This window comes from Pistacia vera, unplaced genomic scaffold (assembly GCF_008641045.1).
Source record: "Pistacia vera cultivar Batoury unplaced genomic scaffold, PisVer_v2 Contig882, whole genome shotgun sequence".
Classification (NCBI taxonomy): Eukaryota; Viridiplantae; Streptophyta; class Magnoliopsida; order Sapindales; family Anacardiaceae; genus Pistacia; species Pistacia vera.
This window is the reverse complement of record NW_022196759.1, coordinates 141,554-213,642: the sequence shown is the minus strand read 5'-3', so window position 1 is coordinate 213,642 and position 72,089 is coordinate 141,554. Positions and strand designations below refer to the sequence as shown.

Below are 72,089 nucleotides of genomic sequence, written 5' to 3'. Positions count from 1 at the left end.
TATATATATTAATTAGGGTAATTTTAATTAATTTCAATTAATATTAATATAACAAATAAATTAAATATTAATTAAGTAATTTTATTTATTCTATTTAAATAATAAATAGACCAAGAAACAACCTAAATAAAATTATCAAATTACCTAGTCTTAGTGAAAAGACCAAATTACCCTTTAACCTTTCTTTGATCAAAGACATGTTCTTGACTTATTTCCCTTTATGTGTGTGACCTATAGACTCCCTATCATGTTGGTAGTGAGTAATATCGTGATTAACCACCAATTAATCGTCTCATTACACATAAACCAAGATTGGCCTCTCGCAAGGCATCATGGCCACCCAACAAGCAGAGATCAAGGAAGAATTAATACCGTTCAACGGTATGGTTACTACGCAATCCAATCCTTTCATCATCCATTATCTCATCAAGGTTGAGGTACAAAAATAATTTCATTCTCAGACCATACCCTTGATGTATTTGGTGTTTGGTTATCAAACGACCAAACTTAAATCAGATTCGAGCGACAACTTAATTCCACTATGACCACAGATTTATGGTCATTGCCATATAACCGAACTACACAGTGACATAATTACTCCCATAACTAGGAGTGATGAATCCTTTGTCGATCTACCATAGCCATGATTTATTTCACTATGTAGCCAATCACCACCATATTGATAACCCTATAAGAATTACGTTAGGCTAGTGTCAAACTACACCATTATGTACACACGACACTTTGGTGATCTCAAGTCTTAGGATCACACATACCACCATCCATAAGAGGATTTGTTCCATAAGCACTAGGTTTACCATCTGAATGGAATCCTCCGGTGGCTCAGTCAAGTGAACTTGAAACCAACAAGCACCCACGCATTGCACCAGGTTATCACCATACAACCTTGACATGCGAGACTTGTCAATACCTTTTAGCAGGGTCGTTCAGCGCTATGATAACCTTACTGTATTAATTATGCCCTATGTCAGATTAATACTTAGGCTACGAACATTTATAAAATGGCCACCACATGTGCTCATAGGGATCTCACAATCAAGACTTAAAATGCTTGATTCCCTCGTCATGGTTCCACCACTCTAACGGCATATATAATTATGTTTGTTTTATTTTTTTTTTTTTTTTTTTTTTTTTTTTTTCTTTTTTTTTTTTTTTTTTTTTTTTTTTTTTTTTTTTTTTTTTTTTTTTCACACACACAAGATATATATATATATATATATATAATATATATATATATATATATATATATTTATTTTACATTAAATAATGCTTTTTATTATGATACATCATAGTCAATTACAATAATTCAATTGGCTTTAGGACACCTACTCTAACATTGAGATCATCGGAGTCTCGTGTGTACGTAATGGTGTAGTTTGACGTTAGCCTAATGTAGTCCTTTTTAGGATTATGAATACAGTGGTGATTGGCTACATTATGAAATACATCATGGCTATGGTAGATCGACAAAGGATTGATCAATCCTGGTTACGGGAGCAATTATCTCACTGTGTAGTTTAGTTAATTGGCAATGATTACAAATTTGTGGCCATAGTGAAATTGAGTTGTTCAAATCTAATTTTATCACGATTGTTAGTTTGATAACCAAACACCAAAATATCAAGGTTGTTATCTGAGGATGACGCTATTTTTGCACCTTAATCTTAATGAGATAACAGATGATGAAATGATTAGAATTGCATGGTAACTATACTATTAACTCTTCGCTAATCTCTACTTGTTAGGTGGTCATGATTCCTTACTAGAAGTAGAAACCAATTTTGGTTTGTGTGTAGTAAGACGATTAATTGGTGGTTAATCATGATACTAGTCACTGCCAACATGATAAGAAGCCTACGGGTCACATTCAAAAGAGGAGTGGAACTCTGGAACATTCATTTGACCAAGGAAGTGGTTTGAGATGAGAAGGGTATTTTGGTATTTCTGTAAGGAAAGGACATTTTAGTAATTTTGTATAGGTTGTCGCCTATGCCAATTTCTTAGTGAAATAGAATAAATAGAAATTATTCAATTAATATTAATATATATTTATTATATATTAATATTAATAGAAACCTATTTATTCTGTCATAAATTGGCTTAGGACAAAACCTACTCCAAATAGGAATAGGATGGCATCTTATTCCAAATTGGAATAGGATTAAGTTTGACTATATAAGTCACACTTAATTTAGGTTAGCCGTGACTTTTAGTTTGAGAGAAAATGTGTATGCAAGTTTTCTCTAAACCCTAGCCGTCCTTTCTCTTGATTCAAGTTGTCCTCTTCACTCAATCTAGCAATTGAGTTGTTCCATGGTTGTTCTGGCATCTCCTTGTAGGACTGTAAACGAGCCGAGCTGACTCGGTAAAAGCTCGTTTAGAGCTCAACTCAATAAGGCTCGAGTCGACTCGAACTCGATTTGTTAACCGAGTCGAGTTCGAACACAGTGAAGCTCGCGGCCTAGTCCAACTCGAGTAAGCATTGTACACTTTCGCAAGGTGCTTTGGGATTTTCTAAATTATTAGGTATTAAACTAATATTTTCCAGTTTAAAAAGTTAAAAAAAAGGACAATTCCCCCCCCCCCCCCCCCCCCCCAAAAAAAAAAAAAAGTGCAAATTCTTATAACACGAATCGTGTTTCCAGTCCCACTTGCCCTAAATCAATTTCGACGACAGATCTGCGACATCAAAATTGATATAACACCAATAGGTTTGATGGCGACAGATTTGCGACGCAAATCCGATGAAGAAGACGTGGTTCACGGCGAAGAGTTGACGGTGACTGGGAGGTGTGTTGGTGCTGCCGACAAACCGTGGCGGAGATCGATGAAATTTTGGGGATTACGGCAAAGAGTTACTGCAATCAGCAAATGAGAAAGTGTTGTACTGTTGTGGTTTACTAGTTTTAGGGATTAAAAAATCGGGGGGTGTTTTGTCATTTTTTAAAATTTAGGGATTACGGCTCGCAAGCCGGCTCAAGCTCGACTCGAACTCGATTGAGCTCGAGTTTGAGTCTCAATTCTGAGGCTCGCTAGACTCGAGCTCGAGCTCGACACTGTTGTAAACGAGCCGAGCTCGATAAGTCAAAAGCTCGGCTCAGCTCGGCTTGTTTACAGCCTTATCTCCTTGTGTGTCTATCATTTGTGCAACTCCAACTTGAGTTGGTTTGTAAAGAATTTAGATTTGGTGGAGTCTCCAATGAAGGTACAAAGAATCTAACATTGTACGATTTGTTTTATGTTTATAACATGTAAACAAAATAATCACGATCGGATTTGGGGTTTTCAAAGGAATTAAAATTTTAAATGCTTATTTTCGTTGTGCATCCTCCTTTAATTTCTTCATATGTTATAATATGTAATTTGTTGATTAAATGAATTGTTTTTAATTTGTTGATGAAAACTGATTTTAATTTGATTAATTGTTTTGTTGATGATTGTGATTGGTTTGTCTTTCATCTAAAATTAAATAAATAAATAAAAACCCTGATTTGCGCCACTGTGTGTGGTGGCACAATGGTTGTCGTGCGTTGTTGTACACGGTAGCAACAACTATAGCATATAATCGCACACAACAGGTGGCCATATAGCGTGCGCAGCAACACATTGTTGCACGCAGCAAACCAACATCACACAAGCTGCTACGTGCGATCTGTCGCGCATTGTCACACAAAATAGCCCATTGTTACGTGTTGCTGCGCGCAACTTAGAAGTAATGGTGTGCGTCAACACACGGCCTTGATTAGTGCTACTACAAATGGCACTACAATTAGGGGTGTTCAAAACCAGTTAACCGTTTTCTTGAATCGAATTGGTTTTTTGGTTCAGGAATTTTCCTAAATTGAAATTGAACCGGTTTAGGGAAAAATATGTTGATTGCTTAGAAAAAACTGGTTTTGAACCGGTTTTCCCCTTAGGTTGCATTTGGTTTGGGGTGATATAAGATTAATCCTATAATCTTTGTTTAATTTTCAAGATTCCCTCGTTTGGTTGTCAAGTAATAAAATATTACATAATCTTTTATTGCAAATAGTGTTTACTGTTGGTAAATTGGGGGTAATCAGATTACCTTCCCAATGGGTGTTAATATAAGATTATCGAGGTAATCTTAATTTTGACCCTATTTTGCCCTTAATCTTTTATCATTTTGGACACATTTGCCCTCATATGTCTACCAAATAACAATTACCCAAACCCCTTACATTTGAGAATTTAGCTAAAACACCTCAACCACAAAAAAGTTTAAAAGTAATAAAATACCCCCAGCCACCCAAGACCATCGCCGGCCACTAGCCACCACCGCTAGCCGTCAATGAAAGTCATCATATTAGCACAAGACCGGTGGGATCTTGCCAGTCGTGTGCCGGTAAGAACGTTTCTGGCCATGGATTTGTGATCCATGGCCGAAAACAACCAGATCTGGCCATTTCACGGTCAAAGATGCGGCCGTGAAAAGGCCATTTCACAGTCAAAGATCTGGCCTTTTCACTGCCATATCTAACTATTTTTTTACCATGGATCAAAGATTCATGGCCGGATTAGGCTTTACCGGTGCACGACCAGCCAGATCCGGTCGGTCGTGTGCCATTACAGCAGCTGTCGGCAATGATGGCTGGCAGCCGACAGTGGCTGGCAGCCGGCAGTGGCTTAGGGTGGATAGGGGTGATTTTGCTATAAATTAAAGTTTTATATGGCTGGGGTGTTTTCGCAAAATTTCAAATATAAGTGGTTAAAAGAAATAATTTAAAAAATAATAGAATAAAATAATAATATATTATTATTTAAAAAGGAGGGCAATAAATAATAATATATTATTATTTAAAAAGGAGTGCAATATAATAATCTACATAACATATCCACTCATTTATCCTCCCAACCAAACATATTATTATAACATACCCACCAATTTATTCCAAACACATTTCTTTAAAGATTCCCTGGTAATCTATCTTTCTAGTAATACAACATTCCCTAGTAGTACAATATTCCCTGAACCAAACGCACCCTTAAGGCTTAAACTTATTATTTTTTAAATTTTTCCTGATTTAAATTGTATATATCAACAATATATATCCAAATAAGAATTAAACATTCATACATATCCATTGACCTCAACTAACAATACATTAAAAATTGATACAAATAAAAGTTTGTAATGAAACATCCATAATAAAACAACAAAATAAGTCCCAATAAAAAACAAAAAATAAAATAAAATAAAATTTTGCTAATACAACTCCATAATTGGAAAGCGGAAACCAACATTAGGTCAATACAAGTAGCTCTCCCAATTTCTGCCCAAATAAAAAGTAAATGTTAGAAGTTGATAAAAATTGAATCATATTTTTTTTCATTGCCTACAATAACAAAACAGTTAAAGAAATCAAACCTCAATTAAATGTTGCAAAACCTTCAATCATCAAGATGAACACGAGTATTATTTTCCATTGCCAAATACACAAATTCTACAAAAAATAGGTCATATAAATAATGGTTAAATTCAAAATACGGTCACTAAATCCAACAAAGCAAAAAATTTACCAGACTCAAGCTCTGATATCTCTTCCAAGCTCTCCTTAATCATGAATGGTTCACGTGTAGCCCGAATTCAATCTTGGGTACAAATAAGAGCCTCCACCGTCTTAAGAGTGAGAGAGCTATGAAAAAGATCTAATACACAACCCCCAGTGCTAAACGCTAACACAGATGCAAAGTAGAAACCAACATAGCCAATACCTTTCGTACTATTGAAGATAGAACTGGATATCTATTTAAATTGACCTTCCAGCAACTCAAGATATCAAACATCTTGTTCCTGTGACGCTACTCACATTCATCCACTAAATATTTATCCATCTCAGATTTGGTCACCAAAACTTCCTATCTAGCCATTGCCTCGTCGTACATACAATACATTAATTCTTTAGAATCAACATTTACATCTTCAACATTAATCTGACTTGCTTGTTGAGATTGTTGACTAGATTGCCCACTAGGAAAAGCATAAATGAGCTTGTATATATTGGTCTAATAAAGAGAACAAAGTTGTATGCACTTTTGTCTTTAAAAGTTTAGCATTAACATCATCATAGGAATTACTAATAACCCAATTCACATATTCCAACTTGAATCTAGGATCCAACACCACTGCAATGAATAACATTAAGCTGATGTTGTCAATATTTGACTAATATTTATCATGTTTTACCTTTATTCTCCTAGCTATAGTACGTAAGCCAACATCATTGCTTCTACAGTATGTTGAAATCTACATTCCAATGGCTAAGATCTCGCACATGTATGCATTATTGGTAACAAAAAGTGAGTCTGACACACATAGAGTAGCATCATAAAAAACTTTCAAAAAAGGTAACAAGTAATAGGCATACTCCCAATCACTAGGCATAGGCAAACCTCCTGACTTTTCTCCTCTAGTAAGTTCATCTCTATACTTAATGTCTTGGATTTCCAACAACTCAAATGCTTTTTGAAATTTTAAAGCCACATCCAACATTAAGTACATAGAGTTCCACCTTGTTTCTCATCAAGAACCAAAAGATTTTTTTGTTCCATTTTTTCTTGCTCTACACACTCTTTAAACCTTTGTAACCTCGCTGAAGAAGACCTTACATACCTCACTGTAGAGCGAATTCTAAAAATGGAGTCCTCTATGTCTTTTAATCCCTCTTTTAAAGTGAGACTCAATATATGTGCACATCTCATGTGCAGAAAGTCACCATTCAAAACACTTTCCTTCCAACTTTCTAACCGATTCTGGAGATATCTTATTCTAACGTCATTAGAACTTACATTGTCCATGGTAACAATAAAAATCTTAGAAATACCCCAATCAAGGAAACACCTCTCAATTGCCTTTCCAATCAATAAACCTTTGTGACTAGCAATTGGACAAAAGTTTTAAGATCCTTTTATGTAGTTTCCAATTATCATTAATGAAGTGAGCCGTCAAACACATATAGTTAAGGTTCTTGCAAGATGTCCATGTATCTGTGATAAGACTTACTCTTTGACTAAACTTACTAAAAAGGCCTTCAACTTATTTCTCTTATCAACATAAACATTAAAACAATCTCTAGCCACAATAATACTAAAGGGAACTTGAAATAGAGGTTGTGCATCCCTTATCATATTGCGAAACCCCTCAAGCACTACATGCCTAAAGGGAACTCATCAATAATGATCATTCTAGCTAGAGACTATCTAAGCCTATCTGGATTGAATTTCCAAGTTATAATTGAAGATTGTGTGGAGGTGGCAGCAGTACCGCTTGATTGGTCATGCGATTGTGTCTGTTGAAAAACTAAGTTTCCTTTGTTTCTTATCCGTCACATTCAAATGGTACTTTTTACATCGACTCAAGTGATTCTGTAGACAACTAGTACCACTTTTACTAGGACATGCAAGCACATTCCCACAATAATTACACGTTGTTGTCCTATCATCCATATTCTCACATGGATTTATAGTAAAGTGATCCCACATATCAAAAGTATTTTTTCGGGTATTAGAACTTACACGTTTGGGGACTTGTGGTGGTCATGGTCGTGGTCGTGGATCTGTAGAAGGCTCTGAGGCTACCATTGGGTTTGGAGTTGGATTCCTATTAGTCAGTGTCTCAGGACTCTCATTAGTATTAGAATGGTCAATAGCCATGAAATTGGACATCTGGAACATCAACACGAAGAATATGTGAAAATGATTTATTAAACAGCACTAAACATGTATAGCTAATAATCAAAAGATATAATTTAGACATTATGGTGAGTGAACTACCACACAACCAAACTATGGAGAAATAAATAAATCGGAATTCCTAAGGCTAAAATCCCTCTCAAGGCTAAAATCCACCAAGCGGGCATTACTTTTACAAATATATTCTATAACTACTATTAAAAAGACAACTGGTAGTAGAGCTTGAATAACTGTATTTGATTCCATCAGAGAGCTCTAAAGTTTAGAACTATAAACCCTTATAATTCTTCAATATACATATCTACTTAGTTCTCCATTTTTGTGCTTCTCAGCAAAGTTTTATTTTCTTCAGAAGAGTTTATAATTAGCATACGACAGAAAGCAAAATTAATTTGGCAGACCTTTTTACTGAGTGAAGAAGTAGGAAACAACCACAAAGAAGAAGTCAAAACACCATGATCCAATCACTATTTTCTATGTTAATAATTGCAAGTGCTTGTAGTATCACATTGAATTCATCGGAAAGCTTTTAATAGAGGACACTAAAAACCTTAGGAGAAATAGAGCTTGGGTTTAATTTGCTGACTGACAGGCATGGAATTGGTATGTGCAAAATGACGAGTTACAATCAAGCAATATTATGAAAAGCAGCGACGTACTTCATCGAACATTAAAAATATCCCGATTGATTAGCTAAGAAAACAATGGTGCAAGCCAATAAAATATATTACAAATATTTCAAGTGGCCTAGTTATTCTTTTAAAAAGAATGAAGAGCGAAGATACTTGATCATTTTTGTGTGTCTCTATGACGAATTTGGAGAGAAGACGAAGATGAAGAAGATGAGGGACGGAGCTGCTCTATTGCCGGAATATCAAAGGAAAATCGAAGCTATGACAAAAGTACAGAGAATGAAAGCTGTTTTGACTTTTGAATGCTATGACGAAAGAACGGAACTGCTCTTGCTTGTCAGAAAACTAGAGAGAATGAAGCTGCTCCGTTGCTGGAAGAACGATGAAGTTGCCCGAAAACTAGAGAGAATGGTGTAATGTGCACTGTGGGTGGACGGTGGAGAGTAGAGAGAACAATGATGAAAACTGAAAAACGTAACAGGAATTTAGGTTTAGGGATTTTTTTTTTTAATAGTTTAATTTAACATATATATATATTAGTAAACCGGTTTCCAAACCTAAACCAAAAATGCAGTTTTTTAATTTCTTTAAACCAAAACCGAACCGATTTTTCGGTTAACCAAAATTCAATTCGGTTAACTGAATATTAGGTTAGGTTAGGTTTTTGCATTTTTTAACACCCCTAACTGCAGTGCTGACACACATAGCCACTGACACTCACGACTGCGCGTTGTTGTGCGTAGTTATGGCTACTCCCATTGTTCCACTGCATGCTACTCTATACAATGGATGCTGTGTACAATGGATGTCGTGTACGGTGACTACTGTGCCCGGGTGAGGAGTTAGAGCCAGCAACTACCTCCAATAACAGGCATGACCTAACATATGGGCTTGACCATAAGGGGGAGTGTTAGAGTCCCACATCGTCTAGGCATGCTCAAGCCTATTGGGTTATAAGAGAGGGTAATTCTCCCATTCAATAAGGCCTTATTGGGTGAGGAGTCAGGCATACCTTAAATTCTAACAGTTGTGTGTGGTTGCACATAGCCAAGCCATGATGGCCATGTGTGAAAACACTTGGCCTTGACCAGCGCACGACTTTTTCCAGCCATGTGCACCACCTGCTGTGCGTTTTTCGCACAATAGAACTGCTTGCAGCCGCAGGTGATGTATGCTCATATCGTTGCTCCCAAGCGCATTGTTGCATGCATATTGATACGAGATCAGCTTCCATGGGTTACTACATGTATTAGGATCGGTTGGACATGCCTGCCCAAGATTTTCGATGTGTGTCGGTTGGGGTTTTGATCAGTTTACGAGCAAGTATTTTTCGGCACGTTCTCACGCGTGGAGTAACTGCATGTTCGTAAAATGATGATTTCAAAGGTTGTTGTGACTCAGTCGACTCAAAAACCATACCATATGCTAGGTCACATGTTGAAGCATGCCCTGGTAGTTTAAAAACGTTGTTGCCCATGTGCGTTATTGTGCATAGGACGTTTTTCGAGCAACCCACGTTATTAGCAAAGACATATTCATATTTTTCCATTAATAAATCAAATTCATTTTGTAATTAATCAAAAGAATAAGATTCAGAGTCACTTACCTCATTATTTGATTCATCCTTCATGACCATAAGACAAAGATTAACTTGTTCCTCTTCCGAATGGCTCTTATCACTTGAGTCATAACTTCCACTCCATGTTTCGGCAAGAACTTTCTTCTTGTATCGTTTATCCTTCTTGTCCTTCCTTTTCCATTTCAATTGTGGACAATCTTGTCTTATATGTCCTGGTTTCTTGCATTCAAGACAAATTATTTTTGACTTATTTTTGTCTTCGTCATCTCTTATTTTGAACTTTTGAAAGTTTCTTCCTCTATTTTTCCTATTCCTTGAGAAAAGTTTTGTGAACTTCCTTGCAAGAAGGCTAACTTCTTCTTCTTCATCCAATAAGGAGTCGTCTTCTTCCTCTTCTTTGTCTATTTTAAAGGCAATTTCTCGTTTTGGTTTGCTCTACTCCTCTTTTGTTTTTCTCTTCATTTCAAAGGTTAGAAGACTTTTGATTAATTCATCCATTTGCATCTTTGGTCGATCATTTGATTCTTCAATTGTTGTAACCTTCATGGCCCAGCTCTCTGGCAAAGATCTTATATATTTTCTTCAAAAGTTTGATGGTTTCGAACTTCTTCCCCAATCCTTTGAGATCATTTACTAAATTTGAGAATCTCTTCTACATCTCGGTAATGTTTTCTCCGTTCTGTTAATAGATACAGGCCAAGTTTTGTAATTAGTTTTTACATTTTAGTTGTTGTATATATATTTGTTATTCTTTCATTCATTTTTGCACATGTCTACTAGTTGGCACAATATGATAGGTTGGGTTTGTTAATTTGTTACAAGTTTGTTACAGAGTCTCAGTATATATGCTTGTTTTTCTTCCCTATATAGCAGGAAAATAAACACTAAAATGGAATATTCAACTTTCCTCCATTTGTAAGCTCTCTGAGTTTTTAGTTGATCTCCTTACATGGTATCAGAGCCAGCGAGAGCATCTTCAATAGCAACCTTTGATTTCGATTCTTTTGATTCTCCTCTGACCTAGAATCAAAAACCCCATCTCCATACCTTAATCTCCTTGATCCGGTGAACCCCTATCAGCTTGACCATAGTGATAGCCCAGCCCTTAGCCTTGTTGCCAATCTCCTCACCACCGACAACTATGCCACCTGGTCTCGCTTGATGCGTCATGCACTCCGCACCAAAAATAAACTGGGTTTTATCATCGAATCCATCACCAAACCATCTAAACCCAACGATCCATTGCTTGAGCTTTGGGAGCGTTGTATCGACATGGTCGTTTCTTGGCTCTAAAACTTTATCAGCTTTTCTCTCCAATCCAGCGTTCTCTTTGTTGATGATGCTCAAGAAATCTGGTCGGATCTTAAGGAACGTTCTTGGCACCAAAATGGTCCCCGTATTTACCAACTCAAGAATGTGTTGGCTGCTCTACTTCAAGAACACGATCCGGTAAGCATTTACTATGGTAAGTTAAAAGCTATCTGGGATGAACTTTCTGTGTATGATACCATACCTTCTTGTAATTGTGGTACTATGAAAACCTTACTAGATCGATATCAAAGAGATTGTGTGCTTCAATTTTTGATGGGTCTTAATGACTCTTACTCCTCCATCTGAGACCAGATTATGATTTTAGATCCCATCCCACCTGTCTCCAAAGTGTTTTCCCTTGTCCAACAACAAGAAAGACATCATCAAATGACCTCCCCTACTCCATCCCCCGAAACTGTGGCCATGGCAATCCAGCAACCCTACACCCCTTCCAAACACTCACATAAACCAAACCACCCTCCCAAAAAGGATCGTTCCTACTGCAGCCACTGTAAAATAACTGGTCACACTTTCGATACTTGTTTCAAAGCAGGAAATGCTAAGCCCCCTCTTTGCTCACATTGTAACATGACTAGCCATACCATTGAGAAATGTTACAAACTCAATGGATATCCACCTGGCCACAAATATTATACCAAGTAGTAGCAGCAGCAATCTGGTTTTCTTGCAAATCAGACATCCTTTTCATTTGCTAATGACTCTGAAGACAACAATGATGCCAAGTTTGGTTTCACCAAGCAACAATATCAGCAACTGAAGGCCTTGCTCAAACCTCAGGATTTACCCATTACGGCTTCCGCTGTCCACTCTAGCAACCCACCTCAACCCTCCCATCACCCAGTGTCATCTTCCCAAAGGTCTAGTACTTCCACCTCTTTATCTACTCACACACACTACTCACCACATACATCATCTATTGCTTGGATCCTTGACACAGGTGCTACAGACCATATGGTCTGCAGCACCACATTTTTCACCACTATTACATCTACTGTTTCTTATTTTGTGAAACTATCGAATGGTCATTCCGCCCCTGTCACACACATTGGAACAATTCACTTAATTAATTCCATCATTTTGCATGATGTCCTCTACGTGCCATCATTTTCTTTCAACCTTATTTTAGCAACCAAACTAACCTCTACTCTTAATTGTTGTTTGCTCTTCTTTTCCACTCACTGTTTTATTCTGGACCTGCATTCATGGATAACGATTGGGAAGGGTGAGCTCAAGCATGGCTTGTACCATTTCATTTGCAAGGAAGTTCTTCCCTTAGCTTTGTCTACTTTTCTCTTGGCACACTCACATAGCAGCCATACCAAGTTTTCTTGTTTTTCTTCCCTTACAAAATCTGTTTCAAATACTGACCTATGGCATTGTTGCCTAGGCCATTTATCATTTCCTAGATTACAATTAATTTCAGATTCTCTTGTACACAAGGGAATTTCATCTATTAATTAAAAGTCTTGCAAAATTTGCCGATTAGCAAAGTTTCATCGTTTATCTTTTCCTAACAGTTCACATTCTTCATCAAGAATCTTTGAGCTCATTCATTGTGACCTATGGGGTCCTTGCTCACAATTACACATGATGGCTCAAAGTACTTCTTAACCATTGTTGATGACTTTTCTAGAACTACCTAGATTTACTTGCTTGCTGCCAAATCCGAAACCAGACAATGCATTACAGCCTTTTACAATCTTGTTGAGACACAATTCCAAATGAAAAATAAAATTTTGAGAAGTGATCATGGTGCTGAATTTAACATGCATGAGTTTTTTAATCAAAAAGGCATTATCCATCACAAAAGTTGTGTTGCAACCCCTCAACAAAATGGCATTGTTGAGAGGAAGTATGTAACGCCCTACTTGAGGTATGTAGTTAAATTATTGTTGCATTGCTTGAATGTTTATTGATTTGTTCTCATTTGAGCTTGCATGTTGTTATTTTTGGTTGATTGGCCCTTTGTTAAAGTTATTTTGAGAAAAGTGTGAAGAAAATCCCTTAAACTTTCATTAGGGGTAAAATAGTCTTTTCACTCAAAATTAGTTGGAACATTGGGGAGTGAAAAGAGATAGAATTTCATGGAGAATGTAATAAAAATGAGGGCATTATTGTAATTGACTAAGGGACATAGATGGAATTTCATAGAAAGTGCAAGGGCAAAATGGGAAACTAATATATATATATTATTAATAAGAGTTCAAGAGTAGAAACCCTAGCTACTCTATCCCTCCATTCATGCCATTCTCTACTCAAATTCTCTCAAATTTCTTCACTAGAATTCCAAGGAAATTCATAGATTTTGGGTATTTTTTAGTGGATTTTCAATCCTAAGCATCCAAAGGTAAGATTCTTGCATCAAAATGTGAGATTAAATTTTAAGTTTTGAATTCTTATGGTTTTATATGCTTAGGGTTTAAGAGGAAAGGGAATTCTATCAAAGAGAGATTATAGTGTTGGAGTTGCTCAAATTCAAGGTAAGTAAATCCAACCAAGTTAAGATTTAAGAAAATCAAGTGAGTAGAGATTTCTTTTAATTATGTATGTGTTATGATTAATGAGAAATTGAGATGAGATTGATGATGAATTATGCTTATTATTGGATATATTTGAATTATGAAAAGTGCTTTTGATTGTATGATGATGGGTTGAAGTTTGATTGAAGTTGAAAGAAGTTTGAGTAAACTTTTGGGAGTGTTTTTCCTTGGCAGGTTTTGTGATGATACAAGGGAGCTTTACCCCCATTTTGGATGGTTAAAGAAAGAAGAAGAGTTATAGCTAAAGTAGAATTTATGTTTGCACATTTATTGTTTGATGAAATGCCTAAGTGAAAACTGCTCTGTCACAGCCGTGACCTTTTGAGTGATTTTTGGGCATCTTAAATATTGAACCGGGCTGAGACCAAAACATAAAAGTTGTAGCCCTGTCTCTAAGCTTTAAAATGAGACAAAAATCGTAGCAATCTGATATGTATAACTCAATCTATACCTTCTTGAGTGTGACCTGTGCAGAATGACTATCTTGATGCAACATTGCATTTATGCATTTCATGAGTGCATTAATGAGCATGAATCATCCATATGCATTAATTATGCATTAGAGAAAGAGTAGAAAAAGAGTAGAGAACTTTGAGTGTGAGCTTTATTAAGAGAAAAGAGGGAATAGAGTAGGTTGTGCGATGGGGAACCCGTGAGTAATGGGTAGAGTATTCCCGCATGTACGCCGCATTGAGAGAGCGGCATGAGTATGAGAGAGAGAAGTGGTATAGCCAGTGAGAGTGCATACGGATGAGGGCTATACCCGAGAGTACCCGAGAGAGAGATTATATACTCACATGGCCAAGGGTTCCGAATCCATGCATAACCAAGTCCGATCAGCTAAGAACGAGTAGAAGTCACGGAGAGCAGGAGCGAGTCCTGGCCATGCCCCCGGTAAGATGGGGCCGTGACTTACTAAAGAGAGTTAGTAGAAAAGAGTTCTAAGAAAGAGAAACAGAGAAAGAGAGAGAAACAGAAAGAGAAAACAGAGAGAATTATAAAAGAGAGAGTAAATGAGAATTGTAAGGAAAGACTTAGAGAGAGAGAGTTACGGGGATAGATGACTAGCGGGTTTACTTACTAAGCATTATTTGTGCTCACCTCGTTGTCTTTCTATGTTTTTGCAGGATTTAGGTGAGGACACGGTCGGATAGACGTCAGCACGCGAGGAGGAATGACTACACTGTCTACATAGTTTTTGATAGTTTTTGTTTATGATACTAATTTTGTATAAAGAATGTATATGTTTAATAAAAGAAAAATTTGGGCCCAACTACTTATGTTATTATACATGTATTTTATTATGTATATTTTTATGAGTATTAGAGTAGGAAGTAGTTATTACAAAGCACCAACACTTACTAAATGTGGCCCGTGCCCTTCTTTTTCAAGCGGGTCTTCCCTTAACTTACTGGAATGAATCCATCCTTACAACCACATATATCATCAATAGGCTTCCATCACCACTTCTCAACAACAAAACACCTTATGAACTCCTTTTTAATAAAAAAAAACCCGAGTATGCTCACATGAGAATATTTGGTTCCCTGTGCTTTGCCGCCACACTTGCTCATAACAGAACAAAATTTGACCCTAGAGGTTGTGCATGTGCATTTCTTGGCTACTCTTTTGGAACTAAAGGCTACAAGCTTTTGGATCTCAAAACTAATACCATTTTCATTTCAAGGAATGTTATTTTTCATGAATTTTTTTTTCCTTTTCAAACACCTCTCTCTCCTTCCACAACCCCATCTCTCCCTATTTTCTCTATTCCGTTTGCACCTCCTTCTCATTTTCTAAATCCCATATCTCTTTCTCCTTTATCCCTTAACCCTCCAGCTGTTTCCGTTGATTGTCCTAATACATCCTCTCCTTCTCCCACTTCTCCACCATCTAATTCCATCATTCCTCTTCCTGCTGCCGCTACACTTCGCAGGTCTACCCAGAACATGACTGCTCCTCAATATCTGAAGGACTTCCATTGCAAACAAGTCAGGCTTGCCTCACCTCAACAATCAGCTTCCACTGCAGCTCCTCAATTAAATGGTAAATATTTTTCTCTCTCTGACTGCTTATCTTACAAGCATTTTAATTCCTCTTTTCAAGCATTTTCACCATCCATTTCCATTCAAACCAAGCCCACCTCATATAAACAAGCAATTAAAGATCCCAAGTGGTGCAAAGCTATTGATGCTGAAATTGAAGCTTTGGAAAACAACCATACTTGGACAATCACTGATTTGCCTAAAGGAAAAGAAGCAATCGATTGTAAGTATGTCTATCGCATTAAATTTAAGTCTGATGGTTCTGTTGAAAGACTTAAGGCTAGACTTGTAGCTAAAGGCTACACCCAACCAGAAGGCATAGATTATATGAAACTTTCTCACCTGTTGCCAAACTTGTCACTATTAGATGTCTTCTTAGTGTTGCTGCCATCAAAGGATGGTATTTACATCAATTTGATGTAAATAATGCATTTCTTAATGGTGATTTACATGAAGAAACCCTCGGGTTACACCAAAGGTAAACCAACTCAAGTTTGCAAATTGCTTAAAAGCCTTTATGGCCTAAAGCAAGCTTCAAGACAATGGAACTTTAAACTCACCTCTTCGTTTACTGTTTTCGGCTTCATCCAATCAAAGTCTGATTATAGCTTATTCACCAAGCATGAAAGGGACAATTTTACTGCTTTGCTCATTTATGTTGATGATTTTCTGGTTGCTAGCAATTCCAATTGTTGGAGTAGGTGCCCTAGAGCCAATCAATTATTGTGGAATTGACTCTTTGTAATAATGTTCATTAATCAATAAAAGGCATTTTATACTATATCGCGTAAATCATTATTATTGCAATATGTATTGATATATGTCTTTAGAATGGTAGAACCATAACGAGGGTATCAAGTGTTTCAAATCTTAATAGTGAGACCCTATGAGCACATATGGTGGCCATTCTAGAAACATCTATAGCCCCATTATTATTCTAAAGTAAGGGCACAGATAATACGGTAAGACTATCATAGTGTTGAACGATCCTGTCGAAAGGCAGTGACTAATCTCACTTGTCAAGGTTGTTTGGTGACAACCTAGTGCAACATATGGGTGCTTGCTATAGGCGGATACACCGTAACAAGTTCACTGGACTGACCCACCAGAGGATTCCATATGGATGGTAACCCTAGTGTCTATGGAACAAATCCTCTAACGAATGGTGGTACATGTGATCCTTAGACTTGAGATCACCGGAACGCCTTGTGCACCGATTGGTGCAGTTTGACACTAGCCTAATACAGTTCTATTCAGAGCTGTCAATACAGTGGTGATTGGCTGCATCAAGGAATGTATCAAGACTATGGTGGATCGACAGAGGATTCATCACTCCCGGGTATGGGAGAAGTTATCTCACGGCACAATTCAGTATATGGCAATGACACTGAAACTGTGGCCACAGTGGGATTGAGTTGTTGCTCTATCCCGATTATAATACAGGTCATTGGTCCAGAAACTGAATACATAATATCTAGAGTAACCGAAGGTTGACACTATTTCTATGTCTTCATCTCGTCGAGATAACGAATGATAAAAGGATCGAATTGTACGGTAACCATATCGTTGACAGGTAGCTACTTTGCTGAATCCGAATCTATCGGGTGGCTATGATGTCTTGCTAGGGGCCAATCTTGGTATGTGTATTAGAGAGACAATTAATTGGTGTTAATCGCGATACTATACACTAACGGTATGATGAGGAGCCTATGGGTCACACACATAGAAGATAATTTAAGACTCAGGAAGAAAGAAGGGCGTTTTCGTCTTTTTAGGTGAAAGGGTATCTTGGTAATTTCACAGTGCAATTAAATTTGCTGAGGTCGTAGCCTTTATTTAATTTATTGGAAAAATTAAATAAGTGAATTTAAGTTTAAATATGTGTTCGCATATATTTAATTAAATCATCATTATTGTTAAATGTTAATATATATTAATTAAATATATATTAATTGATTTTAATTAAGATAATGATGAAATAAAAAATAAAATATCTAATTGGGAGTGTTTGGTAATATGGTGTGTTTGGGTTACAGCCCAAGCCTATTCCATAAGGGAATAGGGCAATTAGACATTACTATAAAAGAAATGTGTTAATTGTAAATGATATAGGTTTTTCATTATGTCATTTGATTGAAAAAGAAAGAAAGCCTCCAACCACAAAGACACTCCCATGGCATTATCTCATTTTTGCCCAAAAATCAATTCATTTGATTTTCTTCTTGATTCTTAAGGCTAAGGAGGATCTAGCAAATCCCTCCTTAGTTCTTTATGATTGTCTTCGTGTGGACTACGTGGGTTCGATCTTACACTTAGATCGATAGCAAAAACGTTCATTGACAAATTTGGAGGAGCCTCCAAACGTGCGTATGTTTTTCTAAACTCATGATTAATTTCTGCAGATTTCTATTTTAACATAAATTGTAAAATTGTACCTTTGATCTTGGCTCAATGGGAAACGATCCTTGTTATTATGATTTTGTTTTCCGCTGCGTATATGGACCGTTTCCTAACAGTGGTATCAGAGCCTAGGGTACCAAATTTTACAATTTTTATGTGAATGGTTGATAACATGTATTTGATGATATTATGTTGCCTTATTGAATCTGCCTAAAATCTGCCTTAAAATCATGTTTAAAGAAATGTATTAATAGATTAATTTTAATTTGTTGATGATCTGCAAGTTTGGAATATTAGGTGATGGATTTTTGTTAAGATCAGTGTGTATGATTGATTGCAAAATCCGTTTGGTGTGTTTCTGGTCACTGTTTGAACTGATCCGAAGCTACAGATCAGTGTACGCTCGCCGCGGTGATATAACCCATCACTGCGGCGTGCGTGATTGGCTTTCATGCTGATTGCAAATCAGCGCTTGCCGCAGCGATATAAACCATCGCCACAGCAATCGTCCTTAGGATGAACGTTGTTTGCAACAGCGCTCGCAATGGCGATGTAAACCATCACCGCGGCAATCGTCCTTAGGACGAACGCTATTTGCAACAGCGCTCACCATGGCAATATAACCCATCGTCGCGACAATCGTCCTTAGGACGAACGTTGTACGAAATCGTTGCGACATACATTGAGCGTGAATGTCAAGTAATCAACGCACGCTGCAGTGATCGAACTCATCGCCGCAGCGAGAGCACTTCTGAGTGTGAAAGGGGCCAGATTGTAAAGTTTTCAAATTTTTGGACCAAATGACAGATCTGCAAATTGTTAGGGGATAAATTGTAATTAACCCACAAATTTCAAAAATTGATTGTTTTTTAAATGTATGCTTTGTACTTGTTTGTATATTGCATGGTGCCTGGTACATGAGCCTTAGACCTAAGGGTGAATGTTTCAAAATAATTTTGGGTATGTATGGTTGTATAATTTATTAAATAGGGCCTACGTGTCCTGCCTTTCTCCTCTTCTTGATGTACATTCTCTTCTCATCTCATTCCTCTCGAATGTAAATCGAGGTTTCTAAATTTATTGATGTAAAGAATTTGTATAATTATTTATTGGAAAATTAGAATGATATTTTTGTAGTGTACTTGAAGACAGAGCAAAGGTCAAGGCAAACATACTTGAAGACTCAAGATGTTTATTACAGGACCCCTAGGTGACCCACCGATTCCTCTAGGCTCGAGGAAATCGGTTTTAGTGGGCCATGTACCAGCACATTTTATATTATGTTTAGAATGCATGTTAAGGTTGAATGTGGATAACATGCCAACAAGTATTCTAACAAAGATAATAATCTGGTGAGATATTAAATTACAAAACCCTCAATTAAAGTATATTAAGTCACTAAGCCTTCCATCACCATGGTTTTAATCAAACCACTATTCGTCGAAACCTTGTTCTCTAAAGCGAAAGGTACACTTCTACCAGTGGGAGATTAAAATACATTGGAGTTCCTTAATGGTGATAGGTCGATTAAAATGACGGTTTTGCTTGTTCGCCAAAGCAAGGTTGATAAACGCGCATCATAGGTATAGTAGAGCAGTACACATAGTGTGTACGTGGTGATATGTAGTGTCCACTCTACTGATACTAAGAATCACACTTGAGGACGATGGCAGGTAGTGACCATTGGATTGTGTGATTGGCTTGTTGGCTTTTTCACATTTGAAGTTGATAGTAAGAGCTATCAACTGGTGTAGGTTAAGTTTGTAGGCCTACCTAATCAACTCATTTTGGCTTGTTCGCCAAAGGAAGATTTGAAATGGGCAGGATGGGATCTCGGTCCGTTAGGAAGTCAACGGGCTTTCCCGAGTCAATGGTAAGGGTATGACTTGAGTAAATAGTGGGAGCTTCGTTTAATAAAAGACCATATTAAACAATAATAATGAACATGGTAATAATGGTTACTATCTGCACTTGTAGATTCACTTAAAATTGGCAAAATGATCCCAACATCGCTGCGACAAATCATCGAACTGGGAGAGAAATGGAAAGGTGAATATTTCGTTGACTGGTATAAAAGGATAAACAATATACTTCAGTCAAGCGATAGGTTATACACTATAAGCAAGCTCTTTACCAGAGCCTGCTGATAGGTTATCTATGAGACTGGGTATGTATATGTGAAGCATACACATGATGCAAAGCAGAAATGACAAGATACATTGCTTGCATCAATGACACCATTACATGCGACAGCAGTGCCAGAAAATGGATTTAGCTTCTATTCATCATTTTCTTCGAAGAAAGAGAGAGCATATGGGTTCTCAGTCGTTATTCAGATGTAGGATGGAAGAGGGTACCAAAATTGGCGATATCTACAAGTGGATCGAGTATATGAACAAGCTTGAGATTTTGGGATATGGACTTATGAAGGTTTAACGATAAACCTAATATTAAAGTCTTTGCCAGTTCTTATTCTCAATTTGTTTATGACTTATTGAGGAAGATAAGAAGAATACCCCTTTCGAGCTTCTGGATTTGTTGAAGGCTAATGAGTCAGACATGAAAATGTTAGAAACATTGACGTTGGTTAAAGCCACTCAAGTGAAAAGGAAAGGGCTCAAAAGTCATTGGAAAGAAATGTTGCAGAAAGGAAAGGCGTTTGTCCTCACTGGTGGAATCCCAGCCATTGGAGGAAACATTGCAAGGCCTTCCTAGCAAAAGGGAAGAAGAATGTTACTTCTTCGTCAGGTAAATTCTTGAGATAACTTCTCCCGTAAATATCTTGTTGACACCAGATGTGGTTCTCACATTTGATTGATATGCAGAGGAACTATGATAGAGTAGATTGCTAACCGAGGGAGAGGGGGACCTACCAGTTGGAAATGAAGCACATGCTGCTGCATTTGCTGTAGGATCTTATCGTCTGATTTAGCCAATGGACTTGTTTCTTGGAACTTGTGGATATTATGGTGTTTCTTCAGTTTCTAGAAATATATTTCTATGTCCACATAGGACAAATGAGAATATTAGTTTACTAGGATTATTGTCCTTGGTATAAATAATATCTTTATGGAACTGTTTCATAATAATATGTTCTTAAGAAAGACAACAAAGGATAATCTCAAAATGACAACTATGCCAACTTTGGCAAGTTGAGCTAAACATACCTGAAGGAATGTAGGATAGTATCACAACTCATTTCTCTTATGCACCCCAACACATGGAGTGTCAGAAATGAAGAATAGGACCTTACTTGACATGGTTAGGTCCATGATGAGTTTTAGTGATTTACCTGCATCATTCTAGGGTTATGCCCTAGAGACTGCAACTCACGTTTTGAACCGTGTGTGGTCAAAGTATGTAGATAAGAATCCATATGAACTATGGAGTGGGGTGAAAACAACTTGTCTTATCTAACGATTTGGGGTTGCAAGCTTATGTTGAAGAAATTGACTTCGAACAAGCTAGGCCCAAAATCGTGTAAATGTATTTTTGTGGGGTATCCAAAAGAGACCAAATGATACTTCTTCACCACCTAGAAGAGCACAAAATTTTGTTGTTCGATCTGGTGTCTTCTTAGAAAATGTATTTTCTAGAAGTACTAGTGGGAGAAAAGTAGAACTCAATGAAGTTCTAGAACCACAAGATATACTAGACGAATGATGGAATGATGTGCCACAGAGAAGTAATTGAACGTCATGAGAAGTTTCACCACAACTTGTGGATCAAAGTGAACCACTCAGGTAGCACAGGAGCTACGTAGATCTGGAAGAGTACGCCATGAGCCTGAGAGATACGGTTATCTCATGACTCAACATGGTGACGTACTAGTTTACCAAGATGAAGAACCCAGAACCTACGAGGATGCTATATCAGATCCAGATTCGTTAAATGGCTTGAAGCCATGAAATCTGAGATGGACTCCATGTACCAGAACCAAGTGTGGACACTAGTGGAACCACCTGAAGGGGTAAAACCTATAGGGTGTAAATGGGTCTTCAAGAAGAAAAACTGACATGGATGGCAACGTGCATACTTATAAAGCACGACTGGTTGCCAAAGGTTTCAAACAAATTCATGGCATTGACTATGAAGGAACATTTGTGGTTGCCATGACTAAATCCATTCGGATTATGCTTTCGATTGCTGCATATCATGACTATGAGATTTGGCAAATGGATGTCAAAACTGCTTTCCTGAACGAAAACCTGAGGAGGATGTGTATAGACACAACTGATGGTTTTGTTCTTGATAGTCCAGCTAATAAGGTATGCAAGTTGCAGAGATCCATTTATGGACTCAAACAGCTTCAAGAAGCTGGAACATTCGTTTTGATGAAGCCGTAAAAGAATTCGGCTTTATCAAGAACGAAGATGAGCCCATGTTTATAGAAAGTGAGTGAGAGCGTAGTAGCATTCCCAGTGTTGTATGTCGATGACATACTTGATTGGGAATGATATACCGAACTTGCAGTCGGAGAGACTTGGTTATCCAAGTGCTTCTCCATGAAGGACTTAGGGGAAACAGCCTACATCCTTGGAATAAGGGTCTATCGTGGATAGATCCTGTAGGTGCTTAAACTAAGTCAGAGTATGACAAGGTACTGAACACATTCAGTATAGAAAAATCCAAGAAGGGATTTCTTCTAATGGCATATGGTATCATCTCTGTAAGGATATGTGTCCTTAACCACACAATGAGAGGGATAGAATGAAGAGGATCCCACATGCTTCAACAAGTGGATCCATCTTGTATGCTCAGATTGATATCTAATGTGCATTCAGCACCTGTGGTGGATATCAATCAGGCTCAAGTGAGCAATATGGTATGTACTTAGAGATGTCTTATGTGCATTCAGTACTAGTAAAAGATATCAACTAAATCCAAGTGAATGACAATGATGAGTGTCAATGGACATTCTTAAGTACTTGAAAAAGGCTTAAGAATATATATCTTGGATTATGAGGGAAAAAAGAGCTCAATGTAAGAGGATACAGTGAACATTCTAGTTGGGAAAAGGATGATATGTTCACAATTTGGGATTACACAATTTTGTCTCAATTGAATGCAGTGACTGGAATAGCTCAAATCAGTGTACTGCAGCAAATTCTACAATTGATGCTAAGTGTATCGCATTTTAATGCTGTCGTGTAGGCGGTTTGGATCAAGAAGTTCATTACTGAACTTGACGTGATTCCAAGCATTGCTAATCTAGTATAGTTGTTACTGTGATAACAATGGAGCCATTGTTGTGGCTGAGGAATCACGGTTTCACAGTAATCCAAACACTTACTTAGTTGATTCAATCTGATATGAAGGATCGATAAGAAAGAGAACGTGCAGAATTGCAGAATACCTACTAACACCACTATTAAAGTTTCTGTTGTAGCAGAAGCATGATGGACACTTGGGGCATTCAACGTTGAGTGCATGAATGACGGTTATGGTACATGCACTGGGTCATTCAAGTGAGTGCATGAATGATTGGCTAAGTGCAAATGGGAGAGTTGGAGTAGGTGCCCTACAGCCAATCAATTATTGTGGAATGACCTTTGTAATAATGTTCATTAATCAATAAAAGGCATTTATACTATATTGCGGTAATCATTATTATTGCAATATGTATTGATATATGTCTTAGAATGGTAGAACCATAACGAGGGTATCAAGTGTTTCATCTTAATAGTGAGACCCTATGAGCACATAGGTGGCTCTCAGAAACTCTATAGCCCCACCAATTATTCTAAAGTAAGGGCACAGATAATACGGTAAGACTATCATAGTGTTGAACGATCCTGGCGAAAGGCAGTGACTAATCTCACTTGTCAAGGTTGTTTGGTGACAACCTAGTGCAACATATGGGTGCTTGCTATAGGCGGGAACACCGTAACAAGTTCACTGGACTGACCCACCCGAGGATTCCATATGGATGGTAACCCTAGTGTCTATGGAACAAATCCTCTAACGAAGGTGGTACATGTGACCTAGACTTGAGATCACCGGAACGCCTTGTGCACCGATGGTGCAGTTTGAAACTAGCCTAATACAGTTTATTCAGAGTGTCAATACAGTGGTGATGGCTGCATCAAGGAATGTATCAAGATATGGTGGATCGACAGAGGATTCATCACTCCCGGGTATGGGAGAAGTTATCTCACGGCACAATTCAGTATATGGCAATGACACTGAAACTGTGGCCACAGTGGGATTGAGTTGTTGCTCTATCCCGATTATAATACAGGTCATTGGTCCAGAAATGAATACATAATATCTAGAGTAACGAAGGTTGACAACTATTTCTATGTCTTCATCTCGTCGAGATAACGAAGATAAAAGGATCGAATTGTACGGTAACCATATCGTTGACAGGTAGCTACTTTGCTGAATCCGAATCTATCGGGTGGTATGATGTCTGCTAGGGGCCAATCTTGGTATGTGTATTAGAGAGACAATTAATTGGTGTTAATCGCGATACTATACACTACGGTATGATGAGGAGCTATGGGTCACACACATAGAAGATAATTAAGACTCAGGAAGAAAGAAGGGCGTTTTCGTCTTTTTAGGTGAAAGGGTATTTGGTAATTTCACAGTGCAATTAAATTTGCTGAGGTCGTAGCCTTTATTAATTATTGGAAAAATTAATAAGTGAATATTAAGTTTAAATATGTGTTCGCATATATTTAATAAACATCATTATTGTTAAATGTTAATATATATTAATAATATATATAATTGATTTAATTAAGATAATGATGAAATAAAAAATAAAATACTAATTGGGAGTGTTTGGTAATATGGTGTGTTTGGGTTCAGCCCAAGCCTATTCCATAAGGGAATAGGGCAATTAGAGAATACTATAAAGAAATGTGTTATTGAAATGATATAGGTTTTTCATATTGTCATTTGATTGAAAAAGAAAGAAAGCCTCCAACCACAAGACACTCCCATGGCATTATCTCATTTTCGCCAAAAATCAATTCATTTGATTTTCTTCTTGACTTAAGGCTAAGGAGGATCTAGCAAATCCCTCTTAGTTCTTATGATTGTCTTCGTGTGGACTACGTGGGTTCGATCTTACACTTAGATCGATAGCAAAAACGTTCATTGACAAATTTGGAGGAGCCTCCAAACGGGGCGTTATGTTTTTCTAAACTCATGATTAATTTCTGCAGATTTCTATTTTAACATAAATTGTAAAATTGTACCTTTGATCTTGGCTCAATGGGAAATGATCCTTGTTATTATGATTTTGTTTTCCGCTGCGTATATGGACCGTTTCCTAACACCAACGACTCCATTGCTTCTCTATGGAATTTTTTGAATAGCAAATTCAAGATTAAAGATCTTGGCTGTCTCCGTTATTTCTTGGGCTTGGAAATTGCTAGATCTTCCAAAGGTATTCATATATGTCAAAGGAAATATGCCTTAGACATTTTGGCGGATTCGGGTATGCTTGGATGCAAACCCCTTAGACTTCCTATGGATCAGCACTTCAAAATCAGCAAATCTGAAGGGATTGCACTTTCTGATCCAAGTATCTTTTGAAGGTTAGGTTATTGTACCTCACAATAACCCGCCAGAGATTTGCTTTGCTGTCCAATTATTAAGCCAATTTATGGATCAACCTTCTTCCTCCCACTTAGCAGCAGCCTACCGTATCTTGCGGTATATTAAAACTTCAACTACTCAAGGTCTTTTGCTACCATCCTCATCTCAGCTTCAACTAACAGCTTTTTGTGATTCGAATTGGGCCTCTTGCCCGAATTCCCGTCGGTCTACAACAGAATATTGTGTTTTCTTGGGTCAATCGCTTATTTCTTGGAAGTCTAAGAAGCAAACGATTGTTTCCAAATCATCTGCTGAAGCTGAGTATTGCTCTATGGCCACTACTTGTTCAGAACTTGCTTGGCTTCGATACCTTCTCCATGATCTTGACATTTCTCATCCGCATACCACCATTCTCTATTGTGACAACCAGACAGCCCTTCACATAGCTGCCAATCCGGTATTTCATGAGCGAACCAAGCATATAGAGCTTGATTGTCACTTGATACGCGACAAAATTCAGGAAGGAAGTCTCACAATAGCTCATGTTTCCTCTCAAGCACAGCTGGCTGATACATTCACCAAAACTCTTCCATCGTACCTTCTTCAAGCACACTTATCCAAGATGGGAATAGTAAATTTCTATTCTCCATCTTGCGGGGGGATGTTAACAGATACAGGCCAAGTTTTGTAATCAGTTTTTACATTTTAGTTGTTGTATATACTTTTTGTTATTCTTTCATTCATTTTTGCACATGTCTACCAACTGGCACAATATGATAGGTTGGGTTTGTTAATTTGTTACAAGTTTGTTACAGAGTCTCCATATATATGCTCGTTTTTCTCCCCTGTATAGCAGGAAAATAAACACTGAAATGGAATATTCAACTTTCCTCCATTTGCAAGCTCTCTGAGATTTTGGTTGATCTCCTTACACATTCTTCATTTCAAATACCTCGTAATCTCTGAAGAGCATTTCAATCTTTGACTCCTTCACTTGACTTGTTTCTTCATGTGCTGTCTATAGAATTTCCCAGACTTGTTTTGCTGACTCACAAGTTGAAACTCTGTTGAACTCTGTAGCATCAACGGCACAAAACAAGATATTAATAGCTTTATCATTCATACTCAGTTTCTTTTCATCATCAACCATATATTCTTCTTCCTCGCAAGTTTGTTACAGGATTCTTTGGAACAGGATTCTTTGGAACAAAGTTCCATTTCTCAACTATTTTCCTCAAACTATAATCAATAGACCTAATGTGAAGTCTTATCCTAATTTTCCATTGTGCATAGTTGACACCACAAAAATGATGGTCTGGTGGTGCAATGTCCTTTACTAAAAAGAGGTGTTGATGTTATCTAGATCTTTAACTCTTAAAATCGTTAGATTTTTCTATACAAGAGCCCAAGCTTTGATATCAATTGTAAAACCCTATATGGCAAATACTCCTAGAGAAGTGAATAGTAGTAATTAAACTTAATTGCAGAATTAAAATTTAGCACACAAAGTAAATCTATACACAATATTAGCAAAATAAAAACAACATAAGTGAAGGAAAAGTAAAAAAGTAGGGAGGAGAGATGCTCTGAGAGTTTATAGTGGTTCAGAGTTGTCATCAAGAGCCTACTACATCCTCAAGGTTCTACTAGACTCAGATTTCACCAATATACAGTAGTTTTACAGGATTCTGCCTATAGTTTTACAAGATCTCACCAACTACACTAGATTTACAGTATTTCGCCAAATGAAAAAGAATGAAAGATGTTTGTGGGTGTTTGCCTCTCAACTAGGCTGATACACAACTTTTTTTTACAAATGAACTCTCTAGAAATTGAATGAGGATCTAAGAGAGTGAGTGATGAAAGAATATAGAATTTTAGCTCAAAAGAGTGATTTTGATCTTGCAAAAATAAATGGCTTGTTTTTTGTGGTTGTTCTTCTTTTTCTCTCCTTCAGACTTTGTTTTTATATACCTTGAATTGATTTAGAGTCTGATAGAGCCGTTGGGGAAGGCTACAAATTTCAACTTTTGCTACACAATATAGAGGAACGGGCGTTCCTAACATAGGGACAAGCTTTCCTGATTCCAATGGTCATAAAATTTGAATTCTACAACTAGTAACGGACGTTCCATTCTTGAGGACGGTTGTTCATTGCCTAGGAACGGGCGTTCTCTCCTTGAGTAGGCATTCCATCCTTGATCCAAATTGTGCAATTTTTTTCAGAATGTGTAACAGGTAGTGAAACGATGTCATTACTCTTGGGAACAACTTGAGATACGGGCATTCCTATAGTTGTACTGTGATACAATGGAGCCATTTGTGTGGCTGAGGAATCACGGTCTCACCAGTAATCCAAACACTTACTTAGTTGATTCAATCTGATATGAAGGATCGATAAGAAAGAGAACGTGCAGAATTGCAGAACCTACTAACCCACTATTAAAGTTTCTGTTGTAGCAGAAGCATGATGGACACTTGGGTCATTCAACGTTGAGTGCATGAATGACTGGTTATGGTACATGCACTTGGGTCATTCAATGTTGAGTGCATGAATGATTGGCTATAGTGCAAATGGGAGATTGTTGGAGTAGGTGCCTACCACCAATCAATTATTGTGGAATTGACTCTTTGTAATAATGTTCATTAATCAATAAAAGGCATTTTACTATATCGCTAATCATTATTATTGCAATATGTATTGATATATGTCTTTAGAATGGTAGAACCATAACGAGGGTATCAAGTGTTTCAAATCTTAATAGTGGAGACCCTATGAGCACATATGGTGGCCATTCTAGAAACATCTATAGCCCCATTATTATTCAAAGTAAGGGCACAGATAATACGGTAAGACTATCATAGTGTTGAACGATCCTGTCGAAAGGCAGTGACAATCTCACTTGTCAAGGTTGTTTGGTGACAACCTAGTGCAACATATGGGTGCTTGCTATAGGCGGATACACCGTAACAAGTTCACTGGACTGACCCCCAGAGGATTCATATGGATGGTAACCCTAGTGTCTATGGAACAAATCCTCTAACGAATGGTGGTACATGTGATCCTTAGACTTGAGATCACCGAGAACGCCTTGTGCACCGATTGGTGCAGTTTGACACTAGCCTAATACAGTCTATTCAGAGCTGTCAATACAGTGGTGATTGGCTGCATCAAGGAATGTATCAAGACTATGGTGGATCGACAGAGGATTCATCACTCCCGGGTATGGAGAAGTTATCTCACGGCACAATTCAGTATATGGCAATGACACTGAAACTGTGGCCACAGGGGATTGAGTTGTTGCTCTATCCCGATTATAATACAGGTCATGGTCCAGAAACTGAATACATAATATCTAGAGTAACCGAAGGTTGACACTATTTCTAGTCTTCATCTCGTCGAGATAACGAATGATAAAAGGATCGAATTGTACGGTAACCATATCGTTGACAGGTAGCTACTTTGCTGAATCCGAATCTATCGGGTGGCTATGATGTCTTGCTAGGGGCCAATCTTGGTATGTGTATTAGAGAGACAATTAATTGGTGTTAATCGCGATACTATACACTACGGTATGATGAGGAGCCTATGGGTCCACACACTAAAGATAATTTAAGACTCAGGAAGAAAGAAGGGCTTTTCGTCTTTTTAGGTGAAAGGGTATCTTGGTAATTTCCAGTGCAATTAAATTTGCTGAGGTCGTAGCCTTATTTAATTTATTGGAAAAATTAAATAAGTGAATTTAAGTTAATATGTGTTCGCATATATTTAATTAATCATCATTTTGTTAAATGTTAATATATATTAATTAAATATATATTAATTGATTTTAATTAAGATAATGATGAAATAAAAAATAAAATATCTAATTGGGAGTGTTTGGTAATATGGTGTGTTTGGGTTACAGCCCAAGCATTCCATAAGGGAATAGGGCAATTAGACATTACTATAAAAGAAATGTGTTAATTGTAAATGATTAGGTTTTTCATTATGTCATTTGATTGAAAAAGAAAGAAAGCCTCCAACCACAAAGACACTCCCTGGCATTATCCATTTTTGCCCAAAAATCAATTCATTTGATTTTCTTCTTGATTCTTAAGGCTAAGGAGGATCTAGCAAATCCCTCCTTAGTTCTTTATGATTGTCTTCGTGTGGACTACGTGGGTTCGATCTTACACTTAGATCGATAGCAAAAACGTTCATTGACAAATTTGGAGGAGCCTCCAAACGTGCGTATGTTTTTCTAAACTCATGATTAATTTCTGCAGATTTCTATTTTAACATAAATTGTAAAATTGACCTTTGATCTTGGCTCAATGGAAATGACTCTTGTTATTATGATTTGTTTTCCGCTGCGTATATGGACCGTTTCCTAACACCAACGACTCCATTGCTTCTCTATGGAATTTTTGAATAGCAAATTCAAGAATTAATGTCCACATAGGACAAATGAGAATATTAGTTTACTAATGGATTATTGTCCTTGAGTATAAATAATATTCTTTATGGAACTGTTTCATAATAATATATTCTTAAAAATGACAACAAGGGATAATCTCAAAATGACAACTATGCCAACTTTGGCAAGTTGAGCTAAACATACCTGAAGGAATGTAGGATAGTATCACAACTCATTCCTCCTTATGCACCCCAACACAATGGAGTGTCAGAAATGAAGAATAGGACCTTACTTGACATGGTTAGGTCCATGATGAGTTTTAGTGATTTACCTGCATCATTCTAGGGTTATGCCCTAGAGACTGCAACTCACGTTTTGAACCGTGTGCCGTCAAAGTATGTAGATAAGACTCCATATGAACTATGGAGTGGGTGAAAACCTAACTTGTCTTATCTAACGATTTGGGGTTGCAAAGCTTATGTTAAGAAATTGACTTCGAACAAGCTAGGCCCAAAATCGTGTAAATGTATTTTTGTGGGGTATCCAAAAGAGACCAAATGATACTTCTTCTACCACCTAGAAGAGCACAAAATTTTTGTTGTTCGATCTGGTGTCTTCTTAGAAAATGAATATTTTCTAAGAAGTACTAGTGGGAGAAAAGTAGAACTCAATGAAGTTCTAGAACCACAAGATATACTAGACGAATGATGGAATGATGTGCCACAGGAAGTAATTGAACGTCATGAGAAGGTTTCACCACAACTTGTGGATCAAAGTGAACCACCTCAGGTAGCACAGGAGCTACGTAGATCTGGAAGAGTACGCCATGAGCCTGAGAGATACGGTTATCTCATGACTCAACATGGTGACGTACTAGTTTACCAAGATGAAGAACCCAGAACCTACGAGGATGCTATATCAGATCCAGATTCCGTTAAATGGCTTGAAGCCATGAAATCTGAGATGGACTCCATGTACCAGAACCAAGTGTGGACACTAGTGGAACCACCTGAAGGGGTAAAACCTATAGGGTGTAAATGGGTCTTCAAGAAGAAAACTGACATGGATGGCAACGTGCATACTTATAAAGCACGACTGGTTGCCAAAGGTTTCAAACAAATTCATGGCATTGACTATGAAGGAACATTTTCGCTGGTTGCCATGACTAAATCCATTCGGATTATGCTTGCGATTGCTGCATATCATGACTATGAGATTTGGCAAATGGATGTCAAAACTGCTTTCCTGAACGAAAACCTTGAGGAGGATGTGTATATGACACAACCTGATGGTTTTGTTCTTGATAGTCCAGCTAATAAGGTATGCAAGTTGCAGAGATCCATTTATGGACTCAAACAAGCTTCAAGAAGCTGGAACATTCGTTTTGATGAAGCCGTAAAAGAATTCGGCTTTATCAAGAACGAAGATGAGCCCTATGTTTATAAGAAAGTGAGTGAGAGCGTAGTAGCATTCCCAGTGTTGTATGTCGATGACATACTTCTGATTGGGAATGATATACCGAACTTGCAGTCGGTAAAGACTTGGTTATCCAAGTGCTTCTCCATGAAGGACTTAGGGGAAACAGCCTACATCCTTGGAATAAGGGTCTATCGTGATAGATCCTGTAGGTTGCTTAAACTAAGTCAGAGTACATAGACAAGGTACTGAACACATTCAGTATAGAAAAATCCAAGAAGGGATTTCTTCTAATGGCATATGGTATCTATCTCTGTAAGGATATGTGTCCTTAACCACACAATGAGAGGGATAGAATGAAGAGGATCCCACATGCTTTAGCAAGTGGATCCATCTTGTATGCTCAGATTGATATCTAATGTGCATTCAGCACCTGTGGTGGATATCAATCAGGCTCAAGTGAGCAATATGTTATGTACTTAGATTGATGTCTTATGTGCATTCAGTACTAGTAAAAGATATCAACTAAATCCAAGTGAATGACACTGAATGAGTGTCAATGGACATTCTTAAGTACTTGAAAAAGGCTTAAGAATATATATTCTTGGATTATGGAGGGAAAGATGAGCTCACTGTAAGAGGATACAGTGACACTATTTCCTAGTGGGAAAAGGATGATATAGTTCACAATTTGGGATTACACAATTTTGTCTCAATGTGACTGCAGTGACTGGAATAGCTCAAATCAGTGTACTGCAGCAAATTCTACAATTGATGCTAAGTGTATCGCATTTTTAATGCTGTCGTGTAGGCGGTTTGGATCAAGAAGTTCATTACTGAACTTGACGTGATTCCAAGCATTGCTAATCTAGNTGTTAAGTGTTATATACTGTCTTTCTTCAATGAAGATGATAAGCCTTTTTGCTGTATTTTTTTATGGTGCTCTGTTTTTCTTTCTCTCTGGTGTTCTCCTGCTGAAACCAACAGTTTTTCTCTTCATTTCAAAGGTTAGAAGACTTTCGATTAATTCATCCACTTGCATCTTTGATCGATCATTTGATTCTTCAATTGTTGTAACCTTCATGACCCAGCTCTCTGGCAATGATCTTAAATATTTTCCTCAAAAGTTTGATGGTTTCGAACTTCTTCCCCAATCCTTTGAGATCATTTACTGAATTTGAGAATCTCTTCTACATTTCGATAATGTTTTCTCCGTTCTTCATTTCAAATACCTCGTAATCTCTTAAGAGCATTTCAATCTTTGACTCCTTTACTTGACTTGTTTCTTCATGTGTTGTCTGTAGAATTTCCCAGACTTGTTTTGCTGATTCACAAGTTGAAACTCTGTTGAACTCTGTAGCATCAACGGCACAAAACAATATATTAATAGCTTTATCATTCATATTCAGTTTCTTTTCATCATCAACCGTATATTCTTCTTCCTCGCAAGTTTGTTACAGGATTCTTTGGAACAAAGTTCCATTTCTCTACTATTTTCCACAAACTATAATCAATAGACCTAATGTGAAGTCTTATCCTAATTTTCCATTGTGCATAGTTGACACCACAAAAATGATGCTCTGGTGGTGCAATGTCCTTCACTAAAAAGAGTTGTTGATGTGCTAGCCATATCTAGATCTTTAACTCTTACAATCGTTAGATTTTTCTGTACAAGAGCCCAAGCTCTTACATCAATTGTAAAACCCTATATGGCAAATACTCCTAAAGGGGGTGAATATGAGTAATTAAACTTAATTGCAGAATTAAAATTTAGCACACAAAGTAAATCTATACACAATATAAGCGAAATATAAACAACATAAGTGACGGAAAAGTAAAAGAGTAGGGAAGAGAGATGCTCGGAGAGTTTATAGTGGTTCAGAGTTGTCATCAAGAGCCTACTACGTCCTCAAGGTTCTACTAGACTTGGATTTCGCCAATATACAGCAGTTTTACAGGATTCCGCCTATAGTTTTACAAGATCTCACTAATTGCACTAGTTTTACAGTATTTCGCCAAATGAAAAGGAATGAAAGATGTTCGTGGGTGTTTGCGTCTCAACTAGGCTGATACACAACTTTTTTTTTTTTACAAATGAACTCTCTAAAAAATATTGAATGAGGATCTAAGAAAGTGATTGATGAAAGAATATAGAATTTTAGCTCAAAAGAGTGATTTTGATCTTGCAAAAATATATGGCTTGTTTTTTGTGGTTGTTCTTCTTTTTCTCTTCTTCGGACTTTGTTTTTATATACCTTGACTTGATTTATAGTCTGATAGAGCCGTTGGGGAAGGCTACAAATTTCAACTTTTGCTGCACAATACAGAGGAATGGGCGTTCCTAACATAGGGACAAGCTTTCCTGATTCCAATGATCATAAAATTTGAATTTTACAACTAGTAACGCGCGTTCCATTCTTGAGGACGGTTGTTCATTGCCTAGGAACGGATGTTCTTTCTCCTTGAATAGGCATTCCATCCTTGATCCAAATTGTGCAATTTTTTTCAGAATGTGTAACAGGTAGTGAAACGATGTCATTACTCTTGGGAACAACTTGAGATACGGGCATTCCTTTTCTTGGAACAGGAGTTCCTGCCTTGAATCTTCAATTTCTTCCAAACTTGGCAGAATGATAAACGATCAGAGGAACGATGTCATTCCTGCTTGGAATGACTTGGAGGATAAATAAACAAGCATTCTATAATGTGGAATGGGCGTCGACTTCAAATCTTTAAGTGCTCATTTTGGACAAAATGATGAATGGGCTAGAGGAATGAGGTCATTTTGTATGGAGCAGCTTGCTTGGAGTTTTGTTCAGATTGGGCAGAATGTGTAACGGCTTTAGGAACAGGGTTGTTCCGTAAGGAACGGCTTGCCTGGAGTTGGGGATGGGCACTCCTCTTTGATGAATAGGCATTCCAAATTTAATTTCTACATTTTCATTTTTGACTTATATCATGTCTTAGAATCTTATTAGTTCTTAATTCAATTATTTTGCTAGTTTTGGCACATCAAAACATACAAGGGTCTAACAATCTCCCCCTTTTTTTATTGATGACAAAACAAAGTAAAATTTTGTATTGAAATCAATATGAAATTAAGGGCATAAAATGATCTTTAGAAGGCTCCCTAAAGAAGAGAGGTAAAAATCATTTCACAAAGCATTAATTTAAATGGCAGGATAGGGGAACAATCTTTGAACTTCAATAGAAACTGAGAAATTGATGTCAAGTAGATACGTCCTAGTGACAACCTTATTGATTTGTTTACTAAAATCTTGTTGACATCAACGGTTATGAAATTGTTACATGGTATTAGCATGCAACGACTCAGGATTATCCAATTTGATATGTGATTTTATATTATGATCATGAGAATATTATGGATAAGGTTCATTCTTTGAGGACCCTAATGGTTTATAGGTCTCTTGATCCTAAAAAGGATCTATTTAGTCCTAAGGAAGAAAATGAAAAAATAATTTGTTACTGAACTACTTAATCTCAATGGTATTGATGCCCTATTATATTTGCCACAATGCACTAGACTACACATATCTTAGTAAATTTACTATCATGATTGGACTCTGCACCAATTTGTCGACACTGGAACAAAATCAAGAATATATTCATTGCCGATGTGGAATTTAAGATTTGAGATTATTCTATTTTATTAAATCTTCTTAAGATCCTGGTTTAGTTGGATGCACAGACGTTTATTAATAAATTTCTAACCTTAATAAAGCCCGCTCGCAGTTAAGATAAGTCTTTACTTACAATGGCACAACAAAATAATGGCGATCCATAAAACAAACTCTAGTTGCTTATATTCTAACCACTCAGAAATCCTTGCACTCTATGAACTTAAGCAAAAATGCTTATGGTTGTGCTTTATCATCCATCATATCTAGAATACATATAAATTGTCCTACATTGTAGAATCTTCAGCTGTTATATTTAAAGAAAATATAGCATGTATTGTTCAAGTAAGAAGGTGATATATCAAGAGAGACAGAGCCAAACATATCCCACAAAAATTATTTTTACACAACTGAACTTCAATAGAATCGAAAAATTCACATAAAGCAGATATGTTCTGGTGACAATCTTGTTGATTTATTTACTAAAAACTTGTTGACATCAATGTTTATGAAATTGGTACATGACATTAGTATGCACGACTCAGGGCTATTCAATATAATGTTATATTCTATTATGATCAGGGGGTACTTATCAAGGTGAGTCAATTTCATACAAGGCAATTGTATTGGATATATGTGTATTGTATTATTTTTCCCTTGATAAGGTTTTGTCCTCCTGAGTTTACTGTACTCTTTTTCCCTTGATCAAATTTTGTCTTACTAGATTTTATTGACAGTTTTTAACACTTTAATTTTTATTATAACTTTGCCTAGGCTTTATCCCGTCGAGTTTTTCTTAATAAAGTCAGATGCAATTTATTGGCTGGTATCCAACAATGATTTGTGGAGGGGTCATTCCTTGATATAAAGAAATTATGGCTCATTTAATGTAAGGTGTTGGCTTGAGGTTTTACAAATAAGACCTCAACCCTTGTGTTTAGAATGCATGAAAATCACTTAATAAAATTCAAGCACTCCCTTTTCTCCACTTCCCTCTGACGTTTTTCTTCCAGTCTCCTTTTATACTTCTCACATTTCTCTTTGCTTTATTCACTCCATTGTTCGATTATTTTACTTGAAAGACTAAATTACATCTCATTACTAAAATTTAGTAAAACATTATTTTGTTTTATTTTTAAGGGGAAAAATAAGAACTATACCCACAGTTATTAAAGAAAGAGCACTCTCAAGTATTCTTTGTTGTTCGTTGATTTCTGTGCAAAATAAAAGAGTTCAATGGCTAATGACTGATTTCCGCATGGGCAAGAATTTCTTGGGATCACATTTCACAATAACAATCAAACTTCATTAAATTACTTGGTATACGAAAGAATCAATTTATAATTACATTCCTCAATCATCTCGACTTAGCTTCGACTAGTTGAAATAACCTCACATTACTATGATTCCAACAATATAAAGCTAAACCACAAAATTGCACAAATATAGACATTAGATTTTCTTTACATCAACATCAAATCTGTGAGGTCATCCATCGGGATTTCAAGACCTATAGAATCATGGTCTTGCAATCCGTCAAAGTTTAACCAACTATTGAGATCTTGAGGTCCACTAAGGTCGTTGGATACACCTATATCCACGGAATCTAATTCATTCAGTTGCAAGTTCGCAAAATCTACCGGTTCCTCTGCTTTCGATGATTCCTCAGAAACTTTACCAGGCGATGATAATCCCACTTCTCTGCCCCTTCTATTACTAGTGTTGGCCAGTGACGGCTTAGATCCGATCACAGAAGACCTTCCATGAAGTCCACTGACAGAAGTAGATGAGTGATTATTCTTGTGCTTGGACTTCGCTTTTGTTTTGCGTTCATTCTTGAGGCTGTCCAATGATGAGCGACAAGCTAAGGAAACAGAGATACTTTTGTAATTATCCTTGTTTAGATCCCTATCTTTCTCGCTTCTCTTTCCTCTTGCTCCACCAACAAGATTAGAGTTGTCAAGAGTTGACGTTACCCTAGAGGAGGCACAGCCAACAACATCATCAATCAGTACTTCCCTCTTTGCCTTCTTCAGAATAATTCCATGCTTGGGGAAAGCGTGTTCAGATGAGTGAAAACCAGCTTGGAAAGCATCTGAAGAAACTCTGTCAAGATTATCACTTGGGGTATCATATCTCTTAAAAGTGCTGGAGACAGCACCTGCAGCAGTAAAAGAAAACATGATGTGAAATGAACATCAAACTACTTGCATAAATATGATCAGAAAGAATTTTTTTTCTCAATGAAGTTCTCCTTGAAATGGGAGATCTTTCTTATGCTCTCCAAGTCCATAAAGTTTCCGGTGTGCACACCCCTCGTAAAGATTAAAACATAAATATAATAGCATTCATGGGCATCATGTACAGAACATAAAAGACTTTTTGTGCATTTTACATACCTGATCCCTTGGCTTCTGTTTGATGGTTAGACACTTCATTGCATGTATTACTAGCTGTTCCTGAGCCAACACAGTCAGCAGATTTTGCATCATTGCTGCATGGAGGTGCAGAAAACAAGACATCCTGCAGTGCAGGCTCACTAAAGCAACTACTGCCAGTATCTTTAAATTTTCTACATCTAGCGAGAGTTCGTTTGACAAAAGCCATTGCAACTTGTCTTGAAACCTTACGAACTGCAGCCTTTGAAGTGTGATTCCCACGACAAGCCTGAATATGTAGAAACTTAAACCATCTAAAACTTACAAATATTTAAAACAGATAAAATGCTGTGACATGTAATTCTAAACATACGATAGCTCTTCACTTAAATCTTCACACAGATTTTGGTCCAATGGCCTTCCTAAAATTTTCCAATGCATCAGACTTAATGCAATAATTATTGCAGTGAAATGCACTGAAGAAAATTGCTTTATAAACACATTAACACAAGAAGTTTGCTCATTTTAAATGCAAGCCCAACATCACACTGAAGAGAAATACTCTGCAAAGTAGGAATAAGTAAATAAAATAAAATAACAAAAACAAATTACAAACAAACCACCACAAAAACCAAAACATGCAAAGGAGCGAATGAAGACGTACACCTAAAGACAAGCGATACCACTGATATCAATATCGAATGACAAAAAGCACAAAAATATTAATGCAAATTTAGATTTTGTTTCACCTCTGACAAAAAAAGAATCAAGAGGCCATCAATAATACACTATATTGGAATCCATGTTAGAAATGGGAATAATACCATATTAGGTGCTACCATATATCAATAACCACCATTGGATTGGCTTAAATTAAAAATGCAGAGCATCAATACAAGTCAATCCAACAGCAACTACCAAACGGTAATGTTATTAGGCCAGTAACATCACCAAATCCCTAGAAAAGTATTGTTCAGGCTAATGTATTTGAACTTTTTTTTTTTCGTGAAAAGACTAATGTTTTTTGTATCTGATTGTGAACAGACTGATAGCATTGGCTATACCTCAATGCCNTCTCCACTTCCCTCTTGACATTTTTTCCCAGTCTCCTTTTATACTTCTCACATTTCTCTTTGCTTTATTCACTCCATTGTTTGATTATTTTACTTGAAAGACTAAATCACACCTCATTACTAAAATTTAGTAAAACATTATTTTGTTTTATTTTTAAGGGGAAAAATAAGAACTATACCCACAGTTATTAAAGAAAGAGCACTCTCAAGTATTCTTTGTTGTTCGTTGATTTCTGTGCAAAATAAAAGAGTTCAATGGCTAATGACTGATTTCCGCATGGGCAAGAATTTCTTGGGATCACATTTCACAATAACAATCAAACTTCATTAAATTACTTGGTATACGAAAGAATCAATTTATAATTACATTCCTCAATCATCTCGACTTAGCTTCGACTAGTTGAAATAACCTCACATTACTATGATTCCAACAATATAAAGCTAAACCACAAAATTGCACAAATATAGACATTAGATTTTCTTTACATCAACATCAAATCTGTGAGGTCATCCATCGGGATTTCAAGACCTATAGAATCATGGTCTTGCAATCCGTCAAAGTTTAACCAACTATTGAGATCTTGAGGTCCACTAAGGTCGTTGGATACACCTATATCCACGGAATCTAATTCATTCAGTTGCAAGTTCGCAAAATCTACCGGTTCCTCTGCTTTCGATGATTCCTCAGAAACTTTACCAGGCGATGATAATCCCACTTCTCTGCCCCTTCTATTACTAGTGTTGGCCAGTGACGGCTTAGATCCGATCACAGAAGACCTTCCATGAAGTCCACTGACAGAAGTAGATGAGTGATTATTCTTGTGCTTGGACTTCGCTTTTGTTTTGCGTTCATTCTTGAGGCTGTCCAATGATGAGCGACAAGCTAAGGAAACAGAGATACTTTTGTAATTATCCTTGTTTAGATCCCTATCTTTCTCGCTTCTCTTTCCTCTTGCTCCACCAACAAGATTAGAGTTGTCAAGAGTTGAAGTTACCCTAGAGGAGGCACAGCCAACAACATCATCAATCAGTACTTCCCTCTTTGCCTTCTTCAGAATAATTCCATGCTTGGGGAAAGCATGTTCAGATGAGTGAAAACCAGCTTGGAAAGCATCTGAAGAAACTCTGTCAAGATTATCACTTGGGGTATCATATCTCTTAAAAGTGCTGGAGACAGCACCTGCAGCAGTAAAAGAAAACATGATGTGAAATGAACATCAAACTACTTGCATAAATATGATCAGAAAGAATTTTTTTTCTCAATGAAGTTCTCCTTGAAATGGGAGATCTTTCTTATGCTCTCCAAGTCCATAAAGTTTCCGGTGTGCACACCCCTCGTAAAGATTAAAACATAAATATAATAGCATTCATGGGCATCATGTACAGAACATAAAAGACTTTTTGTGCATTTTACATACCTGATCCCTTGGCTTCTGTTTGATGGTTAGACACTTCATTGCATGTATTACTAGCTGTTCCTGAGCCAACACAGTCAGCAGATTTTGCATCATTGCTGCATGGAGGTGCAGAAAACAAGACATCCTGCAGTGCAGGCTCACTAAAGCAACTACTGCCAGTATCTTTAAATTTTCTACATCTAGCGAGAGTTCGTTTGACAAAAGCCATTGCAACTTGTCTTGAAACCTTACGAACTGCAGCCTTTGAAGTGTGATTCCCACGACAAGCCTGAATATGTAGAAACTTAAACCATCTAAAACTTACAAATATTTAAAACACATAAAATGCTGTGATATGTAATTCTAAACATACAATAGCTCTTCACTTAAATCTTCACACAGATTTTGGTCCAATGGCCTTTCTAAAATTTCCCAATACATCAGACTTAATGCAATAATTATTGCAGTGAAATGCACTGAAGAAAATTGCTCTATAAACACATTAACACAAGAAGTTTGCTCATTTTAAATGCAAGCCCAACATCACACTGAAGAGAAATACTCTGCAAAGTAGGAATAAGTAAATAAAATAAAATAACAAAAACAAATTACAAGCAAACCACCACAAAAACCAAAACATGCAAAGGAGCGAATGAAGACGTACACCTAAAGACAAGCGATACCACTGATATCAATATCGAATGACAAAAAGCACAAAAATATTAATGCAAATTTAGATTTTGTTTCACCTCTGACAAAAAAAGAATCAAGAGGCCATCAATAATACACTATATCGGAATCCATGTTAGAAATGGGAATAATACCATATTAGGTGTTACCATATATCAATAACTACCATTGGATTGGCTTAAATTAAAAATGCAGAGCATCAATACAAGTCAATCCAACAGCAACTACCAAACGGTAATGTTATTAGGCCAGTAACATCACCAAATCCCTAGAAAAGTATTGTTCAGGCTAATGTATTTGAACTTTTTTATTCGTGAAAAGACTAATGTCTTTTGTATCTGATTGTGAACAGACTGATAGCATTGGCTATACCTCAATGCCGATAGAGAAAAATATACTTTGTCAATTTTTATAACTATTGACATGATTTTCAATGAGAAATCTAAATCACCAGCTGGAGCAACATATGCAAAATGAGCAACTAAGATTCAGGAAGAAAAATTAAAAATCTCTTTTTCCATAGATTTAAAAAATAAATATGGAACACAGATTAACTGCTCTAAATTAATACTATAAATGAAATAAAAAAATATAAAATTACCATTCTTTTTCTGTAAGCTATTTCAATAAGTTGGTCCATTGCACCATGCTCAATGTTCCTGCAAATTAAACTACATTATTCTAATCCAAACATTACCATGTTCCATATAAAGAAGACATCTACATCATTCTGAACCATACCTCCTTTCCACATCTCTCTCTTTTTGAATGGCTTTATCAAGTTTCCTCAAGTTTTTCTTCTTTTTCTTAATCTATCAATACAACCATAATAGTCGTCAATAATAAGAAACATAAGATCAGAAGGAATATAGAAGACCAAACAAGAAAAAGGAAGAAGGGTATCTAACATGAAAGCCAAGTGTTAAAAGAATATGAGAAAAGGACTAATGAAGAAAAATTTTATTGAACAGCACAACATGATGATCTGTAAATATCCAACCTGTTGGTGAAGCCCTTCCTTAAGTTCCATAACATCCTGATTTATAACTTCTTCTCCCTCCGCCAGACCAGGCTGCAACAAGGCAAACGAAACATGAGAAAATAAAAATGAAGAATAACCATAACACAAACTTAAATGATTCTACCCCTGGTGTGAAACCCATACAGAAAACATTAAGGATCAAGCTATGGAATAATATCTTACCAATGTCTCCGGATATAAACCGATACTCTGTAACTCCAAGAGGATCTTGTCATCAAGAGACATAAGTTGATATTGGCAATCAGAGGTAGGAAAAGCAGGAACATTTATTTCCCTTGGTTGCATCTGAGTCAGGTCATTTGAGCATATTTCACTGGCAAGACCAACATCTAAATGTGATAAATCATCATCTCCCAACCACTGTTCATTGCTTTGTAATGAACTAGACATGCTTGGGTTCCTAAATGTGTTAGATACAGCACTCTTATCACACGAAAGCCTGTCCAACAAACAATTCTTCTGACTGTGGAAATCTGCTTCAGACTCAACCTCAGATTCCATTCGGTCTCTATCTTTGGGTTCAATATCAATCTGGTTACATGAACCACAATGGGAATCATCACTTGCATAGTGAAGAGACAGATTCTTCCCTTCACTGTGATGGTAGAATTCTTCAGCTTCATCTTCTTCAATCAAAGCAGAAAGAACTCTTTGGTACAATGGAGTAACCTTGTCCAACCTTCCCATATCAAACCTTCCACATAAACCATCATTCTTAGCTGTTTCTTGATTTAGGCGGCTTTCTTGGCCTTCACTAGGACGATCAAGATCTTTATGCACCAGAATACCCTGGAAGATAATAAAAATTAGTTCCTACTCATCCCTTTTCTCCTCTGAGTTTGCAAGAGGAAAAAGAAAAAGAAAAAACTTGGCAGTTGAAGGTCCAAAACAGACTTCTAATTAAAGGTTTTTTTTAATTATTATTTTATGTTTTCTTTTTCTTGTGGATCATCAGAGTTTAAATGAATCTTAATTAGTACCAAGAGGTTATATTCATCTCCAAAAATCTGGGACAAACTCTCTTCAAGCTCCTCTGAAAAACTTAGCTGATGCAGTGTCAAAATAGAAAGAAGAAAAAGAAATTGTAAGTCTCTCATCCAAAGAGAATCGGAAAATCAATAACAAACCATGTATGCCAGTTACTACCTGCTGCTTCAAGAACGTCATATCCTCCAAGCTAAGAGAAGCAAAAATAGACTCCATTTTCTTCCAAAATTTACCAGAACAGGCAAGACCTACAAGAACAAGCAGAACATGAGTTATTGAAATTAAGATATATGAGAAAAGAGCTGGCTCTACAAGATAAAAGTATGAAAGAGAGAGAGTTGCCAAGATGCATACTGCTAGCATTACGGGCAGAATTGGCAGCTGCAAATAAATCTTCATGATCATCATCAGATTCAACTGAAAAACAAGATGTCAATTCATTTTTCGAAGCATTTTAGGGAATTACACCAAGGAGATTAGCACAAGCTTCTCTCCAGTATTTCAGCTATTTCTAAATAGTTCATCTACATGCATAGACATATATAATTGAATTCTACAGCAGGGAGACCACATGCAAATGTAACACTGAAAACAGTTTGAACTGTGATACTTCAACTGAAAAATGAATTCTGACAAGAAAATAGTCCAGCTGTGAAAATATAATACAAGTGCACGACTCAGAATCTAATGCTTATAACAAGTTATTTGACACCTATGATGCAAATAACTAAAATTATTTCATATAAAATGGACAAAATATATCCATCAGATCAGAGCAAAAGACACATAGTTTTGTTCTTGCCACACAGCCCTAAGACTACCAAATGATAATGTCAATCAAAAATCCAACTAACAAAAAACTCCTAGAAAAATAATACATACCAACACAAAGTTAAAACTTGAAAAATTCAAATGTCATCAAACAAAAGACACATGATTAAATAAACCCTACCTGCAAAATCTGAAGTGACATTATTTAGCATCAGCCCAACACGAACTGAAGCCTTACGATCCTTCAACTTCTTTGAAGGTGGACGGCCCGTTTTACTGTTCAAAGGAGAAGAAGATAATATATTTACAAGAATATCATTAAAATAAATGCATAATTAATTCCAAAAAAAAATCATTATGGAAAAAAAAGGAAGTTAATCACCTTTTAATCTTATCTGAAGCTGGCCTCATACTCTGAAGTGGCTTGGTTGTTGGTACATTTTCTAACTTCTCCCTCATCAGATGAATGCTTGGCCTTGTCAAGGGTGAACCACTTACACTCCTTCCTTGTTTCCGAACACCATCTCCAATTTCATTAGTTAGTATTTTATTCTTCCCTCTTGGCAATGCAAAAGACCTGACCTTATGAGCTACAGACAATGCACCATCATCACCTTCTATTCCTTTCTCTTTCGATTTATTATCTCCAGCTCCAGATTCTTCACTTTCAGACAACCCAAATGGAGATGAAACATTCTCAAATTCCCTCTTTATTTTTGGAGTACTATTATCTATGCTACTGGAAAGTAGAGATCCACTGGTTCCAAAAGAAGAAGTTCTAGCACCAAAGTCAGATGCTGAAAAGCTTTGAGATGGAAGCTGAACTTCGTTGTTCGAGACAGGAGAAACCAAATTTGCTCTCCTTGTACGAGAGTTTTTATGTGGTCTCTGACCAACCCACTGAGCCATGGCATGTGAAGACGAAGCTGACAAAGGACGTTTTTGATTATTTGTCACACCCAACACTGGGACTTTATTTACACTTATAGGCTGTTCCCAACCCTGAAAAGCTCCAGATGATGAGTGAACTTTAGAAGATGAGTCTAACACCATAATTGAACCAGTTCGAGGTCCCCTAGATGCCTTCCCTTTTAACATTGTACTTGAACAGTTTCCTGGGTTATCTTCCCGAATATTTGGCCTGACAAAGAGGTATAAAACAAATTTACAAACTTACCACAACCAGCAAATAAACAACGAAAATGACATAAGAATGCACTATGTTTATGGGATGATCTCTAATCCGAGTTATGTGAACACTGACGTTAAGCTCCTTAATAGGCCCCCTCATTTAATATGGACTAGATTGAACTGAACCTGGTTACAAACGAAATAGATAACAATGGGACAGAAAATTACCAGATAAAGACAAATTTACAGATGCAAATACACAAGGTTTTGAACTCAAAATATTGACTTTGATACCAAGTTAAAATACTGCTTGACCTAAAAGATTAAACTAACATGTAATTTCCAACACTAGTACTAATCTCTTATAACATATGCAATGATGAAAGTTCATACTTATTGTTTCCTTTTGCCACAACTCGTTGCTCCAACATTGATGTACGATCCCTTGGAGAGGGGCTCTCCAATTCAGTCTTGAGTAATGAACCAGCATCTGAACTAGCAAGCTCGAAAGAACCATCCAACTTGTTGATTCCAGTAACTCCAGGGGAGGATTTAGATCTGTCATCCACACAAAGGTCAATAGAATTAGAAGATTGGTCCTTTTTTCTAAGGATAATTGAAATATTTTCACTAATTTCAGAACAATTATTGAAACAGCAGCAGGAATAAATAAATAAAAAACCTAAACTTCAAGCACAGAAAAACATAGAATTTATATTCCAAAGACATGGTCATGATGTGCAAGAAAATAACTTTGATACTAATAGCAGTTACTTTTAAGTAAATCCAATTAAAAGCAAACCAATAAAAAAAAATAGCAGATCCATATCTAAAGCACTCAAACTTTGTTTCTACTAATAGAATGAAGCACAAAACTAATTTCTTATGTCTTTATACTTTACGTTAATCTTCATTTGTTGTACCAATCTCATAATCACCCAACCAGTATGCACATTCAATGAGTTATTCTTCCTTAACAACAAATCAAAGATGAATTTTTTGGTCAACTCTGAATTTGTGTAGTATTTTCCAGTTTAGGAAACTGACAAAAAATATCTCTTTCAGATTTGAGAACCATCCAATCTCTCCAGTTAACCTAGGCAGCAAGAATTTTTAGGACCAGAAACCATCATACAAATTAGAAATCAGATCTGATAGATAAGTAAATCACCTGTGAGGCTGTGCATCACAAGATCTCAACTTAGAATCAGCACTCATCTTTGGTTGTATAGCTCGTTTTGTATCTTGATCACCGTTCATAACTCTATTGCCTACAGATGCAACAGAGCGTTTCCTTTTCATCTTTCTATCCCATCCTTCGCCTCCAACAGGTAACCTGCGGATCTTTTCTTCAATCTTAATGGTAGCCCCACTAATAGCTGGAAGCATATCTCCATCTTTTTCAGTAACCATTTGCTGCCTTGAAGTGGCACCAGCTCTACCATCAGTCTGCTGGCACAAAGTAAATAACTACATATCAGTATAGACGGGGAAAAGGAAATGAAAAAGACACATTTTCAACACTTACCTAATGAAGCATAAGGTATAAAAAATGAAAATCACGAAGGAGAAGAAAGAAAATTTATTAACTAGAGCTCAAATTTAAGTTGAGACACTAGATAGAACCCCAAAACAAGCAGACTCAATAATCAGAGAAAGTGGAAGATCAAAAAAACTTTAAATTTCACCAGTAGTGGTGTGCAAAAAGTACAATTTATAATCTAAGAACATTTTTTTTCTTTTTACCACCCATCACTCCCCACGAACAAACAGGAATGATATTGATTCATCTACAAGGTTGGTGTAAGGAGATCAAAGCTAAATTTAGTCAAGAAAATCATATTTGGGAATTGCATATGATGTAGTTCACAATGTTGAGTCTTTACAAAACACAAGGAAGTTAAAGAGATACATATATATCACATTTCAACGTCAATAGTTAAAAACAAACCCGCACATCCGCCACTGATGTACGAACACGCTTATTCACCCCAACGCTCTTGGTCCTGTCCTCTAATCTTTGAGTCATTAAGTCTTGAGAGTTTCTTTGAATCTGGCTTCCCATCTTTGCCAAGTTTGCTGCCGTTGACCGATCAATTGGTGAAACATCAATACGCTGCCGCTTCTTTGAGTTTAACGATTCCCTATACTTATCCAATTTGAATATCTTCTCACGGAAATTTTTTACTCTATCCCTGTAAAAAGAGATGTATCTTTACTAAAAGACAACTCAAAGGTCGTGTGAGTTAAAAGTAAATATAATGCAACAGAACATGTACAGGCAAAAGTATGTGTAGAAAAGAATCCTTGGCACATAAGGTTCATGAACATTTTCTATAATAAGAGCAACATATTGAGGTAACCAAAGGAATAAAAAAAAAAGATAAAAGGATCAGAAATATAGCTTATGAACCAAAATGATATATTTCCTACATATTATGAAGAATCAATAATCAAAAAAGCGACTAATCATGACTCATGAGGCCATCATCAGTCATTTCTGTTTCCAACTAAGTGACCATCATTATCACATTAATTTCAAAGACATCGTAGCCAATGAAATTATTGATTAGCAGTCATTACACTTCTTTCTATATTTTCTTCAGTAAGTAATAATGATTTCATGGAAATAGATTATCCTCACAAAATTACAATCACAATCACAATCATCCAGCCATTACATGTCAGTCATGAACAAAAGCATTTTCCTTGAAATGAAAATCAAACCAAGAAGATTGACGATATTAAAATTACAGTGGCAGCAGCAAGAGAAGAAATACCTGGCCTTTCTAGTGGAATCTTGCACACTTTCTTTAAAGTGTTTTAGCTCCTCTGTAGCCACCGGAGGAGCAGGTTTATGTTGGGAAACCCCAAAAGAATGGTCTTCTGACATACTTCCATATGGAACACCCAGAACTCTCCTTAGCTCTCCTGAACGGGGATATTTCTGATTGCCTAACGTAATTAGGTCCAGAGGCAAACACTGGGGCAGGGGAGGCATATCTGATGGCAAAGTCACACTCCCCCGGCTTGAAGTATTCCCAGAACCGAGCATTTCACTTCCTATCCCCACCTCAAGCTGCCTAAACCTGTATCAACGGGATCCAAAATCCTTAACTTAACATTCAAGCAAGAAGACAGCTTCATCCAAAGTTGAATAATTATTTTACTTATTGCCATCATCATCACCCAATGACCAACTTAATTGTGGAGGTTCCTAAGGCCCAACCACAAAGTATGTTACTAAAAATATAACAGTTTTCAGCACTGATCAAAAGCAAGTGCTAGATTTAAGCACTTATAATTCAAAATGGTAGCATAACGTTACTGAAACTAAAACTAATCAATTGAGCTTCATAGAGTCATTTTGACTTACTTAATTAGATGATTTTATCAATTTTTTCAGTACATACCAAACCTCATCACATTTCCCCAAATCTGCATATTCCAAATTCCCCCAAAAAAAATTGAATATGATCAGTTTGCAAATATAATTAACATTAAAGTAGACCACTAAACTAGTTCCAAAAAAAAAAAAAACTGTTTTTGTTCAAAGCAATCCAAACAAATCAATTTCCATAACTCAAAACTCGGTAAGCAACAAAAATAAAAAATAAAAATATAACTCACAGAATCTTTCCTCTACCGAAGCAGAGAAAATTAAATAAATAAGTGAATCAAACAAAATATGATTAAACGGAATTGAAACAGAAACCCTAGGCGGATAGAGAGACAGTAGATAACTATTTATGCAAGTGAAAAATTGTGGACTTGAAGTGAAATAAGTTGAATTGAAAGTTAAGAAATGGAATTACCTGAGATTCAAGCACGATCAAACTAACAAATTTCATGAATTTTGATCTAACCAGGGAGAGACGTACACAGAAGAAAGGGTGTTTGTGTTGTTTCTGTTACGCGTTAGCGGTTGTTTTTATTTTTATTTTACCTGGATTATTAAGTTTCTGTTTTCTTTTATCTGAAGAATGTTTCTTAAATCCAATACAATACATACAAGTTACAACACGTACTCCTCCCAAAATAAATTACTACTTTATTTATTTGGACAATGGGAGAGACAGTAAATAGTTATTGAAAAAAATATATAATAATCAAAATAACTTTCTTGAAATTTATAAATCTTTCAAAATTTTATAAGTTATTTGGTTCAATAAGCTAATTATTTTTCTAATCTTAAATTAAATTATTTTGGTATCCTTTTTTAATTTCTTTAAATCATCTTATCCAAAGTTGATTTGTTTACGAAAAGTAAATATCTGTTATTGACCACAAGCAAAAATCATTAATCAATTTAGAAGTTTTAAAAATTGTGAAACGAATAATAAATTTTATATTTTTAACTAATATTTCCCTAAAGTTTCAATAAATTAGTAGAAATTTCCCATTCTAACTTATTTTAATAATTGATATTAGTTGACTGTTGACGCAGTTTATTTTACTACTCCTTTAATATATTAACAAAATAATTTAAGTAAAATAAATAATTTTATATTTCTTACAAAGACCAAAATATCATATCAATAAATGATAAATTCGTAAAATACATATTTAATATGATATCATACTAATAATAAAAAATGGTAAAAAGGTTTAATGATTGTTTCATATATATACATAATTTATTGTACTAACAAAGGAATAAAATTAATATTGAACAACAAAGAATAAGAAAAACCTTAAAAAGTACATATTGATTATTTAATAAATTAAATATTAAATTTATAATAAGAAATATTTATAAAATATCTTACAAAATATAATAAACAAATATTTAAATTATACTTATATAATTTTTTATTTGATTACTTATAGTATAAAAATTTGAATTATATCCATTAAAGATAATATAATAACATATGATATGATTTTCTATTTAGTAAAAAATTTGAAGAACTTGGATATATATAATCATTTTAGTTATTCTGCAATTTCAAATTATTGGTTTTTTTTTTTTTTTTTAGCACAATTAAAATGATTTTGAACCCCGACCATATTCTTCCTCAAAGTCTCGTCACAATGGAGACTCCAATTAGGACATTGCAGAGGTTAAATGAACTCCCTCCCACTAGACTTGTTGTGTGTGATTTTTCCATTAAGCTCGGAGAATAACAAGGTTATAACTCGATCTAGAATTAGTTCGACTAAATCGATTATCCGACCCAGCATAAGCTCGTTAAGATGTAGCTCGACCTAGCACAAGCTAGTCACAACCAATCTCTATAGTTGTTCAACCAACTCACAAATAACCTCAGATCCCGAATATCTCGGAAGGGATCAGATCAATAGCAATCTTGGCGTAACCTCAGCACTCAATCATGAGAATATCGGAGTGCATTTCAATCTTAATTGTAACCCCTTTATGTTCGTTATTTCATTTGTACAAAATATGTATATAAACCCCCTCCAACGATGAGAAAAGGGTTAGCAAATTGTTCTAGGATTATTATTGTAAGCTCTCACAGTAAATACAAAAACAGTGGATGTAGTTTCAAGAGTATAACTCATCGAACCACTTTAAAAACTCATTGTGTCATTTACTTAATTGATCTTGATTCAATACATTGCTGGTTACCCGTAACCACACACACATCAGTTCCGATTCTATCAAGGTAAATCAGATCGCTCTAGTTGGTGCAAAATCTTGTATCAACAATTGGCGCTAGAAGGAGGGCCCAAGTTTACCTAGGCTAAGCGTGCTGATTTGTACCCACGCCAAACCTCCCAAGCCCCTTGTTTGGGGGGTTGTGTTGATGTCAAACTCTCACATCGACAAGGACACCCTCACCACCTATAGGCGTTTTTTTAGTACAAAACTATGTGGGCTTGCCAGTAGTCCAACTTGTGGCCTAAAGTAGACAATACCTCTGGGAACCTACCTACCATGTGATTGGAGATGACATAACAACAGTTGGCGCTAGAATGAGGGGCCTCTGCCAAATTTCAGAATTTTCAGTAAACAATCTTAGTGACTCGATCACTCAAGGCCTACAATGGTTCATACAAGATCAAAAACAACCATTGAAAACCACGACAACGTGGAAACCACCCACCAAGAGGTGCATCAAGACGCTACCGAGTGTCAGCCACCAGTGCAGCAGGCTGTGAACCAGCAAGGGGCAGGGACGTCAAATCCCGAGAATGGTCAACTGGTGGAGATGATCAGAACAATGGTTGCACATGCGGTGCAACAAAACGTGGCTAAGTTGAGAAACTAGCAGCCGACCCCCCAAAACCTTGACTAGTCGCGCTTCATCGATGTCCAGCCAACAGGTTGGAATTCAATTGGCAACCAATCTGGTTCATCGACACCGAGGAACGGTCGACAATCCCGGCACCACTAGGCACATTCTACTTATGAACGAGAATCCCATGGGCAAACTAACCCCGGGAGGCAACCAAGCAAAGAGCCTATGAGGGAAGATGAAGGTAATGGTCCCCTGACAAACATACAAAGTTTAATCCTTCGCAAGTGCACAAGTCACATCGCAACATAGTGCACAATCAAGGGTCGATCTCACAGAGATTAGAGGTGCTCTCACGATCCTAGTAACTATGCCTTGGTGAGTCAAAACGAGAATGAAATAAAGAAAACATATAAATGACATTAAAGTAAATCTTAATCTAACTATATACAAAGAATCGTAGGGCTCTAACTCCATCATAATTATCAGGCTATGTGTTCATCATCAAACTATTGTTCTCTCCACTTCATTCTAGGGTTCATACATCATCGGGTTCAACCTAGTACTTTCATTATTCAAACTAGCTAGTGGCGTATAGCTTAGTCTAAACAATGAAGGAACCAATTCGCATAGACACAAATCATCCATTCACAAAGCTAATCAAGATAGGCATAGCGTCTCTCGTTTCTAAGGTATTACCGCAGCCATTCGGAATAACCTAGTGTTTTCATCAACTAAACTAGCTAGTGGCATACAGCCTAGTCTAGTAACGAAAACCCATTAAGCGCAAGACAATCTTAAAGACAATAACCAATCTATACCCGGGGAGGGCTACAAATCAATCATTCCACACACAATCTTTTCTCATACAATCAATCAACTAACATCAAGGTTGATCAGGCCATAATATCAACTAAAGATTGAATTAAATGCAATAAATGAATCTAGAACATAATAGAATGGATCAAACAAATAGATTAACAATAAAATACAAGCCTTCAGTTAGATTACATCAAATCCCTAGAAAACAAACTATAACATAAAGGAAAAGAAACGATTACACCTGTAACCATAATCGTGAAGAACAAAGGAGGAGGAAGAGAAGAGAATCTCATCTCCTCCCCAATCTCCACCTTTCCAAGAAGCCCCAAATATATTCTCTACAAAATGTGTATCTCAAACCTAAAAACTCCCTAAAAATGGACTAAAGATGCCTTTATATAGTTTTTAGACAAAATGGCAGACTTGTAAATACTAGTGATTGAAATTAGGGTTGAAAATGCGACATTTTTATATTCTACGCGATTTGCACCCCAACTCAGTTTATTTGTACCGCGACACGGTTGAATTGAGCCCCAACGTAGTTGAATTGCGCCCCAGCGCGTTTTAGGTGATTTCTTCTTCGACATAAATCGTACCACACAGTAGCTTAGAAAAGTCTATTGCGACACAAAGTCGGAATTTCACACTTTTACTTCTTGCCTTGATTTATCCACACTTGAACGAGTCCCAGATGTCTGAACACCAGCACAAGCATGAATAATCCATTCTTTTGCACCTGAATACCTAAAAACACACACAACATCCGTGATTCTGGAAGATAATGAAACATGCAAGAAATCACGTCATAAATCATGCATTAAACCTTAAATTCCTCACAATTTCACCCTCAAATCACTGAATAAATCCGCATTTCCAACACTCAACTTCGCTAAAGGGATACTCGACCTACTCAACGATATCCCAAACATCAACATGCCAGTTTTAATCCACGCCAAAGGCATGCTCAGACCTCACAAGTTTGTGAGGTGAGTAATGCACGCCAATTTGGCAATGATCGACATTCCAATTATAACCAATGTCATGAGCAACACACTAATGAGCATGATAGCACCTACCAACCAAGCCATCATGACTCGACTTCGCGCGTCAATGCCCACAATGGAGGGGGCTCAGAAGCAACAGACTTACGAACTCATCTGCTCAAGGTAAGGTTGCATAGAGATAGCCAGGGCAACCCTCATAACGAAGACTTAGATCGGGTGCAAAGAATGCTTGACGATCTAAGAGCCCGCTAGAACACTGCAACGGAAGAGATAGTGAGCCTTCCCTTCACAAAGGAAGTTCGCCAAGCCCCACTTTCCCAAGGATTCAAGGTGCCAAAAAGCAAGTTCGATGGGAAAAGAGATCCTAGAGACCACCTTGACACTTTTAGCGACTTGATAGAGCTACACCAGGTCTGTGACTTGGCAAAGTGTCGCTGCTTCACAGTCACATTGGTAAGGGATGTCAAAAGGTGGTACAAAAGGCTCAAGGCGAACTCAATTAGTTCTTGACAATAGTTTTCCTTGTTGTACCTATAGCAATTCCAAGTAAGGAGATAGTTCGCAATACTGCTCAGGTACTTGAGCAATATTCGTCAAGAAAGAGATGAAACATTAATGCCATATCTAACGAGGTTCCAGAAAGAATAGGAAAAGGTCGTGAATTCACCTAAAGAGTCAATCTGGACTTTGCTAATCGTGGGTATCAGGCCGCAGACAGAGCTATGGATAGAGCTCCAAAGTGAAGACCATGTGAGCTTGGCAAAGTTCTACCAAATAGCTGCTAAACATTAGCTAGTGGAAAGCTCACAAGTGGCTTTAGCCAGAAGCTCACCATGAAGAGGCCCGGACAGGCGACAAGATCGCCCAGCAAATAAACGAAGGGGCCAAGACTGCAATGACAGAGATCAGAACACGTTCCAAAAGAGGCAAAAAATAAAAAATCATAGGGAGAGGTAGCCTTTCCCATGAGACGCAAAATACACCCCCTCACTCAAGACATAGCTCACATATATGAAGTCTCCCATGAGGCTAAGAGACTGCCCGCTCTAGAAAGGATGGAGGGCTTTGGATAGAAAAGATCGACATAAATATTGTCGATACCACCAAGACATTAGGCACAACACCGATGAGCGTCGGGCTCTAAAGGATGTCATCGAAGATTTGATCCGAATGGGCCACCTAAAAGAATTTGTTAAGGAGGCACCAGCTTGCGAAAGTACAAGTGAGCAAAGTAATCAGATCCAGCAAGCCTCGGCCAACAGCGAAGTCCTGGTAGGCATGATCTATGGGGGTCCTGACATTGCGGAAAGCTCAAGGCACTTTCGCAAGCAATATGCGCGAGAGGCCAGAATAGACTTGGTCCCTCAAGTAATGAGCTGTGAACAGAAGTCGTCAAAGCAGCCTAGACAAGAGAGTGAGGTGATAGGATTCACCATGGATGAGTGTGAAGAATCTCCTCGTCACAACCATGATGCAATCGTGATAGCACAAGAATCGGCAACGCTCGATTAGTCAGGGTGATGGTCAATAATGGCAGTGCAACAAACATCCTTTTCTTGGGAGCTTTTCGAGAAATGAGGTTCATAGAGCGAGACCTGAAGGTGTGTCCATCGCCACTCTATGGATTCAATAAGGACAACTTAGCCCCCAAGGGAACAATCGACTTGTCTGTGACCTTAGGAGTAGAACCCAAGATTAAGACAGTGATGGTGGAATTCTTAGTGGTGGATTGCTCGACCACTTACAATGTCATTCTTGGAAAACTGATCTTGGTTTATCTGAGTGCAGTCACCTTAGTACATTGCCAAGCAATGAGGTTCTTAACTCCAGGTGGGGTCGCAACGATTAGGAGCTACAGGAAAGAATCTTAGAAATGTTACAACTGAGCTATTCATCTACATTGAAATGGTCACTCCTGAGAACCATGGTCATCGCAGTGTTCGAGTCAAACCTTGGACCTCTAGAGGACACCATAGATCCTCACATCCATAAAAAAGAGCTTGTAATAAGGCTAACAGAATAGCTGCAAGAAGTATCTTTCAGTGAGAAACACCCAACTCGCGTGCTAAAAATTGACAACAGTTTAAGCGATGAACTAGAAAATAATTTGGTAGGGTTCCTAAAGAAAAAATCTCGGCATGTTTGCCTGTGTACATGTAGATATGGTGGGGATTAGCCTTGAGGTAATATGCCACAGATTAAATGTCAACCCAGCAGCCCGACCAATCAGACAAAAAAGAAGATGTATGGATGCAAAGCGGTCCAAAGTACTCAAAGATGAAGTTGACAAGCTCCTAAACATCAACTTCATCAGGGAAGTGAAATACCCGGACTAACTCGCCAACCCGGTCTTGGTAAAAAAGTCAAATGGCAAGTGACGGATTTGCGTCGACCTCACATATCTAAACAAAATTTGTCTGAAAGACAGCTTTTGGCTAGCTCAGATCGACTAGTTAATAGATGAGATAGCCGGGAACGCACTACCCAACTTCATGGATACATACTCAAGATATAATCAAATCTTGATGTATCAGCCCGATGAAGAACATACCTCACTTATTATTGACCGAGGGATTTACTATTATTGGGTAATGCCATTTGGCTTGAAGAACGTAGAGCAACCTATTAGCGTTTGGTGAACAAAATGTCTGTCAAGTAAATTGGCAAAACAATGGAGGTGTACATCGACGACATGCTCGTCAAATCAAAGTTTGTCAAGAGCCATATTGAACACTTGGGGGAAATATTTGACATCATTAGAAAATACAGAATGGGACTCAACCCTCTGAAGTGAGCTTTCGAAGTAAGCTTGGGAAAGTTTATAAGTTTCCTTGTCAATCAGCGAGGTGTTGAAGCCAACCTAGACAAGATTTAAGCTTATTTGAACATGAAGCGCTCAACCAGCATAAAGCAGGTTTAGAGCCTAACAGGGCGTGTGGTCTCACTTAGTAGGTTCATTTCCCGAGCTACAAACATGTGCCTACCTTTCTTCGAAACCCTAAAGGGAAACAAGGGTTTCAAATGGAGAGAAGAGTGCTAGAAAGCATTCTAGGAACTGAAGAAGCACTTAGGGCAGCCTCCTTTGCTGTCAAAGCCCATCTAGGGTGAGCCTTTGCTTTTGCATTTATCGGTATCTAAGTCCGCAATCAGCGTGACTTTAGTACGCGAAAAAGGAGGAGTACAATGGTTGGTGTACTATGTGAGCAAGAGGTTGCTTGATGCTGAGACAAGATACCCCGAGATGGAAAAGCTCGCCTATGCACTGGTTTTTGTCGCTTAGAAGTTGCGACCCTATTTTTAGGTGCACTCTATACACGTGCTGACAAACTTTCCATTAAGAAAGATAATACAGAAGCCCGAGGCATCGGGTAGATTGATTCAGTGGACCATAGAGATGAGTTAGCATGATATCAAGTATATCTTGAGAACAGCAATAAAGGGGCAAGATTTGGCAGACTTTATCTCAGAGTTCTCCTATCAGCCCGAGGGGGAAATGAGCCTGTTAGAAGCGAGCAGCTTGGAAGCAAGTGAACTAGGAAAACCAAAGCGTGATAGTCTATAGCAATGGGCTTTGTATGTAGACGGGTCCTCAAATGAGAAAAGGGCAGAAGTCGGGCTCTTACTAGAAAGTCCTAAAGGGAACCCAATCCGTGCTGTAGTCAAATTTGGGTTCGTTGCCTCGAACATCGAGGTAGAGTATGAAGCAATGCTTGCGGGAATCCACCTCGCCAAAGAAATGGGGGCGAAGGCCATAAAGATCTACAACGACTTTCAGCTCGTGGTCCACTAGATTTTCGAGGAATATCAGGTAAAAGAGGACAGAATGGCGTCCTATCTCCAATAGGTACAAATTGAGCTTGGGCAATTCAAGACTTCCACTGTTTTATAGATTCCTAAGGAAAATAACTCGATGGTCGATGCTCTGGCTCGCCTTGCCTTGGCGATGAGCAAAGAAGCAACTGATTTCATTCCGATCAAGTTTCTACCAAGTCCTAGCATCCCCGCATCTCTAGAATTAGTTTTGGTAACAGGGTAGAGATATAATTGGATAGACACAATAATTGCTTACCTAAGAGATGGAACAGTACCCAAAGGTAAAAGTGAAGCCAAGACACTCTGAGCTAAGTCAGCTCTATACACGCTCATCAACGACAAACTATATAATCGTAAGTATAATTCACTGCTCTTGTGGTGTGTTGATCAAAAGGATATAGAATATGTCTTGAGAGAGATCCACGAAGGCATTTGTGGGAATCATGGAAGGGGCAGATCTCTAGCATACAAGGTGCTTTGCCAAGGTTGTTATTGGCCAACAGTGCTCGGTGACGCAGCAGACCATGTGCACAGATGTGGCAAATACCAGAGATTTGCAGATATTCCTCGAGCTTCACCCTAGGAGTTAACTACTCTAACAAACCCTTGGCCATTTGTGATCTAGGGAATCGATCTACTAGACCCTTTGCCTCAAGGAAAATGCGGTGTTAAGTTCGCAGTGGTCACAATGGTCTGTTAGGAAATGATCATACATGACAGCGGAAAACAAAAATTATTTACATCATAGATCGTTCCTTAGAACCAAGATCAGGGCACAAATTTAGAGTTTATACATTATATTAGAATCTACAGAAAAATCAGTTTAGAGTTTAAGAAATCATACGCACGTTTGGAGGCTCCTCCAACTTATCTCTGAACGGATTTCGCTACCGACCCAAGACTAAGATCGAACCAATGAAGTCCACACGAAGATAACCCCTAAGAACTAAAGAGGGACTTTCTAGACCCTCTTTAGCCTTAAGAACCAAGAAGAAATCAAAAGAGATTTGATTCAAGCAAAAAGGCAAACTGGCGTGGGAGAGAAGGGGCTGGAATTTTTAGTCTAAATCATTGAATGAGAAACTTATTATAATTCACAAAGTGTTGCACTTATATAGTGCACACTTTGCCCTATTCCATCATGGAATAGGCTTGGGCACCAATCCAAACACCCCTTGTATCCAAACAGCCCCATTTAGATATTTTAATTTTAATTATCATTATCTCAATTAAATTAAATTAAATTAATATATATATTAACATTTAACAATAATGATAATGATAATTTATTTAAATATATGCGAACACATATTTAAACGTAATATCTCACTTAGATAATTTTAATATCAAATTAAATAAAGGCCACGACCTCAGCAAATTTAATTGCACTGTGAGATTACCAAAATACCCTTTTGCCTAAAAAAATGAAAACGCCCTTCTTATAAACTGGTTCTTAAATTATCTTCCATGTGTATAACCCGTCGGCTCCTTATCATACTAGGAGTGTGTAGTATCGCGATTAACACCAATTAATCGTCTCACTATACACAGACCAAGATTGGCCCCTTGCAAGGCATCATGGCCACCCGATAGATTCGAATTCAGTGAAGCAGCTACCTGTCAACGATATGGTTTCCGTACAATCCAATCCTTTCATCATCCATTATCTCAACGAGATCGAGGCATAGAAATAGTGTCAACCTTAGTTACTCTCGATATGTATGTATTCAGTTACTAGTCCAATGACCAAAATTATAAACTAGATAGAGCAACAACTCAATCCCACTGTGGCCACAGTTTTAGAGTCATTGTCATTTACTGAATTGCGTCGTGAGATAACTTCCCCCCGTACCCAGGAGTAATGAATCCTCTGTCGATCCACCATAGTCTTGATACACTGCTTGATGCAGTCAATAATTACCGTATTGACAGCTCTGAATAGAATTGTGTTGGGCTAGTAACAAACTACACCAATCGGTGCATAAGGTACTTCGGTGATCTCAAGTCTAAGGATCTTAAGTCTAAGGATCACATGTACCACCATTCATTAGAGGATTTGTTCCATAGACACTAGGGTTACCATCCATATGGAATCATCTGGTGGGTTAGTCCAGTGAACTTGCCTACAGCAAGCACCCATGTGTTACACCAGGTTGTCACCGAACAACTTTGACAAGTGAGATCAGTCACTGCCTTTCGATAGGGTCGTTCAACATTATGATAGCCTTACCGTATTATCTACGCCCTTACTTCAGAATAATATTGGGGCTACGGACGTTTCTAGAAAGGCCATCATATGTGCTCATAGGGTTCTCACTATCAAGATTTAAAACACTTGATACGCTCGTCACGGTTTTACCATTCTAAGAACATGTATCAATACATACAATGATGATTTACGCGATATAGAATAAAATGCCCCTTTTTATTGATCAATGAACATTGTTAAAAAGAGTCAATTCTACAATAATTGATTGGCTCTAGGGCACCCACTCTAACATGGACTATTTCACCAAGTGGGCAGAAGTCGAGCGTTTGGCTACCATCACGTTGAACAAGTTGAAGGATTTCATCTACAAAACATCATTTGTAGATTCAGAATTCCCCATACTATAATAACTGATAATGGGAAACAGTTCGATTATGAGGACTTCAAATCTTTTTGTGAAAGGCTCGGTATCAAGAAAAGCTTTGCCGCTGATTACCGGCCTCAAGCCAATAACCAAGTAGAGGCTGTGAACAAAGTGATCAAGCACACCATCAAAAAGAAGCTCGATGCCCTTAAAGGAAGGTGGGCTGAGGAATTGCTCGAGGCCTTATTTTGTTATAGAAGAACAGCTAGAAGCTCAACAGGAGAAACCCTGTTCTCATTTTCATACAGGTGTGAAGCAATGGCCCCAGTTGAAGTGGAGGGAGGTCTTTAATGAAGAAACAAAGGAAGATCTTCTCCGCCTGAGGCTAGACCTAATTGAAGAACATCGAGCCAAGTATCAGCTGAGGCTTGCCTCATATCAGTTGCCAGCCAAACGGTACTCCAAATCCAAGGTCAAATACAGGGACTTCGAAGTGGACAACTTGGTCCTCAAAAAGGTCATCCAAGGTACACAAAACCCTAACTTAGGGGTATTTGTGCCCTAATGGGAAGGTCCTTTTAGGATCTCTAAAAAGCTCACACCAGGAACTTTCCACCTGGAACACCTTAATGGTAAAGCTATACTGCGAGAATGGAACGTCGAGTATTTGCGAAGGTATTACTAATAAGCAGCTTGGGTTTCATCCATGTTTTGCTTTTCTTCCATAGTCAATGTAAGGTCGTTTTTGGCCAAATTTCTTTCAATAAAAAAAAGGTATTATTTTGTTCGTCACTTTCTTTTATTGTTATTTTGTTTGTCGTTTATTATCTATTGTTTCAAAATCACGACTACGTGATCACATCCGAAACTCGGAGTCAAGAGTTCAAAAAAAGGCAACTTAGCTCTATAAGCCATGCCCAGATTCAACTCATGAAGGGAGAAATTCCTTGAATCGACAAAGTTAAACTCGAAAAAACTCGAGTAAAACACGTTGAAGGAAAATCAATCATAAATTGGCGACCAAAACTTGAAACAGACAACTAGTCTAAACTTCGAGTTGTTGCACAAGATTTTCTTATATGTTCAAAAAGTTCTTCAAGAAGCGAGCTACGCATACCTTGGAGCAAATTCGAATTTTTTATCTTAAGTCTGATTAGGTCAATCGAAACAACTCTGTAAAAATAAAAAATTGCTTGACAGAATGGGTAAAGTAAAATTTTCATTAATTGTACTAGTTTAGTTACAAACTAAACTAAAAAATAAAAAAAAAATAAAAAAAAAAACGATAAAAATAATCTTTAAGCAGTAGGAGCAGGGGGATCATCGCCAGTAGGATCAGGGAAATCATCACCAACAGGCGCAGGGGTATCATTAGCTGTAGGAGTCTTGGTAGCTTCGGAGGTAGGAGCTGAGACATCCTTCGGAGGCCTGATCAGAGGAAGGTCGACAACAATAGGCAGGAGTGTGGCTAGAGAAGTCGGATCTTTGACCTGTTGCTTAACACCAGCATCCTCCCCTCCCTCTTTGAACTCTTCCTCACCTTCGTCGTCGGGCTCAAAGTCGTCCAAATAAACATACTTCATGCCCTGGGCCTCAGTCTTCATCCTATCGACCTCATTCTGATAAGCCTTCGGAAGAAAGGAAAAGTTAAGCGAAGGTTGAGCTTCCCGTAGCTTCTGCACAAGGAAGACCGGCGTTTCCCAAGCACAGCTCATGATGGCTGAGTTCAACTCCCTGATATTGAGCCTAAGTTGTTCAACCTCAGCCTCTGCCCTTCTGCGACCTTTTGCCTCCTTGGTAAGCTCGAGTAGGGCATTTTCATACTTGGCCTCCCAGTCCAAGGCAACCTTCTGAGTCGCTTAGAGTTCAACTTGTTGTTGGCATCCCGCTATTGAGCCAAACTCTTCTCAGCCTTGGCCATTTTCACCTCAGCCTTTGCTCGAGAGGCCTCGCTCGCCTTGATCTTATCAAGGAACTCCCTTTCCTTGACCTCAAAGACCTCGATCTCTTCCTTAAGCCGATCAAGCTCAGCTTGCTTCAAGTCCTTCTCCTTCTCCACCAAGTCGACCCTAGCCAAGGCATCCTCTTTTAGCTTCTCTGCCTCTTGCCACCTCAGATGAGTACCCTCTAATGTGGGGTAACTCTTATTTAAGAGAAGCTTGGTCGCCATGCAAGCCTAAAAAGGAAAAAGAGTAAGCGGAGAAGAAGGAGAAGCATAAGAAAAAGTAAAGAGGACAAACTATTAATACCTTAGTCACGTAGTTGCATGCCTGATTGCTAAGGCCACGGGATGAGGAGAAAAATCTTTGATACCCACGAAAGTCCATAGGGTGATGGCATTCCTGACTGTTGAAGCCTCAATGCCAATGTGTTCGGGGAGCTCATTAATCAATGTATCGAGCATGGCCTAAGTTGCCTCGTCTGCCTTTTTGCATCCTTGCTAAAGCAAGCTTGATTTACTTCCCACGGGAATGGCAGCCTCACCCGTGGGAATAAACTTCTCCTTGGCCAAATCCTTGGCCGCATATTTATTAGGGCCACCAGCTTGCCCTGTGACCTCTTTGCTCGAGGCCCCTTGTGGCTCGGTCGATTTCTACTTGCCAGAGCCTTCTTGTTGCTTTAGCACCTTCTTCTTACCCGAGCCATCATGCTGCTCAGACACTTTTTGTTTCCCTAACCTCTAGTTTGCTCAAGAGTTTTCTTCGTTGAGCCTTTTGGAGCTTAGGGGTACCCTTCTTCCGAACTGCCTTGGAGGCAATCACAGGCTTCTTAGCACTTGGGCCTTCCCTAAGCTCGCCATTACTACGCTTAAGGACCGGGAGCAAGGTACCTTACTTGGACACCCCAGCAGTATTAGTGGGTTGTTTCTTCATCGGAGTGGCCGATGGTTTCTTGGCAGCCCCAAGTGCTATTGTCCTCTTCTTTAGGCCCTTAGGTTTTTCGACCCACATATCTGTGAAGGGTTTTAGACAATCAGTGACCTATAGAGCAAAAAAGAAAAGAAGCGAGCAAGTAAACACTTACCTTTCTCAAGAATGGTTTTGAACTTGGCTTTGTCTGCACAAAAGTCATACTCTTTCAACCGAGGAAGCGTGATAAGCTCGGTAACTTTGCGCTAATCCTCTGGGAGATTGCTAAAACATTGAAGTTGCTCTAAGCTGGCCTCAAGAAGAAAGTTTTTGCTTGACGTTTACTACAAAGCAAAATAATTTGGTTAGTTCGACAGTCAAGCTTCGAAACATTCTTTGCACTTATAAGGGTCAGAATCTTACTAGCTTTTGGAGCAAAAATGTCGGTCTCGCTGGCCTCGTAGAAAAAATATTGAGAGTCCTAGTGCAGAACTTTCTTTGCTATGTCGACCAAACCGTTAAATTGTACTTTTCTTGCCTTGAAGAAATAGTACGTTTGGTCTTGACTCTTTTTCAATCTATACAAATAGACAAGCTCCTCTACAGATAGCTCACCCAAATTGGCTACTTGGTATGCTATATACATGCCTACTATGATTATAGACGAGTTCGCCAACAACTGAAGAGGAACGATACTGAACTGTTCCAAAACCTTGGTGATGAAGTAATGAGGGAGAATGGACATCCCACACCTCAAGAGCGTATCAGAAACCACCACACAATCGGCAAAGGGATTTTTACAGGAGAAGCCTCCCAGAGCCCCTAAGGAAAGTTAAGGCGCATAAACTTCATTTATGCACCTAATATCCTCGGCCCCAATCGAGGAATGTGGTTCCTTCTAGGGCCTGTGGGCCGGCGATTTCTTCAACTGAGAAATCTCCATAGAAGCGTGGTCAAAAGAGCTCGTCGTATCATGATCCGAGCTCCTCGCAATGACTATTAGTGTATGCCTTAGGAACCAATCGTGTTGTCGGTTTCAGGGCATTATATCTTGTAAATATTCTTTTAAGAATGGAAGAAAGAGTTCTAATTTCACATGTTGTTTATTGCTTCATTTATACTATTTATAATGCATGTGAAATGTCCAGATGATATGGATCTTTAGAAGATCAAATCATCGAAGCATTCCCTTCGTAAGTAATGTTACTTGAGCAATAACACTGCATAGAAGGCACGCTAAATGCCTCCATTGAATATCATGTGACGGTATTAGTGTGGGTGATTATAAGATGTAATACCCACATTCAGAAATATGGTAATATATTTAACTAGTTTTATAGAGGAATTTCATAAAAGTTTCAACAGGGGCAAAATGGTCATTTCACACAGAATCACGTGTTCAAGTGAAAAGTGAGTATGATAAGTATAATGTATTAAGTGTGCTAGCTATGAGGATAGAGTGGCAGAAAGGTTATGGACAATACACATGATGTGATGCCGAGATAAATACGTGTTTGTAAACTAATAGAAAGAAATTAAAGAATAAGGGTAAAATGGTATACACGCCACCCCTCACCCCTTTTTCTCTCAAATTTCTTCACCAAATTTCAAAGAGAATTCATAGGATTTGGCTTAAATTTTTGTAGATTTAGAGAGATATGGAAGTGTGGCCAACTAAGTTTTTGCATGTGCATATAAATTGTTTGATGAAAATCCAGAGAGAAATACATGCATGAGTTGGTTAAATCCTATTGAAGAAATGGTTAGAGAAAGGCAAGAATTGGAGTAGAAAGATTATGTTGGGCTTACCAAGTGTAAATTTTAGTATTCAAGAGTGCATTTTGTTATGCCAAAATTTAGAATATTACTTGGTCATGTTAGTTCAATGAGATAAATGACTCTTAGTACATGGTTCAAGTTACTTGAACCTTTAGTATTTCTTGAATTGCACATTATATTTTAGTTATTGAATTAGAAATTGTGAAACTTATGGCCTTGGGAAAGTGTTAGAAAGGAATTGTATGTTAAATTGTTACTTTAATATGGCATTGTTGATAGTAGAGAATGGTGGAATTATGTCATGACATATCAATATGCCATAGTAAATTCTCAAGTTTTGTGTACTTGAATTTAGAAAGATTATCTAAATAATGGCTTGACCAAATGAGTATATTGTTGTTTCTTGTTTTGAGATTAATTACAAACAATATGTAATAAGTAATTTTATTGCATAAAGAATAGAAAAGATTTCCCAAGTATAGATATCAAAAGAAACATCAAAGAAATAGATTGGCCAAAAAGTTTAGTTAAGAATGTTAGAAAGAAATTAGAATTTAGCCAAAGTATATATGTTGTGTCATATGTTAGATTGAATTTACAATGATTAATATGGAAATATAGAATGTAGCCAAAAGAAAAGAAGAAAGAAAGGCATGTATAATAATTGAAGTTGATGGTCATGTAAGAGAATGCAAATTTATGGCATTAAGATTTGTATTTAGAAAGTTGTACAAGCATGTTTGTTACATTAGAAAAATATTAGAGAGTTGTTTAATGACATGGTTATGTGACATATAAGTTTGAGAAAAACTAGTAGCATAGTTGGGCAAGTTAGTAGACTTAATACCTAAGTTGTGGCATAGATTTTTATAGAAGAAATTAGATTGCCGAAAATGTAGAATTCATTCCCTGGTTGAATTGTGCCGTTTTAATATCTCACTACTAGAATTATAGAAGAGTAGAATTTGTGAGAGCTAATGTACTTGTGTACGTGTACATTTTACATAGCATGATAGAATTGAAGAATTACATAATTATGTAGAAATTATAGAATCGCGTACGTACACACGATGCATAGAATTCAAAAATAAAGAATAAAATAGAAAATGTTTAATTTAAGCATGTTAGTAGGATAGAACTTTGGGCTTTCCAGAAAAGTATAGAAATAAAAGCCTTAGAATTAATAAAATACATGCCAGTGTCAAACACGTATTTTGGGATCATGCATAAACAGCATATAAATGCATCACATAGCATAGCATATATTTCAGAAATTTTATAATTATTGGAAAATGTCTAGCTAGTTATTTTGTAGATTTACAAAGCATGTTTTTCAGAGGACTGTTGCGATGGGGAACCTGTGAACATTCGCTGCTTTAGTTAGTGGCGACAGAGATGCATCAGTTTCCCACATGCATGCCGCCATCAGTGAGCGGCCTCAGAATAGAAAAATAGAATTGTACAGTCCGCTAGAAATGCATGTAGATGAGGAATGTACCTAGAAAGAATTTCATAATACGCTCACATGGCTAGGGTTCCAAATCCATGCCTCAGCCTAGTCCGATCGGTAAACCAGAATAGAAAGTAGAAAGAATTTCAGAAAGAAAGACAAATAGAATAAGAAATAGAAAATAGAAAGAATGTCATAAAGAAAGAAAAATAGAATAACAAACAGAAAACAGAAAGAATTTTAGAAAGAAAGAAAAATAGAATAAGAAACAGAAAACAGAAAGAGTTTTAGAAAGAGTTTCAGAAAGAAAGAAAAATAGAATAAGAAATAAAAACAGAAAGAATTTCAGAAAGAAAAGAAAAGAATTAGAAAAGAACTTTCAGAAAGAATACAAACATGATCATTTGCATATGCATCAGACATTTCTTGTGCATTGCATCTTATGCATTTATGCATAGATTAAATAGTTTATTTATTATTGTGTGTCTGATTAGCCAAGAAAAGAAAAAATAGAAGTCCATGAGAATAGAGAAGATAAGAAAATAGAAGCCTATGAGAATAGAGAAAAAAAGAAAAAATAGAAGCCCATGAGAATAGAGAAGATAAGAAAATAGAAGTCCATGAGAATAGAAAAAAAAAAAAAATAGAAGCCCATGAAAACAGAGAAGAAAAGAAAATAGAAACCCATGAGAATAGAGAAGAAAAGAAAATAGAAGCTTATGAGAATAGAAAAGAAATTAGAAATATACAAGAAAAGAACAAAATTTAGATACATCCAAGAAAAGAACATAAATTAGAAATATGACAAATAGCAAGAAAACTTAGTGATTTGTTGAGTTGAGAAAGAAACAGAAAGTTATAATCTAGCAGAGAAGAGAAATAAAATGATAAAGAATAGCACAACCCTAGAAGGACTTAGAAAGATTTGAGAAAAATAGAAGACTGCTAAGTAGTATGCCTGAGAATAAACAGAGAAAGCAAGCAGAAATTTAGAAGCAGTACCACGAAAACAGGGACAATAGAGTAAGAGCATAATTAGATTTGGTTTACTTACTGAGCATTTATAGCTCACCCCGTTGATTTCCTTATTATTGCAAGAATTAAATTGTAGTGGTCAGGAGACGTCAAGCTGGAGAAAGGATTGCAAACACTGTCTCAGTGAAGAATTTAATGTGGATTTATATATGTGAGAAATAATCTTTGTGTAATAGTATGTTATAACTGGATTAAAGATGAAAATTTTAGACGAATACCCTTTTTTAAACTAGCAATTCTCTGGATTCTCTCTATAGGATACTCAGTGAATAGTTGCCTAGTGAGACATTACATAAGACGTATATCACTAGGGCATTAGCTGTTAGGAAACGGTCCATATACGCAACGAAAAACAAAAAATCATAACACAAGGATCGTTCCCAAAGAGTCAAGATCAAGGGTATAATTTTACAATTTTATCATAATAAGAATTTGCAGAAATATTAATCATGAGTTTAGAAAAACATACGCACATTTAGAGGTTCATCCAAATTTGTTTTGAACGTTTTTTGCTACCGACCCAAGTGTAGGATCGAACCCACGTAGTCCACACGAAGACAATCACAAAGAACTAAGGAGGGATTTGCTAGATCCTCCTTAGCTTTTAAGATTAAAGAAGAAAAATCAAATGAATTGATTTTGGGCAAAATGGAATACTGCCGTGGGAGTGTTTTTGGGGCTGAAGGAGTTCTCTCTTTTTCAATCAAATGATATATTGAATCTCATGCCATTTACAATTTTCTTTTATATTAAAATTTAAGCTGCCCTATTCCCATATGGAATATGCTTGGGCTCCAACCCAAACACCCCATATTACCAAACACTCCCAATTAGATATTTTATATTTATTTTATAATTATCTCAATTAAAATCAATTAATATATATTTAATCTATATATTAACATTTAACAATAATGATGATTTAATTAAATATATGTGAACACATATTTAAACGTAATTTTACTTATTTAATTTTTCTAATAAATTAAATAAAGGCTACGACCTCAGCAAATTTAATTGCACTGTGAAATTACCAAAATACCATTTTACCTAAAAAGACGAAAACGCCCTTCTTTCTTCTTGAGTCTTAAATTATCTTCTATGTGTGTGACCTATAGGCTCCTCATCATACCGGCACTTATTTAATTTTTCTAATAAATTAAATAAAGGCTACGACCTCAGCAAATTTAATTGCACTGTGAAATTACCAAAATACCATTTTGCCTAAAAAGACGAAAACGCCCTTCTTTCTTCTTGAGTCTTAAATTATCTTCTATGTGTGTGACCTATAGGTTCCTCATCATACCGGCAGTGTATAGTATCGCGATTAACACCAATTAATAATCTCACTAATACACAGACCAAGATTGGCCCCTAGCAAGGCATCATAGCCACCCGATAGATTTGGATTCAGCAAAGTAGCTACTTGTCAACGATATAGTATTGTACAATTCGATCTTTCATCATTCATTATCTTGACAGACGAAGGCATAGAAATAGTGTCAACCTTCGGTTACTCTCGTATTATGTATTTAGTTTCGTGACCAATGACCTGTATTATAAAGGATAAAGCGACAACTCAATCCGCTGTGGCCACACGTTTTAGTGTCATTGTCATATACTGAATTACGCCATGAGATAACTTCTCCCGTACCGGGAGTGATGAATCCTCTGTCAATCCACCATAGTCTTGATACACTCCTTGATGCAACCAATCACCACCGTATTGACAGCTCTAAAAGAACCGAGTTAGGCTAGTGTCAAACTACGCCAATCGGTGCACAAGGCACTCCGGTGATCTCAAGTCTAAGGACACATGCACCACCATTCGTAGAGGATTTGTTCCATAGACACCTGGGGTTACCATCATATGGTATCCTCTGGTGGGTCATGAAAGATAGATGCATGGAGAATCAAGCATATTATACTACAACAAGTATAGTCATAGTTTAAAAAATAAATTTCAATCAAATGAAATAAGTAAGGTAGAACATGTTACCTTAAGTCCTTAACAACCTTGAAGACTCTTAATTTCAAGAGAAATAAGCAAAAGAGGATCCACACCAAGGGAAGAGAAAATTGACCAAGAGGGAGATTTAGGGTTCTTAGAGATTTTTCTCTACACAAAATTGATATATCATTTTCTTTATATGGAATCCTTGTAAACAATTCATAATTGTTTTGGATTTCCTTAAACAATTCTATAATGTTATGAAGTGTTAAACTCTTAAATGATAACATTGGATTGACATTTAATCACAATTAACAATTAACTTAAATTGTTTACACAACAATTTAACCCTTAAATGTTTACAATTACAACCCTTGTAAAATCCAATTATATAAAGAAAATGTTTCATATAAATAACTTTTATACCCTTGGTAGGTGCTAGCCAACCTTGGATAATCAACTCTCTTTGGCTATTTTTCCATTCTCCTTAGTTTTTATGTGTGACCTCTTAGGTTCACTGTGGCCTAGCCGTGGGGCCAATATCACAATCTATTTCGATATGTTTTGTCATAACTCTTTAGAACAAAAGCTCCCACTGATTATGGTAGGCATCTAGCAATGCTCCATAACCCCTAAGTCACAATGAAGATAAACTTCAACGAACCTTTTACAATCATACATGTTGTATAATCAAATCATTCCGTTGTCTTATCCCAATTAAGAATGGATTCATGATATGTCAAAATCCTTATCTTAATTTAATACAATACATACGGAACGTGTCACCATGAAACAACCTTTCATGTAACTTTTTATACCCGGCCGGAGATTTCCCTTTTCCAATGTATCTTGAAATTTGTCTAGGAACTTGATATCAATCTATACCAAGTCAACGGATCCCATCTTGACTATCACTTGTCCTCAAACATAAACAACACATGGCCAATTTGGCTTATTACACAGTGCATGATTAGCCTCATGTTATTACACCATATGAACCATATGCGTTTATGCAGAATCCAACCGTGACATCTCAGGTCTAAGGATTAATAATACCCTAGTACGATCTTATGATAAATCATTGACTACATTTTAAAAGTCCATGTGATTCATCATAAATGGCCATATTCGATAAACAGTTCACTAACTGCGTATCCATGCTAATGCCCTAGTGATATAACTTTTATAATCACCCACACCAATACCATCAAATGATATTCTACGGAGGCATTCAGATGCCTACTATGTGATATTTTGCCCAATTAATATTACCTATGTAGGGAATACTTTGTGATTTTGATCTCTAAAGATTTGTATCATTCGGACATTCACATGTAAAACATATATATAAATGAAGCAATAAACCACATGTGAAATAAGAACACTTTCTTCTATTGATAAGATAAAATGTATATACAAACTATATACATTCACATATATATACAAAAATAATGCCTCGAAAAAGATGACACGATTGGTCTAGGGCATACACTAAAAGTCAGTTCAGGTGATTTGTACGGGGTATTCGCTACAGCAAGCACCCATGTGTTACACCAGGTTATCACCAAACAACCTGACAAGTGAGATGTCACTACCTTCGACAGGGTCGTTCAACACTATGATAGCCTTATTGTATCATCTGTGCCCTACTTCAGAATAATACTAGGGCTACGGACGTTTCTAGAATGGCCACCATATGTGCTCATAGGGTTCTCACTATCAAGATTTGAAACACTTGATACCCTCGTCACGGTTCTACCATTCTAAGGACATATATCAATACATATTGCAATAATAATGATTTACGCGATATAGAATAAAATGTCTTTTATTATTGATTAATGAACATTATTACAAAGAGTCAATTCTACAATAATTGATTGGCTCTAGGGCACCTACTCCAACATTAGCATGGATAAAAGGTTAGTGAACTGTTTATCGAATATGACCGATTACGATGAATCACATGGACATTTAGAATGCGGTCAATGATACATCGTACGATCGTACTAGTGTACCACTAATCCTTAAACCTGAGACATCACAGCTGGACTCAACATAGGATGCATATGATTCATATGGTGTATATACACGAGACCAGTCATGTTTTGTGTAAGAAGCCGGTTTGGTCATATGTTATTCATGTGCGAGGACAGGTGATGGTTAAGATGTGATCCGTTGACTCGAAATAGTTTGGTCCTTAGTTCCCAAACGAATGTCAATAAACATTGAAAAAATGAAATCTCTGGCCAGAGTACAAAATAGTCATATGAAAAAGGAGTTTCATGATGACACATTCCATTGTATTGATTGACAATTCAGATAAAGAGTAAGTTAAGGGTTTTGACATACCATGAACCTATACTTAATCGGGACTAGATGACGGAGGGATTTTACTACATAAAACGTACGATCAGGAAAAAAAAGGTTCATTAAAGTTTAACTTTATTGTAGCGTAGGGGTTATGGAGCATTACTAGATGCCTAGTTGCCTACCATGATCGGTGGCAGTTTTGATAATAAAAGGTTATGACGAAACATATCGAATTGCGATATTGAGCCCACGGCTAGGTTACAGTGAACCTAAGTGATCACACCTAAAAACCAAGTATGAGAAGAGAGAGTAATACATATCGTTAAAGATTAACAATGTTTATATGTAAATGTGTGCATCCGAATTTATGTATTGGTGAGAAATGATTACTCATGCAAAGCTAACACTTACTAAGGGTAATAAGGTAATTTGGTCATTATTGGATTAGATTCAATGATGGACTAAAATATATTATTGAATTGGATTCAATAATGGGTTAAATATTAAATGGGATTATTTTATATGTCTTGATTATAAATTTGTTTAAATCAAGGATTTAATATTAAAGAGTTAATATTAAATTGAAATTGTTTCAAGGACTTAGGATCAATAATGATTTAACATTAAGAGTTAATATTAAATTGAAATTATTTCAAGGACTTAAAAATAATATTGAATTTGTATTAACTGTTAATATAGGATTCATATTAATTCAAGGACTTGAGAACAATTTCAAATTATAGTAAAATGGTCCTTGTATATAAATAAGTGATATTCCCAGATTTAATCTAATTTTTCATTTGGATTGAAAATCTCTCTCTTGAGCTCTCATGGTCGGGTCTCTTTTCTTTATCTTGGGGTGGACTTTACTTTGAGGATTTTCATCAAATTTGTTGAAGATCTTGAACTCCTTTTCAAGTTACAAGAGTTGTAAAGTATAAAAGATAACAATTTCACCATTTTAGTTTCAATAACATGTCATATGACCTTATACCATGTTTTACACAAATTTTACCCTTTCTAAGCATGTATTCTTACAACGACGTCCTCAGAAATCTCGGGGATTACATCCCTAAGAATCGCTAAGCCCATTGGAGAGTCAAACATGTGATCAATGTTGTGGCTACTCGACGAAGACATGGTGAAAGCTCACCTATAGGTACTTGAAACAGAAGCGAACATGTGTTAAAGCTAAAAAATTTAGCGACTTATCCACACTTTGCTTTCAATTCAGGCACCCAAGGTAGCTCACACCGAACAACATACAAGCGAGCTACCAAGATTCTGACAACCGCCATCGTAAACCCTCATTAAACCTAGAACCATTGGAAACATACTCAAAAAACCCTAACAAAGCCCTTAAAAAACTCAATGTGGCCACAGCAATGGCCACCCTCAACCGCAAAAGGTATAAAAACAAGTAAAGGAAGAGAAAGAAGCCTAACCAAAGTGTGAAGATGGAAGAAACTCGCTGGAAAAGTGCCATTAAAATGAAAAAGCAACGACAAAATAAGCAAAGAAATCTAAAAACATTTGCAAAGTGTGTAGATGTTCTGACGAGGTT

The 72,089-nt window shown here is 37.0% G+C and overlaps 2 protein-coding genes across 6 annotated transcripts; both read right to left on the bottom strand.

Moving 5' to 3' along the window:
- Window positions 1-36,551: 36,551 nt before the first annotated feature.
- On the bottom strand, window positions 36,552-38,607 carry LOC116119353. Its single transcript, XM_031405294.1, has 2 exons — window positions 37,667-38,607; window positions 36,552-37,428 (listed from the first exon to the last, which is right to left on the bottom strand). Exons 1-2 carry the CDS (start codon window positions 37,872-37,874, stop codon window positions 36,731-36,733), a joined length of 906 nt encoding a protein of 301 aa, XP_031261154.1. The 5' UTR covers window positions 37,875-38,607; the 3' UTR covers window positions 36,552-36,730.
- A 414-nt stretch (window positions 38,608-39,021) lies between these two features.
- On the bottom strand, window positions 39,022-48,688 carry LOC116119352. 5 transcript variants are annotated; one of them, XM_031405290.1, is made up of 17 exons: window positions 48,552-48,639; window positions 48,113-48,174; window positions 47,517-47,825; window positions 46,688-46,931; window positions 45,908-46,188; window positions 45,130-45,294; window positions 43,988-44,746; window positions 43,787-43,881; window positions 43,189-43,251; window positions 42,994-43,082; window positions 42,828-42,893; window positions 42,010-42,636; window positions 41,806-41,877; window positions 41,547-41,617; window positions 41,407-41,464; window positions 40,137-40,404; window positions 39,022-39,898 (listed from the first exon to the last, which is right to left on the bottom strand). In XM_031405290.1, the coding sequence occupies exons 3-17, from the start codon at window positions 47,789-47,791 to the stop codon at window positions 39,201-39,203; spliced, it is 3,831 nt and encodes a 1,276-aa protein (XP_031261150.1). In that variant the 5' UTR covers window positions 47,792-47,825; window positions 48,113-48,174; window positions 48,552-48,639; the 3' UTR covers window positions 39,022-39,200. The 5 variants fall into 5 exon arrangements, with proteins under 5 accessions (XP_031261150.1, XP_031261149.1, XP_031261151.1 ...); XM_031405289.1 differs by lacking the exon at window positions 48,113-48,174 and having other exon boundaries at window positions 48,552-48,688; XM_031405291.1 differs by lacking the exon at window positions 48,113-48,174 and having other exon boundaries at window positions 45,908-46,185; window positions 48,552-48,688.
- Between the last annotated feature and the right edge of the window lie 23,401 nt (window positions 48,689-72,089).

What these genes read in the sequence shown, in the direction of transcription:
- LOC116119353 (XM_031405294.1), bottom strand. Translation starts at nt 37,874, where the DNA reads ATGGCTTTTGTCAAACGAACTCTCGCTAGATGTAGAAAATTTAAAGAT. An exon ending in AACAGAAGCCAAGGGATCAG is followed by an intron (nt 37,429 to 37,666) that starts GTATGTAAAATG and finishes TTACTGCTGCAG; the next exon opens with GTGCTGTCTCCAGCACTTTT.
- LOC116119352 (XM_031405289.1), bottom strand. Translation starts at nt 47,791, where the DNA reads ATGCTCGGTTCTGGGAATACTTCAAGCCGGGGGAGTGTGACTTTGCCA. An exon ending in CATCAGTGGCGGATGTGCGG is followed by an intron (nt 46,189 to 46,687) that starts GTTTGTTTTTAA and finishes ACTTTGTGCCAG; the next exon opens with CAGACTGATGGTAGAGCTGG. An exon ending in TGACGTTCTTGAAGCAGCAG is followed by an intron (nt 42,894 to 42,993) that starts GTAGTAACTGGC and finishes ACACTGCATCAG; the next exon opens with CTAAGTTTTTCAGAGGAGCT.